The sequence below is a fragment of the Phodopus roborovskii genome, unplaced genomic scaffold (assembly GCF_943737965.1).
Source record: "Phodopus roborovskii unplaced genomic scaffold, PHOROB, whole genome shotgun sequence".
In the NCBI taxonomy this organism is placed as follows: domain Eukaryota; kingdom Metazoa; phylum Chordata; class Mammalia; order Rodentia; family Cricetidae; genus Phodopus; species Phodopus roborovskii.
Window position 1 is genome coordinate 37,217,559 of NW_026126433.1, and position 62,975 is coordinate 37,280,533.

Genomic DNA, 62,975 nt, shown 5'->3' on the forward strand with positions numbered 1-62,975 from the left:
GAGTTCTTACCTCTACCAGGGCTGGGGAGATCCTGTCCTCCACGTGGCTGGAGACTAATTGGCCTAGACTGAACGCTAGTTCTGAGATGCTGCTCCTGTCTTATTTACCTCTCTAGTGCTGGAATTAAAGGCGTGAGCTCTGTTTCTCATGTAGACTTATCCACTCTCATGTAGCCCTGGGTGGCCTTGAACTCACAGTCCTGTGATTAAAAGTGTGGCTAGCTTTGCTTTTCCGATCCTCTGGCAAGCTTTATTAGATCATAAACAATATGTCACCTCAAAGCTGCCTGTGTTCTTACACTCCAGTGTGCACACAGGGTACTTGGGATCTTATTAAATGCATACTGATCTGCAAGGCCAAGGGTGGGGTATTGGGTTCTATTTATAACAATCTCTCAGGCTGGGATGATGGGAGTGGGGAGCTGTTCAGGGACCACAGTTTGAGAAGCTGACAAGTAGAACCCTTCAGATCCCAGCCCAGGGCTTCTGGAAACCCAGCTGTGATTCTGATCACCAGAAGGCAGGTGAACCTGCCCCTGTGCTTGTGTGTGTGTGTGTGTGTGTGTGTGTGTGTGTGTGTGTGTGTGCCTGCGTGTCTGCGTGCCTTCGTGCACCCTTAGCAGTCAGTGCTAATCTCTCCCTCCTTTCTAAGAGCCTGTGTTCTGAGACACAACCCCTCCTGTGGGGCCTTGGCCCTAGAATGCTTCTGTAGTTTCATCCTCCTCTGCCCCTGGACTGTCAGGGCTCCCTACACTCAGTTCCTCCAGCATTCTTCTGTGCCTTTATCTGCACCCAAAAGTATTAACTGTTTCTCCCAGCTGACTTCAAAATGCCAGCCTTGAACCCCACCTCTCTCCAAGCTAGCGTCCCATACGACCAACAGACATATAACTTTCTGACTTATATGTCTCAAAATACTTCTGATGTGTGGGCTAAAACCAGACTCATGATGTGAGCCCACTAGCCTAAGTCCTCCGTGATCTCTGTGTCAGTACATGACCCTCTGTCCATCCAAGAACAGCAGGGATCTGCTACGTTTTCTATTGCAATGTAAAAAAATCACTTTGGATTTACTTCTTAAATAATGCTGATATTTCATTTGCTCAGAGATCTGGAACTGAGACGGGGCTTAGCAGGTCTTTTCAGTGTGCTTCTTGGCTGGGGTGACTTTGCTGGTGGTGGAAGGCTTCTTTTCATGATGGGACCCCAGTAGCAGTCCAGCTGGTGCCCGCCTGGCCCGGCTCTGCTCCACAGTGCTCAGTGTTGAGCTTCCCAAAAGCTGCTGCGAAGGGCCAAGAGCAAACACCCAGAGCCAGGAAGTAGGAGTACCAGGCCCCCATTTGTCACAGCACATCTGCCATGTTCTGTTTTTCAGGTAGTTATAGACTCCAGCCTAAGGGAGAGAGGAGCTCTATTTCTTTCTGTTGTTGATGATAGTCAACTTTTTCCAACAGGGCCTTGCCGTGTAGCCCAGGCAGACCTGGCACTTCCAATCTCTATGCCTCTGTACCTCTGTCCCCAAAATGCCACCATCACAGAGAAATCATTTCCTTATTTTCTGCTCTCCTTCTCTCCCTCGGTCCCCTTCCCACTCTCCCTCTCTTTTGTGGTGCTGGAGGGCCTTATGGATGCTAGCAAGTGTTCAACCACAGAGCCACACTTTAGTCAAACCTTGGTCCTTGGTGAGTGTGGCTTCAAAGAATTTGGGACTATCATGAGTTGCCATCACTCTTGATGGCCCCTGTTCTTTTACCTAAAACCAAGTCAACACTCTGTGCTGACGATTTTGGCTCTCTTCCACTGTAGCTTGAATCTGTTCATTTTGCTTGATTTCCTTTGCCCACTGTAGTCATGGCCTTTTAGGCTTGGACTCAATTAGGTTTGTGTCTATGGTGTGGCCCAGATTTGCTTTGTAGTGGGGTATTTGTGGGTGGCCATGGTAACCTGTCTGAAAGGGGGCCGAGTAGCAGGTTTCTCAGAAGCTGTCCTCATGCACCTAGTATTTTGTTGTCAGCTGGCCTCTGGGTTTATCTTGAGTGATAGTGTATGTGCGGGTGTGGGTGGGGTGTCTACAGAAGGATTATCCCTGAAGTCTTACCCTTTAGTCCTGTTGCTACACCCTGCCTGTTTCTCCGCCCCTGACCACCTCACACATCCTCTCTTCTCCCATTCTTCTTGTTGGTGCTGCTTATCTTCTAGTCTGTTCCACATGCTGGCTTGTGCTCCTAAGGCCTTGCTCGTGTGTGTGTGTGTGTGTGTGTGTGTGTGTGTGTGTGTGTGTGTGTGTATGTGTGTTGGGAGGTACTTGTCAGCATGGTGGTTTCACATTTGTTTTGAGATTACTTATTTATTGCCATCTGACTCACCTAGAGGATTGAACTCTGAGAGAGCAGAATTGTGCCTGTCTCTGCCACCATCATCTTCTCACCTCTGGCAAGGAGCCTAGGGCCCTGCTGGGTGGTGTTAATCCAGGTAACAAGCCTGCTGGCCTTCACTGTCTCTTCTCCAAGCTTCACTTTTCTTTTTCTTTTAAAAAAGTTTTCTTTTTATGTGCATTGGTGCTTTGCCTGCAAGTAAGTCTGTGTGAGGGAGCCAGATCTTGGAGTTACAAGCAATTGTGAGCTGCCATGTGGGTGCTGGGAACTGAACCCAGGTCCTCTGGAAAAGCAGCCAGTGCTCTTAACCCCTGAGCCATCTCTCCAGCCCCGAGCTTCAGTTTTCTAAGTTCACTCCATCCTCACCAGCGCTGCCTGTCTGGAGTCTGTCCAGAGTGTGATGCCTGAGAGGGATGAGCTAGAGAGATGTGCCCCTCTTGCTGCTGCAGAGTGGCTGGGTGTCTGTGTCTCCCATGGTACCTGTGGTTTAGCTGGAGTGTTATTCCTCCACTCAGGGTAGGAATTCCAGTTTTCCGATACATGGTTTATGGAGACAAACTGGACTTGGAGGTGAATGCAGTGGCTCTCAGGCTGTCTTATGTTGGCAGCGCTCAGCTTCATTCCCCTTTGCCTCCTGCCTTCTGTCTTCTCCCTGCCCTCGCTGCCACTTTCCCAGGTCACTGTGTCCCCAGAGCAGCCCTCTTGGAACCTGCCTCCCTCCTAAGATGCCTCCTCTCTTTGCCACCCAGTGACCCTTGGGACATTTGCTCATCTTCTGTCTTGGTGAGTCAGGCATGCCACACACATCTGACATGGGCAGACACAGACATGATCCTAGACAGACACTTCCAGTTAGGACAGTCGCCCAGTTCACTGGGGAGAAGTGTAAAGTGTGGCGTGGTGCTCTGAAGCTTGCTGTCCCTCACCTGCCTGCCAGTCTGCTAATATGTGCCTCACGAGGGAGTGGGTACCACACCTGAGTGAGAATCACCCTTGTGTGTGTCCTGATCCATTCCCACAATGCTGTGATCCTGTTGGTGTCTTTCTCTCTCCTTGTTTGAAGCTCATTTTCTGTAACCTGTAGGCTGCCGGACCTCTCCATCCTCCGTCTGGGGGAGACTACTCTGGCTGCTCCTTGCAGGGAGCTTAGATGAAATCACACAGAGGCAAAGCCCCAAACTGCCCTTTGACACCCAAAGTCCCAAGATAACTGTTACTGTGATTGTTTTTCTGGTTTGTTTTCTTTTAGAATTCACCCTGTGTCTGTGGTCACATGGGACCGGGATGGCGCTGTGTCTACGATACCCCCCCCCCAATTGCTTCTTCCCTTATACATATGAATCCAACACAGTGAATGGCATCCCTCGAGGGCTATATCCAGTTTCACCTCCTCAATAATTTCCCATTAAAACCCTTTCCCGATTCCCCCCTCCCCTCTTGCTTCTCTCTCTTTCACACTTACGCTTAACACTCTATTAGGTTCCATTAGGGTACTGGTTGACAGTGACATCTATTGCTTCTTGTGAGGGATTATGCCACAAGCCATTCAATCAACAAGGTCCTAATTAGTACCCAGCTCTTCACAGACCTCTTGGGCATTGAGCCATTGAGTGGCGGATAGTAGAACAATCTGAAACAATCTGCATAGAGGAGAACACCATCTGGTAAAAGACGGGGCTCGCACACAGAGACTCATATCCGCACGCTCAGAAAAGTATAACAAGGGCTGGATGTGATACAGGGCCTCCAGAGACAATGGACTATGTATGAGCAAGTCCTGGAAGTTCTTCAGGGCCTGGCACTAGACTGGGATTTTACAAGAAATTTATTGAGTTGACTTGAACTTACAGATTCCTAAGGATCTCTGTTGATCCGACCTTTCAACAAGTGTGGCTAGAGTTCTAAACAGCCTTCTATGGCTTCTCTGCCCTTTGCCCCCCTCTGAGCACTTAGGCTGCACTGTGGATGGGGTAGGACAAACTTTCCTGCCTCTGGGAATTGACTCCTTCTCTTCAGAGACCCTCTCATTCTCCCTGAGAGAACATGCCTGGCCTTCAGCAGCATCTCCTCCCTACGCAAGAATATGTGATTTGTCTGAGCAAATGGATTTTTTTTCTAAGTGGCCACATTCCTGCCGGTTTCCCCAGGGCTCCCATCATGAGCTGTGTGGGCCTCAGGCAGCCAGCTCCATCAAGCATTTCATTATCTTCCTGGGATGTATCACTTTCCATTTAGCTCTCAAGAGACAGCTTGTTATCTTCTTAACAAACCTTAATTATTTACAAGCAATCATAGAGGCCTCAAGCTGGGTCTCCACACCCTAGCTCCACAGGGAGACCTCTCTCCACTTAGAGTATCTTGCTGGCTGGGCTTTCCTTCTTTTTTTTGGGGGGGGAGGGGACGCTCACTGTGTCCTTTGTTTTATATCTAGGCAGCTTCTTTTCCTTTAAATAGATAACTTTTCTAGTTATAATTTTTAAAATTGAGTGGTAGCATGAATTTTGAGTCACATGTTTATTACTTTGTACTGGGGTTCTACTCATAGTCCTATGCATGGAAGGCCAGATCTACTTACTTCTGAGGTGTGTCTCTAGTCCTGTTTAGAGACAGTTTCTAGCAACTCAGGGATAGGTCCTTCCACTAAATGTCTTGAGTTATGAACCCACCCTTCTTATATGGAAGTTATTTGTGACTCATCCACTGCCATCAAAGGACACTTACTGGAACTTTGCCTTTCCCTGGGGGTTATAGTTCTTGCTTTGCATCAGAGTAAAGGATGTAAACTCCACTGCTGATCTGGCAGTCCTCAGGAGAACTGGCAAGATACTCACAGGTGTCAGAAAGGCAACATCTCTGCTTACGAGAGTTAGGACATTTTCTTCAAGGCAAAACCCATTTTCCAAACCTTTTCCACAAACTGCTATAATGGAGGAAGATTCTCATGATTCCCTGCTTGCAGATAAAAACACTTTTCCCCCCTGTCAACTTGGATGTCCCCAGGGGCTAACACATTAATGTACTATTAGTTCTAACACCTTATGACAACTGTGTTAGTCAGCATCTGTCATTGTAACGATGTCTGGAAGAAGGCTACTTTGAAGGAGGAAAGATGTATTTTGGCTCAAGGTTTTTAGTCCATGGTTGATTGGATGTATTGCCTTTGGGCTCAAAGTGAGGCAGGGTATCACTGTGTGTACACACAGTAGAGCAGAGAGGCTGACCTCATGGGTGATGATGGGAGGGAGGCAGGAGGGAGGAAGAGGTGAAACAGGACAAGAGAGAGACAAGCTATAGTTTATCATCTCCCAATAGACAATCAAATTATGCCCTTATCAATAAATTAATCTATCCATCAACGAGGTCAGAGCCCTCATGATCCAGTAACTCCCCAAAGCCCCACCTCTGGTCTCTGCTGCACAGAAGACCAAGCTTTGGATATATGAGTATTTGGGGGACATTTCAAATCTGATCTGTAACAGCACCTTACTTATATCAGAGAGGTGCAAGCAGGAAAGAAAGATGGGGAGGAGGACAACTTCTGGAGGCAGTAATTGGCGAGGAGCTGCGGCTGTGGGGGGAGGGTGGGTTCTTGGCAACTGAAAGGGTTATACTAATGTCAAGGAGGGGATTGGAAGATTCTAGTCTAGGGTTAGATGTCTCACCTATCTTTTTGGCTTAATCCCTTGAGTGGGGGTGCAAAGACCCACAGAAATGAAGTATGGAAGAACTAATAAGCATAAAGTCAATAGAAGGGGAGGAAGGGACAGAATTTATTGAATTATGATGAAGCCCAGCCAGATGTTTTATTGCTGATTATGTCAGAATAGGAGAACCCTGACTGTATCAGCAGAAAGGATAAAGCTGGCTATCAAAGCCCACAATGGCATAAAGTTTTAGAACACAGGGGCACATCGCACCCAGGGTTATGGAAAATGTAAGCATGCCCCAGGACACAAGTTGGTCTTTTAAAACCCTTCTCAGGTTTATCGCTAACCTCCAAATTGTGCTGTACACTAGACAAGGTGTTTATTTATCATCATCATTATTATTCTTTATGAGCCTTCCCTTATTTATTTCTGTGTCTTCCCTCATACATCTATTAACATGCAATGATTTTAACTCACTGTTAAAATGATTGCTAACATTGATCTATTCTTCAGTTTCAATCATTAGCAATTACTACTGCTTCCTGTCTGCTAACTTGTGTTGGTGGGCAGTTGTCTCTTGTAATTAACTTCTAACCAATAGCAGACTACAAGATGACAAAGTACAAGTGGCTCAGTAAGGGGAAAAGTATATAACAGTAGCTGTTTCTTATGGTGCACTGATGATGAGTTAGGGGCCTTTAAACCAAGGACACATTTCTTATCACTTAATACTCACACAACCCAGTTTTCAAGTGAGGGCTCTGGCGTAGGCAGCTTCCAGAAACTTCTCAGGATTATACATTGGGTGGATAAAGGAATTCTGAGATATTGTAGTTTTGGAAGGCATGCATTCAAACTGTGTGCTGCTTCCTAGAATGGATGTGGAGAGTTGTGTTGTGAGAACAAAGTGGTGAACTGGACCAGACTTTCTCTTTTGGTCCTCCAACCAGCTCCCAAATCATGACACAGAGACATATTATTAGTTTTGAATGCTTGGCCTAGCTTAGGCACATTTCTGGCTAGTTCTTTTAACTTAAATTAACTTGTTTCTCTTTATCTACTTTTTGCTTTGGGGCTTATTACCTTTCTTCTGTGGATCTTATTTCACTGCTTCTCTATAGCTGGTGTCTGCCTGGCTGCTTGGCCCAGACTTGTCTCTCATCCTCTCCTCCTTCTCTTGTTTTTCCTTTTTCCTTTCCTTCTTTCTCCTGAGCCTAGATTTCTCCTATTTATTCTCTCTGCCCAGCAGCTCTGCCTATCCTTTCTCTGCCTAGCTACTGGCTGTTCAGCTCCTTATTAGAGCAATCGGGTGCCTTAGGCAGGCAAGGTGAAATAAATGCAACACATCTTCATAATTAAATGCAGCATAAACAAAAGTAACACACTTTTACACAGTTAAAGTAATATTCTACAATGTAAAGAAATGTAACACATCTTTATCTAGTTAAAACAATGTTCCATGACAGTGAACAAATGGGAATAATCAAAGGGGTGTTTATGACTTAGGAAAAAAAAAAGGGTGGGGGGAATTGGGAGAGGAAAGATGCTGTAGAAGGAATATTTTGTCTTGCTGGGAGGAAGATGCTCAGAGTTCCTGATCTAGCCAGGCTACCCTGTTCTGATTGGCAGGCCTCACCCCTGACAAAGGTGTGGAATACCTCACTGATATAAGGTGTTTTCCAACAGCAGGTTTGGTTTCCAGGCTACATAAAGCTCAAGTTAATTTTCTTCTGCTGGAAAATATTTATCTGGAATTTGATTAAGTGAATTTCATGGAGGCTGGAGAGCTGGCTCAGAAGTTAAGAATGCTTGTTGTTCTCCTTCAGGACTTGAGTTCAATTCTTAGGATCCATATAGGGTGGCTCACAGCAGCCTATAATTCCAACTCCAGGGGGTCCAACACCTTCTTCTGAAATCTGAGGGCATCCAGTCACATACACAATACCCATGTCACAACAGCGAGAACTAAGTGTATGTATGAGTCTAGCCTATGTCCATAAGCTTGTGCTTTTCTATGTTCATGCATTTCTATCTTGTGTCCCAGAAAAGAGTGGGGCTCTCGTTCACATGGCAGACACGTGTTACATACTTGACTGTAGAATGAAGAAAGGAAGTAAGAGTTTCATTTACAAAGAATAAAGGTGGGGAAAAGGGATTCTGTTGGAGGTTAGCACAAACACCACTCCTGCCCCTCTGGCTCAGCAATGTGAGCATTTTGCCCTGACATTTGTCAACTACATCTCAATAGGACAAATTGCTGAACTTCTCTGAGCTGCATGTTAAGACATGTCAAGACTGAACTTCAATTTTGTCATCTGAAAACATGGGATAACATCAAAGAGACTGTGACAATAAATGAGAAATACTTATGAAATACTTATACCTGCGCCACTAAGTTGTAGTTAATGCTATGTAGGAACTGGGCATTACCAGTTATTCTCCTTTTCCTGAGAGTTGGCTTACTATACTATTCACTAGTAATGAGTGGGCACTTCAGTACTGAAGGAATAGCTAAAGAGTTGATTCTCTTTGATTTGGTGGTAAGAGCTGGTGTGACAAGATAGAGTGCTACATGGACTCACATGCAGTTCATGTGTAAGACAAGAAAGAGTCATTATCCAGGCCACAAAGAGGCCTGAGAACGGTCACCTTGAGGACAAGGCTCCAGGAAAATGGGTCCAGGCAGGAGGCAAGGTGAAGATCAACGGTAGTTGCCATGACTACTAGTAGCCACCCAGGGAACAGCATATAAACGTGCTCTCTGAACAGGGCATAGAGCTGCAGCTGGGACCTGGTAGGTAGACTCAGAGGCCTCTTCCAGCAAACAGCCTCCTGGAAAAGGATATATTGCTAGTAAGAGCAATGAATGTATTTTCCGACAGGGGAGGGTGATGGAGAGGGCCTCTAGTGACAGGGAGGAGCGGCTGGTGAGGCATGGCCATGTGGGGGCCAGCTCAGGAGCAGGCTACAGATGCCCAGGAAGCCAGTGTTTGAATGAATGTTCTCAGTGGCATCTGGCACTGGTGTCTCTGTGCTCCAACTAGGTCAGGAATTTACAAATGTCAAGGAGGACAAAGATCACTTTTGGAAGCTTATGTCTTTCATCCCCTCCCCCAGTATCTGTTTCTTTGATTTTGCAAAGCAACCCCAGGAACTCTCACCATCTAGCCCCCTGTTGGGCCCTGCCCACTCTGTAAAGGCAGTTGGCTCTCACTTTTAAGAACCGTACATGGGGTGAAAACTGTGTACCAAAGTATGAACAGTCCTGTTCCCTGGAGGTGTTTGCATTTTCAAGAAGATCTTATGTTCTTATGTCATTCTGTTGGTCTAACTCCATATGCTGACAAAAAGCAACTGAAGAGTTTACTTGACTTCACAATATCTAGTTATAGCCCGTCATTTTGGAGAAGTCAAGGTAGCACTCAAGCAACTAATCACATCGTATCCTCACTCCCCAGCAGGGAGAGAACAAATGTGTTCTTGCTTGCTTGTACAGCTTACCACCTCTGCTTTTTACACAGTTTAGGGACCCAACCTAGGGAATGGTGTTGCTCACAATGGGCTTAGTCTTCTACCTCATGGACAATCAAGACAGTTCCTCCCAGACATACCAGTCAAAGTGGATCTAGGTCACCTCTCAATGATGGCTCTTCCCAGGTGATTGTGGGTTATGTCAAGTTGACAGATAATAACCAGCACACTTTGTTCATCTGACTGGGAACAAGGCTTCACAGTGGTGTCTCTAAAACTAGGCGATGGGAAATGATCTTCAGCAGGATGTTTTCCTTCCTTATGGTGCAAGCTCATCACAGGAACCTTCAGAGGACACTTGTTCATACTGCTACCCTGAAGCCTCCCAGCCTACTTGTTCCTTTAGCCGCATCTTGTCACAGGAGGTGGATGGCTTGGGGTCCTTTCTAAGGTCCTCTTCTACCACCTTACTCAATTCATTCTCTTTTGGCTCATTCTTTTCAATAAATGACCTCAATTTTTTTTTTTTTTTTTTGGTTTGGTGTTTTGAGACAGGGTTTCTCTGTGTATCCTTGGAGCCTGTCCTGGCCTCTCTCTATTCTCTTTGTAGACCTTGAACTCAAAGATCCTCCTGCCTCTGCCTCCTCAGTGCTAGGATTAAAGGCATGCACCACCACCACTTGGCTTCTCGAAATATTTTTAAATCATCAAATATGCCATTTCCTCCCTGAAGACACAAACCTGTCTTGGTCTAAAGCTTATTTTAGCTGTAATGAGTTCCTGTCCTTTCCAGAAAGGTTATCTACTTACTCTTGTCCTGTTCACTCTTGAACTTCTTCCATTTAAGCTCCATCCTCACCTTTCCAGCTGCTTATGCCAAATTCATCTTCATGTTGCCACATTCAGCCATAGGTCTCTGGGTCCTGAGCTCTCTGTATAAACAAATCATTGACATTTGAGCAGTTGACCCCTGTCTTAGTCACTGTTCTATTACTGTGAAGAGACACCATGACCAAGACAATGCTTATGAAAGAAACCATTTAACTGGGGGCTGGCTTATAGTTTCAGAGGTTTAGTTCACTGTCATCATGACGGGCTGTGTGTGTATGTGTGTGTGTGTGTGTGTGTGTGATTTTGGTGGCAGGCATTAGGACAATTGTTGAGAGCCACATCCTTATCCATGAGGAAGGAGAGAGAGGGAAAGAGGGAGGAAGACACACACACACACACACACACACACACACACACACACACACACACATACAGGGAGAGAGCAAGAGAGCACAAGCAAGCACCCAGGCCTGGCTTGGGCTTTTGAAACTTTAAAACCCATTCTCAGTGGCACACTCCCTCCAACAAGGCCTCCTAATCCTTCTAATTCTATCAGAGTTTCACTCCCTGGTGACTAAGCATTCAAATCTAAGAGCTTGCAGCGCCATTCTTATCCATCACCCCCTGCTTCACTGGAGACACCTTTTCTGCTTGGCCTCAGAGAAACTTCCTCTTGATTTTCTCCTGTGTCTGCTGAGCTTGAACACCAGGTATTAGTCAGGTCCCAAAAGGACCAGGCAAAGCATATTCCATTACATAATTTAGCTTGGAAGCTATGGAATGTCCCCATACCATAGTTATAGACCACCCAGATTCAAAAGGAGGGACTTCACCTCACAATGGAGCAAACACACCAAGAAAGGAAAGTGTGTGTGAGAGGAAATGGTGGTGCTGCCATACTGTTTTGTTGTTTTTGTTTTTTTGACTCTTTTCTGATAAAATATTCCCAGGAATACTCTCTTTGCTCATAAAGTTCTTTATGATGTGCAAGTATTCCATTAACATTTGTTAATTAAGTAAAAACACAAATGATGGTTACAGCAAAAAAGTGTTTATCGAGATTTTTCTGTGCTCAGCACAAATTAAAACTTTTTAGCCCCCCCCCCCCCCCCCCGCCCAGTAACTGAGGAGAAACCAAGGCTTAGAGCAGTCCATACAGCTGACAAGGGGTATGGCTGAGACTGGAAGCCACCAGATGCAGGGGACTTCTTCAGGACACTTCAGGGTAGGGAGAAGGCAGACGGAGGCACCGGAGTTCCTCCCTATCCTGGCCTTGGGCACAACAGCTAACATGCCTTGACCAAGGTGGCTGCCGTAGCAGCTTTCATGTGGCCATAGAACTTCTCTGAACGTCCTTGCGGGGATTTGGAGGCAGCAAGTGTGTATGTCTGAGCCATTTACTTTCCCCTTTCATTCCAGTCTGGGTAGCTGTCGATGCTATTTCTGTGGAAACTACACAGGATGTCCTTCGGGCTGCTCGAGGCAACAGTGTCACCCTTCCGTGTACCTACATCACCTCTGCTCCAGACCGAGAAGGACTTGTTCAGTGGGATAAGCTTCTCAGGAGTGAAACGGTAAGGCTCTAGGATGAACTGGGGCATCATGATTATCCTTGACTGTAATCGCTTGTCAGGCCTGGACCTTAACACCTTCCTTCTGTCACTCTTTCTTTTCCTCTCTTTGGGTTGAGATTCAAACAGAGCCTGATGCATCTGATCCTGCATTCATTTTACCACTGAGTTATGAACTCCATGTCATATTTCAAAAATTATATATGACATATATCATCTGATAGATTACGAAAAGTGGAACTTACTTGCCTAGCATTCACCAGGTTCAGAAACAAATAAACCAGAGTGGAACTTGAGGGTTAAAGAGTATGTGAACTCACCTTTTGTTTGCTTGTTTGTTTTTCCAGACACGGTTTCTCTGTGACTTTGGAGCCTGTCCTGGATCTAGCTCTTGTAGACCAGGCTGGTCTCAAACTCACAGAGATCTCCCTGCCTCTGCCGCCCCAGTGCACCACCGCCTGGCTGTGAACTTGACCTATTGGAATTAAGACATTTCATTAGCAGTCTTAGCAGTCTTCATTTTCATCCACAGTGTCCACCGTTTTCTCAGCATTTGCTCCAACTGTCTAATAATTGGTGATTTGATAAAGTAGAAAGCGTATCTCACTTGTGATCAAAAGCGTATATGTTTATAATAAATGGAGCATCCATTCCTTTAAGTCAGATCTTTCACAATGCTACCGTGGGAAAGAGGTGCTAGAGGGCACCTGCAACCCCTCTTCTCAGAAGGTGAGGCCAGAAGCAGCTCCAGTCTGATTCAGCCTTCCCCTTCTCCCTCTCTTTCTCTCAAAAACATCTTTTACAAATAAAATTACTTTATTCTAATGAATTTGCAAAGCCTTCACACAGCTAGTTTAAGGAAGCCACTCAAACACTTGCCCAGTCCCTAACTCTGTACATCTCAGTGAACTTCTATACTGTTAGAATGGCCACGTAGAAGCCACAAAACTTCACTTAGGGTTTTACACTTTAGCCATCAAGTACATTTGCATTTATTTATTATCTTAGATAGGATTGTATGGCTGTGACAGAGCACCAGGACCAAAGAGCAACTTGGAGAGGAAAAGTTTATTGTGCTTACACCTCAGTCCATCATCAAAGGAAGTCAGGGCAGCAACTCAAGCAGGAACCCGGGGGAGGGGCTGAACAGAGACCATGGAGGAGGCCTGCTTGCTGCTTGCTGCTCATGGCTTGCTAGCCTGCTTTCCTATAAGACCCAGGGCTGTGTATCAGCCTAGGGATGGCATCATGCACAGTGAGGGGCCTTCCCACATGTGTCATCAATCAAGAACATGCACTACAGAATCTTGTGCTGCATTTTCACAGTTGAGAGGCCCTCTTCCCAATGACTCTAACTTATGTTATGTTGACAAAAAATTGACCAAAACACTTATCCACCACAGATAAAGAAGGAAAGGAAAACAAAGAACAACAACAATTAAAAAAAAAAAACTGTGATAGAGTTGAAACTAAGAAAAAATTACCTTTCATCCTCTTGTGTGACTTATGTGACCTTTTGCCTGCATCCTCTCCTTCCTCTTCACCCACTGCTACTGTCCCTTGGTCTCCTTTTCGCTGTATAACCTTTAGGGAAAAACTTTTAATATATCACATCTGCCAGAGATAATCATGTGGTCCCAGCCATCCAGACAAAGAGGCTTTAGCCTTTTCCCTGACAGAATCCCAGGACACTTGTGTCCTGGATGACAGGACTGACAAGGAAGGAGTCAGTCCTATCTGTGCGCCAGGGGCCTGATGGCCCACAGGCCCCACCTGTGCTCCAGAGTGAAAAGAATAGTGCCCTTGCTGCTGTCTTGAGCGGCAGGAACTGAAGGGCACTGTGCCTCCCCCAGGCGCATCCAGCAAGCCAGTGTAATGTCTATGGCTGACTTATTCTGAGTGCTGACATAGACACGGAGGTTATGTAATAGCTACTGAATGGATACTCTACTTCCATAAGGGTTTGAGGTAGCTCCCTTAGGACCAATAACAAATGCAGAGAAAGGGATTATTATCTGTGAGTCCTAGGAGGTGGTGTGGACAGGAGGAGGTCCAGCCACCACTGCCCACCTCTTCCTGGTTCCTTCCAATCATTCATACTCCATATTAAGAGCCAACCTTATGCCAGGCAGTGGTGTCACATGCCTTTAATCCCAGCACGTGGGAGGCAGAGGCAGATCTCTGTGAGTTCAAAGCCAGCCTGATCTATAGCATGAGTTCCAGGAGAGCCAGAACTGTTTCACAGAGAAACCCTGTCTTGGAAGAAAGCAAAGAGCTGACCTTATCAAACACAGACTTCTCAGCCAAGGATAAGGCTCAGTGGCAGAGCAAGTAGAGGCCCCTGGGTTCAACCCACACCTACACTGGAAAACAAGACAAATCATCAGCAACACAGCTAAAAGTACATTATTGCCTTGTGGATGAACCATGAACCATTTAGTGTCACACAGTGTCTCAGCCATGACTCAATAGAATCTGCAGAGTTAGGGCTCTGAGCCAGAATGCTCAGGGTCACCTCAGCCCTGCCATTCGCTTAGAATGTGAACTTGGGGACCTTATTTAATCAGCCTTTTGGTGCCTCGTTTTCCCCCTGTGTAAGATGGATATGCTCATAAGGTCTGTAGGACTGTTGTGATAGTTACATGAGAATACATATCTAACTTTTGGAATGGTACGCAACATAAAACATACATACCATAAGCAGCAGCTATGGCCTTTACTCATACTAATCTGTGACTTACACTCTGCCACACTATTGCTGTCTGCTTTCAGGGTTTTCCTTTGCCTCTGATGTCTAATGCATTTACCTTACACCAGCACACACTGCTCCAGGCTCCAAGCTATTTGCCTGGTTAATTCAGTTTATTTTCAAGCTTCAAGCAATTATTACCCTTTTTAGGAATCCTCCCCTACCTGACCATCTTTAAATCTCATTATCAGAAGATACCAAGGTTGGTTGTTTTTCAAACTCATAGTCTTTGAGGGCAGAACTCATGAGTTATATGCCAGGAACATGGTAGGTAGATTGTAATAATGGCTAGTAACAGTAGACACCACACCAGGCAGACCCCAACTGCTCTGCATATGTTACCAGCTTTAGTCTCGTCACAATAGCATGAGATGTGTTATCATCAACATCTCCGTTGTTTCCCCGCAGTGGAGGAAACAGAGTCTCAAGTAGTCAAGCTCGTTGCTCAAGGACTTTCAGTTAGCAAACAGCAAAGTTAGGATCTGATTGAGGCAGTCTGGCTCAGCCATCTGTGGTATGAGTCACTGATATGCTGCTTCATAAACATGGATGAACAAATAAAGGAATAAACACATTCCAAGGGCAATAGTCAAAATGAAGTGAACTTGGAATTTGAGAGTGGTTGCCTAGCCTGGTGCTTAGTGTGGGGTGATGCTCAGAAAGTATTGGGTGAAGGAAGGAAGGAATGAGAATAAAGAATGGGCTGAGAGTGAACCAAGGAGGGAAATAGATGCTGGCTACAATCATGAGTGCAGCTGAAGACGCCTACTACTCACTGGCATTCCAGTGCGTGTGCTTCCTTCCATGTTGGTTTTTTTTTTTTTTTTGCTTTTAGTCAGGGTTTCATGTTGGCTTAGCACTTGCTCATAGCCAAGGATGGCTTTGAACTTCTTCCTGTTTCCTCCCCTGGAATGCTGGGATGACTGGCATACACCAACATCCTGAGTTTACCCACATGGTGCTGGGGACCAAATCTAAGCCTGTATGTGTGCTAGGTAAGGACTACCAATTAAATTACAGCTCCAGCCCCTAAAGTTTTCATCAGATAAATCTTTAAAGTTTAGAGCTAACCAGTTAGGAACCTACTGCAGGGCATTGCACATCTGTTTGAGACTCTGTTGGTCCATGCATCTGGGTTGTGGGGGTGAAAGATTGGGTCAGGGCAGATTCACATCAGGGCCTGGCAGGGTTTATTCTTTCTCTTAGGAAAGAGTGTTCACGTGGAATTTTGCAAAGGAAAGCTACATCTATGGGACCCGTTATGAGAACCGAGTGAAAATATCTAACGATGTCCAGCTGTCAGATGCCTCCATCACCATTGATCAGCTGACCATGGATGACAATGGCACCTACGAGTGCTCCGTCTCGCTGCTGTCAGATCTGGAAGGTACCTCCAAGTCTCGAGTCCGCCTCTTGGTCCTCGGTGAGTGTTTCCAAATTTTCCTGTAGGAAAAGGGTGGCAGCATAAATGCAGACCCGGCAGGGGCTGATCATTAGCTCTGTGGTATGTTGGCCTGGCCTATGTCAGAGCAGCTGCAGGGTTCTTCTATTTCTGCCATTGGAACCAAATACTGTCAGGCTTCTGAGTGCCCAGTTCTGAGGGCGGAGGTGGAAGCTTTGGAGCCCTCCCTCCTTGCTTCCTCTGCTCTTTCTCCTCTCCACACCAATGCTTTTCCCTGCCAAACTCATTTCTGAAGAGAAGGGAAGGGAACCCCCACATAATTTACAGGTTCTCATCTCACCGTAGTCAGTTCTTGCTGCTGAGAGGGCCGCTCATGACTCCCACAGGTGGTGGGCTCCCACAGGTGGTGGGCTCCCACAGGTGATGGACTCCCCCAGGTGGTGGGCTCCCCCAGGTGGTGGACTCCCCCAGGTGGTGAGACTCCTACAGGTGGTGGGCTCCCACAGGTGGTGGGCTCCCACAGGTGATGGACTCCCCCAGGTGGTGGGACTCCCCCAGGTGGTGGGCTCCCACAGGTGGTGAGACTCCCACAGGTGGTGGACTCCCCCAGGTGGTGGACTCCCCCAGGTGGTGAGACTCCCACAGGTGGTGGGCTCCCACAGGTGATGGACTCCCCCAGGTGGTGGGACTCCCCCAGGTGGTGGACTCCCCCAGGTGGTGGGCTCCCACAGGTGGTGGGCTCCCACAGGTGGTGGGACTCCCCCAGGTGATGGACTCCCACAGGTGATGGACTCCCACGGGTGGTGCGTCTCTGTTGTCAACTCTGCTCCATACCTCAGTCCTCCCACCCTACCTCTAATAAAGGCAGCATCGCCAACCCATGGGAAATATGTTCCAAGAACCGTCCTTCTCACAAGGGAATTTGTTGGAATTTATAGTTTTGGAAGGACGAGGAAACACATCTGCTTAAGTTTCTGAGTAAATGAGGCCCTGAGAAAGGATTTGCCCCAAACCAGTTACGGGGACCACCTTAGTGAGTTCCTTGTCTGTGGCCCCCTCCTGGGAGGTAGCCACTCTACACACTTTTCCCTTTACACCACTTGACAAAATTTCTTTTAAATTGTACATGGTAGTTGCTGGACTGATGGAAAGCATTTTAGTGTGTTGGAATACACAGCAGCACACATTTGCTGTATAAAGAATAATGAGGATCTCTGCCCACTCTGCCACCTAGAGGCATCCAATGGTAATGCATGCAGGCATTCTAGACTTCTACCTATTTTCTCTCACTGTACGCCACGCACTCATACACTTTCCTCTTTCCGTAGAAGAAGTGGGATATTATAAAACACTTGGCAATTTGCTTTTAGACAATGCTCCATTGCACATTTCCCCAGGCCAACACATGCAGACCTACTGTGAGAGAGCACATTCCCTCACATGCATGTAACATGATAAATAAAAGATCCAGAGACTGATATTGGGGTTGAAGCTTCAAGCTGAAGATCAAAAAAGCAGCTGGCCACTAACTCTTACTTTACCTCAGACTGAAAGGCAATCCTGGCTCCACCAAACCGCAGACTGCAGCCTCACTGCAGCCTCTCCTCAGTGTGGCTGGAGAATGAATGCCTGATCCTGACTACTGAAGACCCTGCTCCTGTCTTTCATACCCCTCTAGTGCTGGGATTAAAGGTGTGATCCCCAGAGCTGAGAACATCTTTGTGTGAGCTGTTTTTCTTTAGGGCTGTATCAATCTGGTGTAGATCTGGATGGCCTTGGACTCACAGAGATCCGTCTACCTCTTAACCCTGAGTCCTGGGATTAAAGGTGTATGCCACTAACACCTGATCTCTATAACTTGCGGCTGACTTTGCTTTTTGAATCCTCAGGCAAGCTTTAATAAATCATAAATAATATATTACCACAGTTGCACAATGGCCTACTCAAATGTTTCATACTGATGGATATTTAGACTGATTTCATTGCTTGTTCATTTGTTTGTTTGCATAAGACATACTGCAATATACCCCTATACCGCACTTTGTGTATATGTATATAATATACATGGAAACATATAAAGTTTGGGTTCTTAAATACCTGACCTGTCTTTTGGCATAAGATTTCAGCAAGTTGGAAGGGAAGTGGCAGGAACCCATAGAAATCTAGAGCTGATACTGCTCATCCTCCAACCACACTCCTGTCCTTCACCAAGGACCAGTCACTTCTTTTGTTGTTGAGACAGGGTTTCTCTGTGAAACAGTCCTGGCTGTCCTGGAATGCACACTGTAGATCACACTGGCCTCAAACTCATAGATATCTGCCTGCCTCTGCCTTCCAGCTGCTGGGATTAAAGGAATGCACCACCATCACCCGGCTGAACCAATCATTTCTAAAGGGGAACAAATTAACCTGAAGAGTAAAGGATACAAGTTTAATCTGAGAATATGGAACTTGTTGAAACAAATCTTTCACTTTTGTAAAGAGACCTTTTTTTGTTGTTGTTGTTCTACATGCTAATAAACCCAGCTAGATTCTTTATAAAGTTTTCTTTCTCGGTGTCTTTATAGCCAGATGCTTCTTAAAGGAGAGAGGCTTTAATTATACAGGGTGGCTTATTTTGGGCAGGCTAGCGGTACCCTACCCCCCTCCCGGCAGCCTTAGCCTTGTCTAGCTCACCTTCGGGAAGCCAAGAAGCCTGAAGATTTAGCGGCCTGTGAGCCCGGTAGGATCCTTGTTCTGGTCTCTGGCGCCTCCTGATGTCCTTATAGAGAACACCGGCATCGGAGAGGCTAATGCATTCTCTTCCATCCTTTATTGCCTTTCCCCAGTAAATATACTGGTAACAACTACATGCGGCTCGCAAAACAGGCCACGTGAGAACAAGACCCCCCCCCCACCAGTACTCTTAGACCCCGCAGGTGGGGCTCTTTGAACTAGAGATGATGCGAGGTCCCAGCTGTTTGTGATCTGGAGAGGGAGGGCAGGGGTGTGCCTGGGATATGATCAGGTAGGAAGTTTACGGCCTGTGGTCAAAGGCCTATAGCAAAGGATCTCAACCCAGTCATCCTGAAAAGCAGATCTCCCTTGCTGGCCATCACTCCCTCCCCGCCTTCTCCCGGGGGCAGTTCCTGGAGTTCCTGCTCTTTGCCTTCTTGCCAAGTAATCTAGTCTTTCACTGTGTACATTTGCTTTTTATGCCTCAGCAGTTAGTCTCTAAGAATTCCCCTTCCTGCTTCTGTCCTATGTCTGTCTCCTGCAAAAACAACCTACCTCAGGGACTTCCAGTGCCACTCCACCACTTACTCTGATGGGATATGCGGGAGTTTGCCTCTGAGCCTCCTGCTAACAGCACACCCTGCACTTCTGGGAGGCTGCCTAGGTAAGGGCAGGGCAGGGAACTCCTGTGGGACACAGGAGAGAAAGTGAAGCCCAGCAGGAGTACACAGAGGGTAAGTCCACCACCCTGCACCCCCAGGGCTGTTTGCTGGGCCAGCAGCATGGGCAGCAGGCTGACAGTTAGCCAGCTGCTGGCAGGCGCTCTGCCCACCTGCTCCTGCAGGCCTGTCTTTGATCCTCACAAACCTGGGTTCTGTTTGCCAATAAGGGAGTGCCTCTAATGTGTCTGGTGGTTCCGTACCTGGCTAGGCCAGCTGTGTTAACAGATGCCAGGCACGCCTAATAATAGCCTGCCTGTTGCCAAGAAGAAAACCAGCAGCTGCTGGGCTGGAAGAGAAAGGACAATCAGGGACCGTTCCTCTAGCAACTTCCAGGTGGGCTAAGGCTGGCATCTACCCCAGGATGGGTGGCCGAAGCAAGCCGGCTAAGAGGGCATTGGATAAAAGTAGAGGGGACAGGCCCACTCCCCAAGGACATCAGTGACAACTTTTCCCACTGTGTTCTCCCTCCCCATCCCTAAAAACGTTTCCTGAAGTCTCCTGGATACTTCCTGCTTCCCCTGTCTAGCTTGCTCATCTCTTCTCTAATTCTTGCCACCACCGTCACCATGGTGACCTTCTGGTCACAGCCGTATGATGTGCTGGGTTATCATTCTCTGCCCAGCAGTCTTGTCCCCTACTCTGTTATTGTTTCATTGTCTTTCCCCCCCCCCCATTGGATTCCTTGACTCACTGGCAGTATCACCCCAGCGGCCAGCATTGTTAGGCAGAACGTGGCTACCTAATAATATTTATAGAACCACCTCCACTCCACCCAATGTGACAGTATCAAGGCTGAGGGAAAGACACAGGCTTGGAATCTCAAGAAGCCAGGGGAACCAAGGACAGATTGCTGGTTATTGTTGCTGGGGTTTATAAATATTTCTATGGCATTCCTTCCATTGCTTCTGCCCACTCCCAAGTCTTCAGTCACATTTCCTACCCAGGAGGAGGGTCTGCACTGCCTGGGGTCCCTCATTATCTAGCCACTTGTGCTAATTCCATTTCATTAGCAAAGCACGTGGAGAGGGCAATGGTAGGTCCACAGAGAACATTCTGAAGGATCTGAAACTGAAGTCTGCAAAGATCATCTAACTAGAGTGAGGAACCCCTGGCCAGCTCCAGCCCACAGCCTGCTCTGCCCTTAAGGTTCTGAAGTGTTATTAAAAGTAGAAAATGCAAGGGGGAGAGAGAAGGTATCCAGAAGGAGGGGCTGGGGATAAACATGATCAAAATATATTACATACATGTATGAAGTTTTCAAAGAATAAAAAATATTATACATTTGCTCTCCCCCCCCAAAAAAAAGCAGCTTGCTGTCCCCTAACTTTAGAGTTCTGAAACACTGTGGTCCCTGCCGAGTCAATATAAAGAGAGCTTGTGTGGGTCAGTAGAGCAAGCACTGGGCATGGAGTCAGGTAACCTGGGTTCTAGTCCCACCTCAGCCAGGACCCAAGAACAAGTGTCCCTTCTGTGCTCTATGGCCCCCATTTGTACAATAGCTATGTCAGTCATGTTCAAACTCCCACAATTCCAAAGAGCACAGGAAGCTACTATCAACCAGCCTGTCATAGGGACTATTTCTCTGGGTGATTTGTTTGCAAATAAACTTTACATGACACCAGTGAATCCCAAAGTGATTCTACCGATGTTCAGCTCAGACAACTCATGATACTGTTATGAGGGTGAATCCACAGTAGCCACAGCGCTGGAATCATCCACACCTCAGCATGGATGACTTCTCCATGGCTGTAGAGATGGACAATGCCCCCTTCAGTTAGCCTTCCACAGTCCATGTGCTCGAGCACCTCCCGAGACAAGACCATGAACAATTAGGGCAGAACTACTTACAAATGGCCACTGGTGCTTGACAGAGTGTCTGGAAGCTCAGGGGAGAGTTCAACAGCCCCTCCTTCTATGAGGTCGTGTTAGCAGCCCACAAGCCCAGCTTTGAGGGGCTGGTAAATAGTCACAGCTTCTCTGATGAAGTTGACGCTATTATGCTGGCAAGAATGCTCTATACAACACAGCCTCTGGCGCTGCCCATTTGAGAGGGTGAAATGACAGTGGCTATTTTGGGGGTGAGTTAACTTTATAATATTACATCTCAACATTAAGCTATATACGTTTCTGCATACCTCTGTATGTGTGTGCAATGGGAGACATGGGTTGATAGATATTGGGGCAGGCAGTAGTTGTCCCCATACAGTTCATGGCTATCATCTTGTCTCTTTCCTCCACAGTGCCACCCTCCATGCCGGCCTGCGGCATCGAAGGGGAGACAGTGATTGGGAATGACATCAAGCTGACATGCCTGTCTGCGGAGGGCTCTCCAAGCCCACAGTACAGCTGGAAGAGCTACAATGCCCAGAACCAGCAGCGGCCGCTCACCCAACCAGGTGACAGGGGCAGCAGGGCAGGCGCTGTGCATGACACATAGGCACACCGGACTGACTAGAGCTGCCAGAGGAGGCAGAGGCTGACCAAGCAATCAAAGTCCCATCTCCCTAGTCCTGCCCTTGTGCTATCTCAGACCATCCCTCAGAACATTGGTTTCCCATAAGAATACCTACCTCACAGCCACAAAGACGGAAATGGATTCTGAGAAGTGCCAAGTTTCTGTGCACGCCCCCACCCCCTCCCATTCTCTTGAGGATGTGTGTCTGGCTAAGCACTGTGTGTAGAAACACTGGGGCTTGTTCTTTGAAGCTGCGCTGTGGCCTAAAGCCCACTTTTGAGGTGTGGAATTTCCTAGCCTCCTTTCATATCCAGCCCAGTCCATCTCAGACACCAACACAAACACACCATGGACTATTAGGGCCTTCATTCTCAGGGCAGGCTATAGCAGAGTTATCCATAGTTGCCCGGAGACCTGTCTTGTACTGGACAGTCAATATTTGACCTTTTGGTCAGGAAAAAAAAAAACTAGAAGGAGGAAAAGGGAGAGGCATAGGGGCCAAGAGAAGAAAGGGAGGAGGAGAGAGGGGAGGAGAGGGGTGGGGCTGGGACTGTGTGAACACTCTGCTGCCATTATATCCACCCATGTGGAAATCCCCTGGGCTCCCAGTGCCCACCAGCTGCCATGGCTGCACCAGTGATTTGAGACAGGAACTGAAAGGCTGGAATGATGCCCATAAGGTTTAGCCTTGGGGTCTTTCAGTCCTGTGTGTGTGTAGCTTAGAAGTGACAGTAAAGCCTGTGAGTGGACTAGCTATTGGTCATTCAGCTCTTTAGTGAACCAATCAGAAGGTGCCTCAGACAGAGCCACATCTTTACAGTATAGACAAATACTTCACAACAGGACACACCTGTTTTGAGATGCTGGCCTGAGGGAGGGAAGAACACCCAGTCCCTTTAGCAAGCTGGATGGATGAACACCCCACTCCTTAGGTTTTCATCGAACCAGAGTGGATTTTACCATGCTACCTTTCACTCATTTGGAGGGTAATCAATAAGTTCTCAAAAACAAAGTTAGCAGCCAGGCAGTTGGTGGTGGTAAACGCCTTTAATCTCAGCACTTGGGAGGCAGTGCTATGAGTTTGAGGCCAGCCTGGTCTACAGAATAAGTTCCAGGACAGCCAGAGCTACACAGAAAAACCCTGTCTTAAAACAATAAGAAGAAGACCCCCCCACACACACATAAAAACAAACAATAACAAAAAAACCCCAACGAAATCAAAGATAGTAGAACTCACTTTACTTAATGTAAAAGGGATGATGCAATATGAATTTCTGCTGGCATGTTTCTAGTTTGCTGATTAAAATAAACTGCATTTGTTTAGTGTTTATATATATGCATGAGCGTACCACAGTGAGAGGTCAGAGGGCAGCCTGTAGGAGTCACTTCCCTCTGATCATATGAATCCCAGGGACTTGGGTTGTCTTAATTGGCAGCAGGTACTTTTTTTTTTTTTTACCCATGGAATCATCTCACTAGTCCCTGGATTGCCATTTGAACGTCTGCGATTTTTGTTGAAATCACCTGGAGCTGGCCTTAAACTCTGTGGTCCCCTGTCTCTACCCTCTATTCTCCAGTCATGGTCTGAGGACATAGTGCTGTGTGACTGTCCTCTAGCAAAGTGTGCACAGTGGGTCCAGGGCTGAAGGTCGTGAGGCCGTGAGCCGCAGTAGCTGACACACAGTGGAGTGAAATAGTGTGTGAGGGACCCTGGAGGCTCTCTTCCCAAAGAGGATGTTTGAGTTGCCAGGTGACCTGGTGTTTAAGAGCAGCCGTGGGGCTTGGGTCAGTCCTGGCTGTGCTGCTTGTTACCTAGCCTGTCTGTGCTTTTGTCTCTACATCTATGAAATGGGTACAGCACCAGTGTTCATCACATGCTGTTACTGTGAAGTGAGAACAGAAGGACATAGAGCATTGAGATCAATGCCATGGGCAGCAGGGATGCAGTCAGCTCTAGGTATTGTTAGCTGTATTCAGCAGGCCCTTCAGAGTAGCATAGCGTGGGAACCATGGCATCAGTGTAAATGATGGAAGACGGCCGTTGATGGGAAAGATAGGAGAGATGCGAGGGGCCTGGGAGTCAGCCTAGGAGGTGGGATTTTTCCCTGTAAGTACAGGCTCCTCCTAGGAGCCTCACAAATGGGCATGCAGTCACGGTTTCCCGCTTCCATCAAAAGAAGTTGTTAGGGGCTAAAACTTAGTTTCTTTACTAAGTTTACTAAGTGGGAGAATCCTGAGGGCACAGGAGGAGGTTAAAGTGAGATTTGCTTCTCTGCTGTATCTAGCCCTGAGTTCAGATTTTCTCAGTCAGAATTCAGACCTAGAGTGACAGCAACGAAGATGGCTACTGTGATACGATGTCACCATGAAAGCAACTGGCATCTGCAGTCAGGAAGGAGAGAGAGAGAGAGAGAGAGAGAGAGAGAGAGAGAGGGAGAGAGAGGTACACACAGAGACAGACACAGAGAGACAGACACACAGAGTCAGAGAGGTGACTGCTGCTGCTCAGTTCATTTTCTCCTTTGTAGTCAGCCCAGGATTCTAGCCCAAGAACTGGTGATGCCCACAGCTAAGATGGGTCTTCCCACCATAATTACCTTAATGTAGACCACCCCACACAACCATGCCCAAGGCTAGCTTGATCCGGAATCCCTCACAGGCATGCCCAGAAGCTTATCTGCTAGGTGATTTTGATTCATATTGGTAGTATTAACCATGGACTTGATCCGAGGGATGTGATCGGATCACTTCTGTCTGGACAATGTGGTGGAGGTAGGGTGCTACTCTCAAGCCTGTTGTTCCTAGAGTGCCCTGCAGAGAGGGCCCTAGAGTCCTCTTTTAACTTTGTAGCTGCAAGTAAGGTACTTACAAGTTCCTGGGTCCTGAAAAACAAACAAACTAAAACCACAAAACAACAACAACAAAACGTAACAAGAGCTGAGATGTTGCTATTAGCTTCCTTGAAGGAAGAGGCAGCCTCCCACATGAGGGCTCTGGGAATGCTTTAAGAATTGTCTTCTAGTGAGTGAGTTCCAGGAGTGGAAGGAACAGGAATTTGGGTATCAAGGAAGGAGACTGGAACACTTTAGGGGAGGAGTAGTGAGAGCAGAAATGGGTCTGCCCCCAGAGCCTGGGATGAGAGGTTGTATCCAGAGCTTACTGACCGGCCTTGGTGGGAGGGGACAGAAAGAGCAGATCCTGTTAATTCAATATTAGTATCTTGAGATGGTCAGGCTTCTTAGCTGTTCAGCAGAAGACAGATGACTGTCCTGCATCCCCAGTACTGATCACAAGATGTCGCCATAACAACAGGAAACTGGGTTTTAGAAACAAGAGGGCTCTTTCCAGAAGGGATGGGAGCCTGGGGCCCCCAGTTCAATCAAAGCCAATTGGTGGCACGGGGTAAGCTTCATCTAGAGAAGTTTCTAGAACACATTGTTTGCTTAGGAGACTAGGGGGAAGATGGTGCTGGTTCATGCATCAGGAACCCCCTCATGGGTTCCCCTAAGCAAGGTCTAGAGCTGCCCTGGGGTGCTGTGGACACCTGACTCTCACTGAGCCACACACTTCCAAGGGGACTCTGATGCCAGCACAAGGCCTCCTAAGCATGCCAGGGGTCACAGAGCATTCTGTAAAGTGTATTCCTTCAACACTCTCTTCAAACTAACCAAGTCCAATGGGGTTAGAGAATGGGAACCCTGATACTCTGTATCCCTATCAGGGTTCCTAGAACTTTACAACCACAATGATTTTTTTTTTTTTTTTTTTTTTTTTTTTTTTTTGCATATAGAGTATTTTTTATTTAATTTTATATAACAAAGTCCAATTAAATGAAAACAAACATTTATACACAATATTTGGGAATTTGGGCGTCGTTCTTTCCAAACTACTTCCTGCTGGTAAGGGGCGCTGTCTTGGGGGATTCGAAGAAGATTCAGATATCCTAGCTGTAGTCTGTAGGGCTGTTTTGTCCAGCTGTTTGGAATGTAGGATCAGCTTGTACTCTGTTTCAGGCGGTCTGGTGTGATCAAACCACATTAGTCTGGAAGGAATCCACATCTTTTCATTTTCTGTGGAAACAAAAATAGAAATACTTTTCCCCAGTAACTTGTTCTTCAACTTAAATTTTGGAGTCAAAGCGTTTTTTTTTTTTTTTTTTTTTTTTTTATTATTATTATTTTACATGTCGATCCCAGTTCCCTCTCCCTCCCTCCCTCCCCTCCAGCCCTCCCTCCCTCCTTCCCTCCCTTTTGCCCTCTCTACCCTCTCCCATGCACTCTAAACACCCTCCCCTCCCAACCCCCCACCACAATACAATATGTAGGGGAATGCCATCCAGTTGGGGTCATGTAGATCTGACAGGTCCTGTGAAGTAGGGACTAGGGCTTCTCTCCTATCTCTAGAATAAGGCAGTTATCCCTCCATGGGGGATATGTTTGCAAAGTCCTTTTGTGCACCAGGGATACATCCTGGCTCCACTGTCTGAGGTCTCTTAGACTGCTCAGACCTTCTGGCTGAGACCCATATTCAGGGGAGTCCGAGTCAGACCTCTGTTGGCTTCCCAGCTATCAGTCTAGTGGCCCTTAGCTCCTCCTTGTTCAGGTAAGCTGTCTCTATGTACTTCTACCGCATGGTCTTGTCCTCTCCATCTGCTTCTGGGTTCTAGTTTGACTCAGTGTTTATGTATGGGTGTTTGCTCCTGTTTTCAACAGGCATTAGTTGAGGACTCCATGGAGAAGTTAGTTGTTGATCTCACTCTCCGGGAAGGGCATTTATGATAGCCTTTCCACGGAAGCTGAGATTGTTATTTGGGAGCAGTCTTGTAGTTCCCTCGACCTTTCTTTGTGTTCAACTTTATCTTCAAACCAATATTGGCTCCCTCTTTTATGTTCTCTCTCTCTGTCTCTGTCTCTCTCTCTCTTTCCTATTTTCCATTCCTAACCAGGCTCAATCCTCCTAGTCACACATGCCTTCCTCTCCTCCCTCTCATTTTCTCCTACTTCTCTCTCCATTAGCTGTCCTCCCCCACTATACCTGAGGTCTGGGGGACTTGTCCCTTCCCAGTTCTGTGAGGGACTTTATATGAATCTCTTAGAATACAACTTGTATCCTAGTTCCTCTGGTGATGTGAATTATAGGCTGGTGATCATTTGATCTAGGTCTAAAATCCATATATGAGTGAGTACATACTGTGTTCCTCTTTTTGTGACTGGGTTACCTCATTCAGGATGGTTTCTTCAAGTGCCATCCACTTGCCTGCGAATTTCAAGATACCATTATTTTTTTCTGCAGAGTAGTATTCCATTGTGTAGATGTGCCACATCTTCATTAACCATTCTTCAATTGAAGGGCATCTAGGTTGCTTCCAGGTTCTTGCTATTACAAATAGTGCTGCTATGAACATAGTTGAACAGATGTCTTTGTTGCATTGATGTGAATCCTTTGGGTATATGCCTAAGAGGGGGATTGCCGGGTCCTGTGGTAAACTAATTCCCATTTTCCTGAGGAACCGCCATACTGATCTCCAAAGTGGCTGTATGAGTTTGCACTCCCACCAGCAGTGGAGGAGTGTTCCACTTTCTCCACATCCTCTCCAACATAAGTCATCACTGGTGTTTCTAATTTTAGCCATTCTGGCAGGGGTAAGATGGTATCTCAAAGTTGTTTTGATTTGCATTTCCCTGATAGCTAAGGATGTGGAGCATTTTCTTAAGTGTCTTTCAGCCTTTTTGATTTCCTCCATTGAGAATTCTTTCTTCAGTTCTGTACCCCATTTTTTAATAGGGTTATTTGGTGTTTTGTTGACTAGTTTCTTGAGTTCTTTGTATATTTTGGAGATCAGCCCTTTGTCGGATATAGGATTAGTGAAAATCTTTTCCCAGTCAGTGGGCTGCCGTTTGGTCTTGTCAACTGTGTCCTTTGCCTTACAGAAGCTTCTAAGTTTGAAGAGGTCCCATTTATTAATTGTTTCTTTCAGTGTCTGTGCCCCTGGAGTTATGTTCAAGAAGCGGTCTCCTATACCAATTTGTTCAAGGGTACCTCCTACTTTCTCTTCTAAGAGGTTCAATGTGGCTGGATTGATGTTGAGGTCTTTGATCCATTTGGACTTGAGTTTTGTGCATGGCGACAGACATGGGTCTATCTGCAGTCTTCTACACACCCTCATCCAATTGTGCCAGCACCATTTGTTGAAGATGCTGTCTTTGCCCCATTGTATCATTTTAGCTGTTTTGTCGAAAATCAGGTGTTCATAGGTGCATGGATTAATATCAGGATTTTCAATTCGATTCCATTGGTCTACCTGTCTATTTTTATGCCAATACCAGGCTGTTTTCAGAACTATAGCTCTGTAGTAGAGCTTAAAGTCAGGAATGGTGATGCCTCCTGATGTTCTTTTATTGTATAGGGTTGTTTTGGCTATCCTGGGTCTTTTGTTTTTCCATATAAAGTTAATTATTATCCTTTCAAGGTCGGTGAAGAATTGAACCACAATGATTTCTACACTTGCTTTCCTTGCAGACACCTCTCCAGTATCATATACAAATGTCACATGTAAAAGAAATTGAAGACCCCTGATGTTAACTTCTGGCTTCCACATGTGTATACATATATACATGGATAACCACACACACACACACACACACACACACACACACACACACACACACTCAGAGAGAGAGAGAGAGAGAGAGAGAGAGAGAGAGAGAGAGAGAGAGAGAGAGCTGGTTACTGAAGATTAGAGACCACTTCTGAAATGTCTACAGGGTTGTGACAAGTCTCTTCTTGACGATTTAGAATGTCCCCTAGAGGTGGATTGTAACACCTGGTGGCAGCAAGTTCCTGATGAGGCTGGCACTTGCACTCATGACAAAATGTCTTTGAAAACAGAACACACACACAGGCTGTCTAGGCACAACCCACGGGATCATGAATTCTGGACGAGGTCCCTCGTGAGGACATCTGTTCCAACATTGGCTGTCTTCACCCTCACTTCCCAGATGAGGCAGGCAGCAGTGGCTGAAGAATTAGATGGCTAGAGAGAGGGTGGGTGAGGAAGAAGAGTTTAAACTGATACAGTCCCCCAACTACACAACACTCCCCTCCCCCTAACCGTATCCATGCCTGACACCACACACATCACAGACACATATGCCCATATATGCTTCCCAAGTGTTTACTGCACATCAGGTATTCTACTGGGCATTTATATTTATTATTTAACACCTCATTTTAGGTTCACAAGTACCTTGCCAGGCAGGTATTATCATTTCTAGTTATAGATGAAGAAATGGTTCACAGAAGGCCAAGTTACTTGTCAAATGCTTCAAACAAGTGGACAAAGCCAGACTTGACACCCAGGGTCCTGACTGGATGGGAAGCCATGCAGTGTTGTCCCACCTGCCATGTTGACCCCCTAGTGGTCTTAGAGGCATTTTTTCCTACACTCCGCCATTCTTTTCACTCCGCTGCTCTTCCTTCAGCCTCAGGCCAGCCCTTGATTCTGAAGAACATCACAACGGATATGGCTGGGTACTACATCTGCACCTCCAGTAACGAGGTGGGGGTAAAGTCCTGCAACATCACCGTGGCTCCCAGACCTCGTAAGAGCAGGGTGTGGAGGGAGGGTACAAAGCCCAGAGGTGGCTGCTTGGGGCCCATTGGAGGTGAATGAGGTGACTGCTATGACCCTGGAGAGATGACTCCCCGCCTAGGCTTTCCTCTCCCTGTTGTTTGGAAATAGAGCTTGGGACAGACTTCTAGAGACCTCTTCAGCCATGCCTGTCTCATGGGCCACTCAGAGAGAGTGAGGGAAGTGCCTAGAACCAGTTGCCTTGGTCTAAATCCTAGTCTCTTTTTGTGAGGAGAACGGAGACCACAGTTATCTCCAGCATAAGCCAGAAGCTGGCAAAGCTTAACACTCAGCGTCTTTGCGGAGCCTGGGTAGCCCAGTATCAGAATGCTCTGGTCTGTATTCTCTTATTTGGTCCTCTATCCTTAAGAATATCCTCAGATCTGTGGAGTCAAATTCTTCCAGGGTCCTGACTTTTGTGGAGTGTTAGCAGAGAGAGGCCGGTAGCCTTTGCTCCCTAGGCTGGTAGAAGGACTGGAGTGGGCCAGAGGCCGAGAGCAACCAGCCTGCTGTGCCCTGCACCAGTGCCGTGGTGCTGCGGTTCCTCACCTCTAGCCTGGCTTCTCTTTTGCTGGGGTTGAGTTGGGGGCAGAGGGGGCTAGAGATGGGGCTCAGGAGGTACAGCTCTCTGTTCTCTTGCAGCTTCCATGAACATTGCACTGTATGCGGGCATTGCCGGGGGCGCATTTGCAGCCCTCATCATCATCGGCATCATTGTCTACTGCTGCTGCTGTCGGGAAAAGGGAGAGAAAGCTGAGGACGTGGAGGACACAAGGCCGTAAGTGTGCTGGGGTAGGCAGCCGGCCGTTTGGAAAGAAGCAGATGGAAATACACATCTCGAGTCCTTCTTGGGTGCAGGCCCAGGCAGTGTCTCGAGAGACTCTTTGTTTCAGTGTTCCCCAGCTGCAGCTGAGGGATGAGCAAGTCACCCAAATTAAGGGCAACTGCAGCCCTGCACTAGTCCCTGCGCCTGTGGTTTGCAGCTCAGGGTGGCCTTCTCCGTGACAAGGGGAGGGTCACTGCTCCCACAGTCTCCTTAGCCCACAAGTGATTGCAGAGCAGAGTCCCTTTGCAGCTCCTGGGTGGGGATGGCGGTGGGATCGGTTTACCCCACCTCCCCTCCCTGCTATGAGGGTTAACCTTCTCCTCTTTCCCCATTGCCCTGTAGGAACCGAGCTGCTTACCAAGAGCCTCGAGAGCAGCGGACAGAAGTTTCCAGAGGGAGGGAAGATGAACATGACTACAGGCATGGGGACCAGAGGAGCTCAGGGCGTAGCTCGCCAGAACAACCGTTCCAGTAAAGGGGGCCTGTAGCCTAGTGGGAGAGGAGGGCTAGGGCCTGGTCCCCTGCTTCTGGCCTCTTTTCCCTCTAGTCCCATAATCCTGCCCACCCCAACAATTGGTGGAGGGCATCTTCCTCTCTCTCTCTCTCTCTGTGTGTGTGTGTGTGTTTCCGGGGAGCATCATTGGCCTGACTATATGGGTCCTACCTGTGACTTGTGACTCTGATGACCACACTGATAAGATCCTTCCTTGTTGCTATATCTGACTCAGAACTGGGCCTTTCCCCTCAACCAGACAGCACCCTCTGCCTCCCTTATGGCGGGCAGGGGCTCCTGGAAGCTCAGCATTGAGCGGGAGTGGGGGGGCTGTTTGGAGCTCCCCATACAAACAGTGCCAACATTAGATGGATGGGAGTCTGCCCTGCCCACCACCCCCATCACTCAGGGGAGAGCCGGTGGATGGGCTTGAACTCAATATTTTTGTTGAATTAAGGAAAGAAATCAAGGACGTGGTGATTTACCCAGTTTAATTGTACCACGGTGGCCCCCAGCTTCAGCCTCAGCCTCATCTCCCACCATATTGCTCCTGTTCCCAGATACATGCCTTCTCAGGACTTCCCCGAACACAGTTCCATCCCTGCCCATCAAAATCCCACCTGCCCTTATAGCCCACTACTCTTGGACCCCAATGTTTTTTCTGAATCCTGTCGTGACTGCTTCCATGTAGGGAAACAGCATAGTCACTTTGTGCTATACCCAGCCCTGGACAACATGCAAAGCCATCAGATCTCTGCTTCCTGCCCTGGAGCAGAGCCTGGCAGCTTCAGCTGGGGACTTGTCCTCATGGGCAGGGCTTTGCCTTCCAGTTGTGACTTGGGACGCCTGATGACCTCATAACAGCCCCGTGCTAGTCTGGCAAGGTGGGCAGACTGGTTTAAAATGAGCAACACACACAAGCTTACTTGTCTCTCACTCCTGCCCAGCCATGGGTCTCTGAATGCCAGCTGAGCCTCGATGTCCTGTCCACAGCACCCCCTCCCCCATAAGCTCTTTGACTCTCCAGGGCTCAGGCTAGATAGGCTGCTCCAAATATGCTCTACCAATCAATAAACTTTCTGGATCACTGGAAGAGCAAGTATATAAATCCCTTGCCCCCTTCTGCTTTTATTTACTTGTATATTTTTATATACTTTGGGAAACTCATTGTTTAATTCAAAATGTTTCCTTATCAATAAAGTTGCCAGTGGAAATTCACTTTCCTTTGTTCATCTGTCCTTTGTTCATGCCAAGCATACATGCTGCCTAGAGGGTCAGTGAGGCAAGGTGACCAGGTAGAGAATCTTGGGGTTCTATTACTTGTGGCCAAGATAAGGGCAGGCAGTAACTCTCAAGGTTGCTGGGGACAGGACAGAGCTCAGCCTGGTGGTGGAGGCATGCTCTGAGAGCCTGCACTGTCAGAAGATCTAGCAGGCCTGGGAGTCATCCATGTGCTTCTAGGATGGTGACAGAGATGCCCTTGCCCATGACATCTCTCCCGAGGAGGGGCAGAGAACTGTCTGTTGCAGAGAACTATGGTGCATCTCCCCCAAAGTAGCTCGGATTCATAGTCTGTGCTCAGCTTGAACCAGAATCATGAGATACTTTCAGGGTCATGTCCTTCATGTCCCTTCTGGTGGAGTGTTGTGCTTGTCCTGTACTAGCATCTGTCATATGATGCCACCACAACTGGGTGTATGCTTTCGCCTCGGTCTCTGCCTACAAGATTCACGAGCATAGGACCTGGTCCAGGAAGGCATTGTGAAGGGTCAATTAAATAGATAATGGTTACTGTCATAGTGTCTTGCTCAAGTGGTAGCTCCTAGCCCCCTGGCTACTTTGAGGAGCCATTATCCCTCATGGTTCATGGCTCTGTAAGTGTGTCTGGAAGCTACTCAGTCCTCATTGGTCCTGTCACCTGTCCCGTTAGCTCCAGGCCCTACTTCAGCATGGATTTTGTGAGCATCTGCTACTCTCTGTGCCACTCACAGGGGTACTGAAGAGCTGGAATCCAGGGCAGGTAGCAGACACAGGAACAGTTCCATGAGACAGAGAAGGACTGGGACCAAAGGTGGCTGTGTGTTGGCAGGGGTGGGGGGGTGGTGGAGGGGGGAAAGGGTGGAGGGAGCATGCCTCAGGGACTGAGGAGGTGACACTTGGCAGCATCTTGGCAAAACAGAGCGGGTGCTGACACTCAGTTGTCCTCTAGTGCAAGGCTCTATTACCTGGGTGTCAACTTTCATTATCAATTGGCAACACTACAGATTCCTGCTAAATTTATTTCAGTCCAGAAACTGTGGCAATTAGATGTTTGTAGGTTCCCATGCAGCCACAACTAGCCAGCACAGATGCTCCAAGGCTTTAGGTGTATGCTCAGATAGGCCTCCCAAAGATGAGATGTGGCTTATACATTAGCTACTCTTCAGGGGCTTCCAATTATGTTGCTTTTATGGGTGACAGAACACCTGTTCTCAGAGGCAGAGTTCAAAAGGCCTGGTGTACTCCAGTGGCAAACGCTTGCTCAGGACCAGTGACTTTCTGTGCATGTCCCACATCCCCTCAGTGCTCCTAACAGCTTCCGAATGAGGCAGGCGCGGTCTCCATCAGTGTTCTATGGCTGTGAGGAGATGCTATGTCCACAGCAACTCTTATAAAGAAAGAAATTTAATTGGGGTTAGCTTACAGTTTCAGAGGTTCAATCCATTGTCATCATGGCAGGGAGCATGGTGATGTGCAGATAGACATGGTGCTGGAGAAGGCCTTTTAGACCTCAAAGCCCACCCCCAGTGACACTCTTCCTCCAACAAGGCCACACCTACTATTCCATCTCAAGTAAGGCTACTCCCTAATGACCAAGCAATCAAATCTATGAGCCTATGGGGGGCCATTCTTAGTCAAACCTCCACAGGTACTTTTAGTATTCTCATTTTACAGTGCAGAAGTTTCACATACTTAAAACAGAGAATGCCAAGTTGCTATTTTCAGTTATAATGTCTTTTTGTCCATCGGACTGGGGTATGTCCTCAATTGCTTATTGAGTATGGAATCAGAACAAGAGAAGTTGGCTGCCTTCCAGGAACTCTCATCGTCTGTACCAGCACTTACAAGCACACATTAATGAACCGGTGGAGGTTCTAGAAGCTTCTCTGGTTTTGGTTCTATCCCTGTATATTGTTTCAGGGCCCTGGTCATCTTCACAGGTGATCTTTCTGGAAGCAGGGTCCTGTAGGTGGAGCCTCTTTGGCCCTGCCACTTCATTTGCATGCCATGATTGTTTCTCTTCAGATGTCATGTACATTTCCAGAGGCACCAAGCTGGTGTTTGAGGTAACCCTTGTTTGCTGCACAGCCTCAGCAGGCCATGTTAGCTTACTTCTTCCCCTTCACACACATTTTTAGGCTTGAGAAAACCTTCCTCCAGTTCCAATGAAGTCAGCTCAGCCTGGGAGCTCCTTAAAGGGGTAAATTTCTGCTGTGATCAGGAATGTATCAGTTTTCAAGCTCACCTCATGTGGGCACTCTTTCCACGACTGCCAGATTTTCCTTTCAATTAAGATAAACCCAATTGCTACAGAGAAGGACTTAAGAACTACAACAGCTGAGGTTCTCTGCTTCTCCCTGTTCTAGAGATAGCCGCATCTTTTCGTGCAGTGCCAGCCTCGTTTCTGAGACACAATGGTGAAGATTGGAATGAATGGTTTTGGCAGTATTGGACGCCTGGTTACCAGGGCTGCCATCAATTCTGGCAAAGTGGACATTGTTGCCATCAATGACCCCTTCATTGACCTCAACTACATGGTCTATATGTTCCAGTATGACTCTACCCACGGCAAGTTCAAGGGCACAGTCAAGGCCAAGAATGGGAAGCTTGTCATCAATGGGAAGGCTATCACCATCTTCCAGGAGCAAGATCCCGCCAACATCAAATGGGGTGATGCTGGTCCCGAGTATGTTGTGGAGTCTACTGGCATCTTCACCACCATGGAGAAGGCTGGGGCCCACTTGAAGGGTGGGGCCAAGAGGGTCATCATCTCCGCCCCTTCTGCTGATGCCCCATGTTAGTGATGGGTGTGAACCATGGAAATATGACAACTCCCTCAAGATTGTCAGCAACGCTTCCTGCACTACCAATTGCTTAGCCCCCCTGGCCAAGGTCATCCATGACAACTTTGGCATTATGGAAGGACTCATGACCACAGTCCATGCTATCACTGCCACCCAGAAGACTGTGGATGGCCCCTCCAGAAAGCTGTTGTGTGATGGGCGTGGGTCTGCCCAGAACATCATCCCTGCATCCACTGATGCTGCCAAGGCTGTGGGCAAGGTCATCCCAGAGGTGAACGGGAAGCTCACTGGCATGACCTTCCGTGTTCCTACCCCCAATGTGTCTGTCGTGGATCTCACATGCTGCCTGGAGAAAGCTGTCAAGTATGACAACATCAAGAAGGTGGTGAAGCAGGCATCCGAGGGCCCACTGAAGGGCATCCTGGGCTACACTGAGGACCAGGTTGTCTCCTGCGACTTCAACAGTGACTCCCACTCTTCCACCTTTGACGCTGGGGCTGGCATCGCTCTCAATGACAACTTCGTAAAGCTCATTTCCTAGTATGACAATGAATTCGGCCACAGCAACAGGGTGGTGGACCTCATGGCCTACATGGCCTCCAAGGAGTAAGAGCCCATCCTGGACCATTCACCCCCAGCAAGGACATGAGCAAGAGAGAGGCCCTGTCCAACAACCCCCCGACACTAATCTCCCTCACAGTTTCCATCCCAGACCCCCAGAATTAGGGGGCTTAGGGAGCCCTGCTCTCTTGAGTACCATCAATAAAGTTCACTGCACCTGTCCAAAAAAAAAAAAAAAAAAAAAAAAAAAAAGAAGTTGTTTTCTGTCCGTTTTTGAGACATTCAGAGTTCTTCATCTCATATTTGTCTTTAAAAATCATTTTATTACATTTTTTTGTTATTTTGCATATATGGGGCCTAAGTGTGGAGAATGGAGGACAACTTTCAGGAGTTGGTTCTCTTCTGGTATCATGTGGGATCCAGCTGAGGGAGTCAGGCACCTTTTACCCACCCAGCCATCACTGACCCTCCAGTCTGCCCAAGAGGTGGGATCTTCCACCCTTAGGGACTAGGAAGTTGTTTGCACCAGCCAGCATAGGAAACAAAACACACAATAAAGTTCAGTGGCCTCTTTCAACTTTGGTCCTGAGGTGACCACAGAGATTCTGCTCAGGCCACACGAGTCACCATGCCACACAGCATGTCAGGAGGCAGAGGGCCAACCTGTGACATTGGCATGGGGAAAGCAAGAACTGGCTATTGGTTTCTGCACCATTGCTTCATTCTGTCCTTCATGAACTTCATTCTAAGAGGAGACGATGATGTTCAGGGGTTAATGTCATTAGAGGTGACAAAGCCAGTATGTGGTAAGGTAGGGTGAGGGTGAGACTCAGAGCTGATGATGGCCTCACTCTTGCCATCTGATCACACCTCCTCCTAGCGCCATGCACATGCAGAACAGAGGCTGAATGAGGGCTGCTTGCTTTAAATTATTATATGTATGAGCTCCATAATGAGACCTTGCTCAGAAAGCAATCAACTTGCGTAATGAGACGTTGAGTTTTCTGTGTCATCAGGTATGACTCATCCCTTGCACCTTTTGAAGGGACAGGGTGACTCACTCAGCTTTGTGAAAATGTTAGATGATTCACTAAAAATTTCACTTACTGCAGTGTAAGTCCCTCCCCAAGGGATCTCAGAGACGTTCAGATCCCATTTGGAGAGGACAAGTGTCATTCATTGTCTTTCAAGATGCAGAAGAACTCTCTCTCTCTCTCTGTCTGTTTCTCTGTCTCTGTGGTCCTTAGCTGGCTGCTCCTACAGCAGTGCATCTGTATGCACAGCATTCAGGAAAGTGGCATGATTCTGCAGGACTTTTTCATCTTAAATTTTTTTATTTTTCAATTTCAAACTTAAAACAATGTCCAAGGATGATACAAAGACCCATGCTTGAATGATGGAAAGTAAGATGCTAACACACTGACCACTTTAGTATGTTTCCTTTGTATAAGGATACTATCCTATAAAACTACAGTATATCCACCCAAACCAGGAAAGGGTATCATCACCATCTCAGTACAGTCCCATCCCCAGAACCTATTAAGTCCACAGAATTTCTAGGAATGCCCATGGAAGTGAGAAGGCCCAGGTTAGATTTTCTCACTGCATTTATACCTCATATATATCATATATGTAGTCTTCTTTAGGCTAAACCAATTCATTCATTCATCCTTCCTTTCCTTTCTTTCTTTTTCTCTCTTTCTCTTTTCTAGATTTTTGTGACTCCAACACTTCTGATGACTACAAGCTAGCTTTGTAAGACACCTCCTCTGAGTTGTCTGATGGTTCCTCATGACGAAATCCATGCATCTCTGATGAGGGATCCATAGAAGAAAAGCATGCTCTTGTCCCTGCATCCTATCAGTTGGAGTGGGCCTTACAGGATTCCAGCTTCCCTATTGTTGGGGATATCAACTTTATTTACTGGGTCAAGGTGGTGCCTGCAAGATCTCTCTCCTCACTTCCTATTGCAAACACTTGTAAGTATTGGAAAGATCTCAGGCAAACATTTTTTCCTCAAACTTCATTTGCATATTTTATAAAGTCTCTGTAGAATTTTATGCTTCTATCTCACTTTTGGATATTTGAACCATTTCATATTGGCAAGGGAGCTTGTCATTGGCCACTGACATGTCTCTATCATTCAACACTCACTGTTTTACTGTGAGCTTGCTTTGATCATTTCCATCTCAGTTCTGACGTCAGCTGTCCCTCCATGGGCCATCCGTCCAGTTTAGGATAATGATTCCCAGAAAATGAGATGTGTTCATTTCTCCTAAGGAATCGCTGCTCTTAGGCCATCTTAGCAGTGGTCAGATGTAGTGGATGAAAAGCACATGCTCTTGAACTTACATCTGTGTTTTCGTGTTGAAGATAAATGTTCCTACCAATGTCTCCATTTCCCACCCAACAAGACACAGGGTTCATTTGAGTTTCTTTTGGCTTCAAGAAACCGAAACCTCATTTTCTTTCATCTATTTATTTATTTAAGCAGTTTCTCTGTGTCATAAACCACTTTATTCACCACTTTGCCCTCTCTGCCGTGTCTGACCTAGCCTAACCCATGCTCTGCCTTCCCTGGTGAGCAGTCTGACTTCTGGTGTAGTGTGAAGAGTTCATACACAAGTTGAAGGCATTTTTTGTCTACACTATTGTATATACAATTGTGCCAGTCACTTACTAAGAGGCTTCCTTCTCCCATGGACCTGTCTTGGTATCTTAGCAAAAATCAACTGAGGATCTAGGTATGGGTCTGTTTCTGGGCTCTCTCTCCCTTGAAATGATTGTCTGTCTTTATGCTAATACTGCCCTACCTTGGATACTATCATGAAGAATAGGCTGTGGTTAAAATAAATCAGTTAAAATCTCTATAGTACTTTTTCAGGATTGTTTTAAACTATTCTAGATCCTTTGATTTTAGGTATCATATGAGAATTAATTTTTACATTTATAAAATAAACTCTTGGAAGTTAGTTAATACATCAAACTGAGAAGTGATATCAGGAAATGTTGACTCCTTCTAGCTTATGAAGAAGCATGTTCCTCCTGTTGTTCAGATCTCTGGTCCCTTCAAGCTTATGAAGATGCATATTTCTCCTGGTATTTAGATCTCTTTAATTTCTCATAGAGATACTCAGCAGTTTAAGTATAGAGATTTTGCAGGTATTTTGTTCCATTTAAAAATGCTTTATGGTTTTGATATTGTTATAAATGGAATTGGTTTTTACATTTCCATTTACTTTGCTTAATTTACTTGGCATCTCTATTAGATACATACATTTAAAATAATTGTTTTCCCATTTAATTGATCATTTTGTCAGAAGCAAAACATTATCTAGCTATGATAATACTTTTTCTTGAAGTTTGTATTAGCAAGGGCTAAACATAATGCTTATAGATTATAAGCCATTTGCTATCATTGTTTTGAAATTAATAAAACATGTATTAAGATGCTATAGATATGTGAGACATATCCCTATGATGGTGGAGTGGGAACTATGATTAGAAAAACTTTACTTTTTAAAATGTATGTGTCTATGTCTGTTTGCCTTGTGTGTAGGTGCCTATGGAGGCCAGAAGGAGTTGTGAGCCTCCCTCCCCAGGTGAGTGCTGGGAACTGAACTCAGTTCCTCTGACATTCTTATATTTTTGGTTGTGAGCCTAGCCCTTAACAGCTGAGCAGCAAACATTCCTTTTTTTTTTTTTTTTTTTTTTTTTTTTCCCCAGACAGGGTTTCTTTGTATTGCTCTGGAGCCTGTCCTGGAACTCACTCTGTAGACCAGGCTGGCTTTGAACTCACAGAGATCTGCCTGCTTCTGCCTCCCTAGTGCTGGGATTAAAGGTGTGCATCACCAATGCCCGGCCAAGCAGCAAACATTCTTAATCACTGAGCTATTGCTCCAGCCCATGAAAACATTTCATGTTCTTGTTTTTATGATATATCCATTTTCATAATTTTACACTTAATGTATTCATGTCATTGTATTTAAATTAGATTTCCCCTTTCTAATCTATGCTAACAATGTCTTGACTTGACCTGGCTGACTCGCCTTGAACCTGGGATCTGCTTACCTGCCTCCAGGGTGCTGGGATTAGAGACATGGATCACAGTTCCTGGCTTCAATCTCTTCCTTTTTGAGAGTTTATTTACACATAATAAAATTAGCAGCATCACTTGTTTTAAGCCTGTTATTTTGTTATTTGTTTTTTTCTTGATTTTTTTTTAATTTCTTTCCTTAGTGCTAATGGAGTATTTGGAAACATTTAAGTTCCTCTGCTGGGTCAGAGGTAATGTGTGTGTGTGTGTGTGTGTGTGTGTGTGTGTGTATGCTAGTGAGTGCCCATGTGTGCTAGTATGTACTCAGCACATCATCAGTTAAGCCCAGTTTTGTTTTTCTAGCAGGGAAGCAAAACATATTAACATCACAAAGACTCCACTGAGAGGCTTCATAGTATTGGCAGAACAGAAGCTGTGAAGTCTTTTCACTTTGGATGTGGTGAGGGTCATGCTTTCAACCCTGACTGAATAGCTGAGGTAACTTGAAAGGAAAGGTTCATTTTAGCTCATGGTTTCCTAGGTGTCAGTCTGCCATCACCTGGTGCCACTGTTTCTGGGCTCATGCATGGTGAGACAGAGCATCCCTGTGGGAAGCATGGCCTGGAGGTAAGGGATTCACGTGAAGGAGGATGGGAAGCAGGGAACAAGACAGAATAGAGTCCAGGACAAGACACTGTCCCTATGGACAAGCACATCCCGTAATCTATTAGAGCCAGGTAGCACATCCTGAAGTTTACAGCACCACCCAAAATAGCATCTCTAGCTGGAGATTAAGCTTTTACTACACAAGCCTGTTTTTGATGGCAGTTAATATCCAAACAGCCCCACCTAAAGGCCTATGGAGGACTTACAAGTAAGGAATCTGTCTGGGTCTAAAAGAGGTTACAAACAATCTGTCACAGTAAATCCAAGGAAAGTACAATGTCCCTCGACCGACTTTTCATGAATCTTCCCCCAACCTGCTCTGAACACAGAAGGAAAGAAGAGAGGAAGGGATGGAGGAATGAGAGAGGGAGGAGAGAGCAGAGAAAAAAAGAAAGGAAGAGACGGTTTTCTGTTCGGTTCTCAGTAGCCATGAAGTAAGTCACTTGGCATCTTATGCTAGGGAACATTTACTCAGGGCCACAGAGGAATGGTGGCCCAGGAAAGAGGAGGAGCTGGAGAGGGATGTAATGTTGGGTTAGTCTAAGGAGCTGCCAGGGAGAATGCTGGAAGCTCTACACTCACTTTATGACTGTCCCCTGAGCAGCATGCATAGTCATAATCACAACAGCCATGTGGTCCTCCTTGATCTTGCCAGTGGTCACAGGTTGGTGAAACATGTAGTGCCTCTTCCTTTCAAGGATGGAATCCATCCTGTTTTCCTCCATCCCTCACGTCCAGAAGTTATTAAGAGAGTTACAACTACAGGTCTCAATAAGAATCTTGGGCTGGGAATATATTAGTTTCTTCTGAGCATGAACCAGGCCCTGGGTTCTATCCTCAGTACTGAGAAAAGTAAAGTCTTGGCAAATAGACCAATGACCTAGGGTAATGGTAGGCTGGAAGCCATTAGGACAGGAGGTAACCAGTTTAAATTGAGACCTGACTGTTCATTAGGCTTTGCATGTGAGGCATCCCCCAAAAGACTTATGAAGAACCATTGCAACTGATAGGCTTGGGGGAAGGTGACTGGATCATGAGGGCTCTGATATAACCAGTGGATTTGCCTATTGATGGTTTCAGATTTGATGGCCTCCTTGGGACATGGGGGAAACTATAGGAGGTGGGACTCAGCTGGAGGGAACAGCTTACTGGGAGCATGCCCCTGCAGGAAATACTTTCTCCATGGCCCTTCCACCCTCCTGCTTCCTGACCACCATAAGATGAGCAGACATTTCTCTCCACTATGTCTATATGCTATAATATTCTTACCATAGGCCTGAGATCAATGGAGCCAGCTAGCCATGAACCAAATCTCAAACTATGAACCAAAACAATTCCTTGCTCCTTTTGAATTGCTTTTCTTAGGTATTTGTCATATAGGAAAAGTCTGAGCCTTTGATCACCAGATGACAAGGGAAGTGACCCAGTATCAGGCAACACCCCACACCCCCTGAGCTCCATTTCCTGAAGGTAGAGGTTGAAGGAGTTATAAGAAGTTCATGATGATCTTTATAAAGTTCAACAGAGATAATATGACTTCAATCATTGCAACTATATCCTGTTTCCTCCTTGTTGTTGGCTAATGACCCATCTAGCCACTGGATCTTCTGTATTTCCCATTGCTTTATTCCTTTGTGTGAAAATTCCTTAACACCATTTTCTAGTTCACCAACTCCAGCATCTCCAGGTCAGTGGCTGGCTTCATTTGGGCTTCGCTAAGGCAGAGCCTAGCATCAAGATGTCTGTCTTCAGCAGTATCTGAGAACACAAGTGAAGGAACAAGAGTGGGGCATGGGGAAAGGCAACAGTATGTTCTGGCACTGGCCGTTGCTTCAGACAAGGGATTGTCCAGTCCAGACAAGGGAATTACCTCAGGCGGTTAGTCCCACTTAGAGATGGATAGGTGGAACATTTATCTACCAACTGTCATTCCATAACAAGGATTCTACTCAAATTCTACTGGTTACAATCTACAGTCAGACCACCAACTCCCAAATAATGACACGGCAAGTGTGAAGGTTGGCCTTAGCTTAAGCTTGTTCCCTACTAGCTCTGAAAATTTAAATTAACCCATTTAAATTAATCTATATCCTGCCACGTGGCTTGTTACCTCTCCTCAGTACCTTATACCTGACTTCCTTTGTGTCTGTCTTCCATCTCAGATTCTTTCCCAGAGTTCCTATCTCTGCCCAGAAGTCCCATCTATCCTGTTTTGCTTTCCTAATGGCCATTCAGCTCTTTATTAAACCAATCTGAAGGTGCCTTAGGCAGGTGAAGTAAAACAGACACATATTTACAGTGTACAAAAAGATTATCCCAACAATAGACCAAGTTAAATTAAACTTGCCCTAAGTCCTTATAAAAGGAGCTACAATCTAAATAAGTAAACAAATGGAAAACCTAACAACTGAGGAATTGGTCTTCATAATGAATAGCTGGATCCCACCCACTCACAGCCATAAGTATCAGCCAATCACAGGTGGCCAAACTACAGATAAGCAAACAACTATCACCAATCCACTTATCTTTGTACCTGCTTCCATTTTCTGTATGCCATTTCCCTTTCTCTTGCTGTAAATGTGATCTGCAAATGTGTTGAGCTGGAACATTCTCTTGTGCTGGCAGATTCTAGAGCTGCAAATAAAACCCAATTAAGACTGCAAAGCTAGATTTGTTGTAATTGTCTCTCTAATAGGGTTTCTCTGTGGCTGTCATTTCCCTAATACTTGCTATATGCTCCTGTGTAGGTAGGTGGCATTTGAAGGCAAAAAAAGAGAGTGCAGTATGCAATGCAGTAGCTACAGAGAAATGATTCCTGGACCATTCCATTACAGCTGCACTGAAGTCAGGTGGCCAAGGAAATGAGGTCTAGAGACTTACAAATGTTTGCTTAGGCCTTAGCCCTGTGACTACAAGTCTGCCCTACCCCCCCCCCCCAGGAAACCCTGGTCCTCAGAGAGACCCTTCCTGGCAAAAATCTGTTCCTTTTTAGGCACCCTGCCCCACCCCACTTCTCCTGACTGTACAGAGGCCTCCAAGGAGCAGAGGCTGGAATCCTGGTCAAGGGCCTTTTCTTACTACTTATAACTCAGCACCACCTTCATGCCTCTGGCCACTGCGGCATGTGCCCATATCCAGAAGAGACTGATGGTTATATCTTTTCATAATATCTGAACACACCAGATAATAAAATTTCACAAGCTTTATCAATTTTGTTAGCTGCAACTTGTCAGTTAATCTTGATTTTTCGTGATAGCTGGCTGCTGGCAATCACAGGTTTGTTTTTTAAGAACTAACATTAACTCTCAGATCACATACTGTAATTAACTTGTAGGTTACAGGATGGCTAAGAAAAGGCTAAAATAGCTGCAGGGTTCAGAGGCTGGCCTGAAGTTACAGGCAAAGGGCTGACACAGGCATAAGGAAGAGTCTTTAGGGGACAAGGGAGGAGTTCTTAGATTCATGTGTGGATGTCAGATGTGGGTCAGGGGTATTGGCTATTTTGATGGTCAGCTTGATATTCACTGGCTGTCAACATGCAGGAGAAACTACCCTGGAACTGGAACTTGGGTACCAAGACAGGCACCCTTTCCTGGAACAATGTTCCTGGAAGAGGCTCATGGCAAATGACTGGCTGACTAGTCAGTCTGCTTGCTAAATTACAGTCTTGGGATGCTCTTCAGTTAGGGGTTACATCTGTGTGAATGATAAACTCATGTGTATGGTGTTTCTGACATAGCATGTTTACAGGTATTTGTTGGTAGAGATCATTATCAATTTGTGTCTCCCAGTGTTCTGGAAGGTGGCAGTTGTTTATGTAAACAAGGTGCAGTCTTTCTTTTGTGGTACTTAGGCTTAAAATGGAGTAGCTTAAGTCAAAACCCTTGCTTTACAAAATGGGATAATTATTCAGTACAACACAGAGTAACCCAGAGCAGGTCCAGCTTGACCTCAGAGGCCTGAAGTATTGGACTATAGCAGCCTACTTTCTCAGGTGTGACTGGATAGGGAACTATTTGCCCAAGGTAACACACTGAGGATAAAGAGTACAAAATGAACACTTTTCCAGTCTGAGAGGTCAGTCAGCAGGCAGTTCTGAAGCCTCCAGCTGGCTCGCTTTTCTCCAGAGAGTCTCTCCATTCTCCTGGCTACAGTTGTACTTACTATTCTGCCTTTGCACAATGACCTGGGATTGTACCTGCTGATGTACTTGGCTTTTAGAAAACCTTGGAACGTGTTCTGTGTATCAGTGGTCCCTCACAACTCCATATAGCAACATGTGGAGTGGCCTCTACTTGGGCAGTGTTTGTATCAGGCAGTTTAGCTTCCATAAAAGGATACCCTCTTCCTTTCTTCCTGCCTTGGCTGGATTTTCCAGAAAGAACATTAGTACCTAAACTAGGCAAAGATTATTTGTGGTCCCTAAATGTCAAGGGACTAACTTTGGGCTTAGTGCCAAACAATAAATCCGAAACCCAGTTGAAGAAATTCTACTTAGAGCAAACTATATGCAGCAGTCAGTAGTTACTCTACCCTATTCTCAAGGCAAGCTCTGGGATCTATATACTTGGTTGTACCATTTTGACGTGGGAATTATTTTACATAAATACTTGGCATAGTTCCCCTGGATGTTGTAGGAAGTTGTCAGAAATAGCATAATCCTCCACCTTTGTATTTATAGTTAGGATGTTGCTGAAGATGGCTTTGTACATTGCAAGTGATTTGTTGAAAAGAATCCACCTGCGAATTTTCTCTCAAATCTGCTTGCTAGGAAGATCTTTGCTACTCTTAAACAATGAGTAGCTATGCATTATTTTAATTTAAAGATATCTTACACCATAATTTGCTTTTTTCTTTAAAATGGTTTCTAGGAAACTCAGTTGAACTATATAGAGTTTTTCAAAATGGAGTTAGTGAACAAATTTTGTCCATAGTTTCACCTCCCTTTTCCTTTTTTTTAATCTTCCTTTGAAGTCACTATTCTTTAGTTTCCACCTTTTGTGCCTTTATTGAATTTACCTTACAATCTTTGGAATACAAGGCAGGGTTGAATTAGCAACGAAGATGAATAGTAACAACAGTTTTGTGGAATGAGGTTGAATGTGTGGAGCTCTGGAGGGTTGTGGCTGATTTTGGGCTTTGGGGTCACAGCTGTCAAAGAGGGGAAGAGCCAGGCATGGTGGCATCCTGGGATCTAGAACTCTAAAGGCAGAAGCAGGAAAAATGGTCAAAAGTTCTAATTTACTGTCTTAGGGCTCTCCAGAGTCACATGAAATATATATTTCATATATATTCACACACATACACACACACACACATATGAAATTTATAGAATGACTTACAGGCTGCCGTCCAACTAATCCAATGTGAATGGAAAGTCCAAGAATCTAAAGTTTCTCAGTCTTACCAGGCTGGGTGTCTCAGCTGGTTTTCTATATGCTAGAATCCATAGAAGTAGGCTTCAATGCCAGTGCTGACAAGGTGAGGCCAGGCAGACAAAGAGCAAAAGTCCCATTCTTCCACACTTATACAGACTTCTAGTAGAAGGCGTGATGCAGATTAAAGGTGTGTCATCCCACTTCAAGATCTGAATCAAAAGCCTGTGTCTTCTAGCCTCAAGATGGGGATCACAGGTGTGCCCTCCATTTCTGGATTATAGTTCATTTCAGATAGTCAGGTTGATGACCAAGCATAAACATCACAACTTTTCTGGTCAGCACAGAGCAGCCTAGACTACAGGGTAAGACCTTATTTCTGAAAAAGAAACCTGTCTCCCCCAGTCCAAGACAGAATAAAAATAAAACAGAGGAAGGGTGAAGGGGTCCTGGGTGCAGAAGAAATATCTTGGTAGGCTGTGTGGTGAGAAAGGTCCTGAGGACCCATTCTTAGGACATGTTGAACAGGAGGTGGAGGAACAACTCAGTGGAGGAGATGGGAAAGACCTGCAGACAGCTTGAGGAAAGCCCAAGGCAAGGTGGTCCACAAAGCAACAAAACACAGTACTCTCTTCCTTTAAATTGTTTTTTTTTTTTAATTCCTCATGTTTCTACTCTATTCCTCATAAAACCAACCAGAGGGATTTCACATTTAAAAGATTCAACCAAGCCAGGTGGTGGTGGCACATGCCTTTAATCCCAACACTCAGGAGGCAGAGGCAGGTGGATCTCTGTGAGTTAGTTCCAGGCCTGCTTCCAAAGCCATGGAGAAACCCTGTCTCAGAAAACAAAACAAAACAAAACAAAACAAAACAAAAAACTCAACTCAACCAAGCACAGTTTATTGAGGGTGTGATGATCTTCTGATTCCCTGTTCCACCAAACCACCTGTAAGTCAACGTTAGGCTATTCACAGCAATAGGCTTTTCTCTTCCCCCATGTTCCCATCAGCCTTGGCACACCTGTCTGTATTGTGTCCAGTCTGGGTGAGATAAGCCTTTCAGCACCTTCAGGCTGAGAGTGCCAGAGACCACAGGTGGACGACCTTCCAATGAGATAGGTCCCAGTGCTCTCAAAGCATCAGAGGCCCAAAAGAAGGTCCACTTAGCATCTCTGGAACAGCAGGGGGGCAGAGAGGGTTTCTGCAGGGAGACAGCTGAACTCCTAATTTAGGCTGCTTACTCTCCCTGGCTCACTTAGTAATCTGAGAAGCAAGAAGCCTTTGGTCCCTTCTGGCTGTCTAGGAGAAGGCAGGCTCTCTAGCTGATGGGCACTCACTTCATAGTGCTCTAGAAGGAAGAGAGAGAGCAGCTATCTTGGAGCAGGGGCTGTGTGGGATGGATTCTGAGCGCCTCATGTCGCCAGGCATCTAGGAAGAGGCTTCAGACCCCTCCTGAAACACTAACAAACAATTTTCTGGAAAAACCAGACTCCAGCACATCCCAGCTTGCTGGTTCCCCACCCCCAATCTCTTGCTCCTGGCACTGTGCTTCAGGCTGTCAAAGGTGGGAATGTGCAAGGGAAATGGCCACCAGGAGACAAAGAAGGAACACAGAGCTTTATAAAGCACAATGAAAAAACTCTGACCCATCCCAACCTTCTAATGCCATTTTCTTTTCAGATTCTAGATAAACTGAGGCTTGGAATATTAAAGTGACTTCTCTGGAGCCATGAAGGGGTTAATGATGGGTCTAACTAGTTTTGGGTTTACTACTGAACCCTTCTTTCTGGGGTTGGTGGTGGGGGAGCAGAACCCTTAAATATTACTTGCTTACATATACTTTTCATATCACAAGCCTTAGCCTTCCCCTTAGTAAGGAACAATTTATATTATCAGCTCAGAGCAGCCTTCCTGCACATCCCCTCACCCCCCAGCATGCTGCTTTTATCTTGTTTCTCCCACTTTTCTCTGAGTGGCTGGCTTTCATTGTCTCATTTTCATTGTCACATTGAAAACATCCTGTAGTCCCTTTGAACCTGTGCCACGACCCTGTAGAGTTCCATGGCTTGGACCAGGAATAGTCAAACAGAAACAATGCCACCAAACCCTGCATATGCAGCATTCATCAGACTGGCTGGGGGTCCATGCTGAGGGCTAGGGCCATAGCTGCACAGCTCCTGCCTCAGCAATTCAATCCTGTAGGAATAGCTCAGGAAGACCTGAAAATTGGATGCTACAAGGCTTGGCTAAGTGGCAAGATCTCTAGAATTTCCCCTTTACTAATAATGAGAAAAAAAAAATGAGGCTAAAGATCCTCTTCCAGGGCAATCTGTCATTTTAAAGGTCAAAACCAGGACTATTACCACATCTTTTTGACTCTAGTGCCCAGTGTTCCAGGAACAGATAACTAACCTTACTAAAGAAAATAGAAACGGAGGGGACGAAATATGAATATATCCTTTAGGCTTTATGTTTTAGCTCAGATCAAAAGAATGCCATAGTCTATTCAATTGGCCCTTGAGGAAGTTAAGCAAGTTTATTCTATTTCTACTGCTTCCAACAGTATTTGGACACAGTATGCATGCAATAATTATTACATGAATGAATGAATGAATAAAATGAACCTAAATACCCAAGATAATCTAAGATCCATTGTTACTGTCTTGAGATAGGGCCTCATTATGTAGCTCAGGCTGGCCTTAACTTCTGATTCTCTTGTCTTTGTTTACTAGTGTTGAGATTACATGCATGCACCATCATTTGTGGCTTCCAGCATTTCTTGTCTTATAGTTCAAAACTATAATCAGTGGAAACTACTTTTGCTCTTGTGCATGTTTTAGAGTCCTGTGATACTCCATGGTCCCCTACCACTCTCTTTACCCAGTTTACATAGGTCCTAAGGTCATTTGACGTATCCTATACTTGCTGTAATTTGAGAGTGTCTTAAGTTATACAAAAATAATTTAAAGCATAAGAAAAGGCCTCATATGAGATATGAATTAACAATTCACAAGGAAAATGTGAAAATTAGCCCCAATTCTGTGAAATAACACTAATATTCATTTATCTTACTGTAAGATGAATTTAAATTGAACCATTTCTCACCAATGAGGCTGCAAAAACTCTAAAATCTGACTTGGTGTTGCTATGCTAAAACAAGAATTTTGTCTCAGATTATTGGCAGAAATGAAAAATACATAATTTAGACAGGTTTTTGCAAAATTTAGAGAAATTTTGTAAGCATTTACCATCTGATCAAAAATCACACCAGATATTTGTCATCAAGGGATCTATATTCAAAGACATATTTGCAAAAATAAGGACAAGACAATGCACAAAGTACTATTGTGACATCATGTGTAACAGCAAAGAACTAACAAAGCCTGAATCAGCAGGATCTCACTTCCAAAAGGCCCAAAGAGTGAGCCCACTACACAAATGACAGTTATTTTAACAATGAAATGATCTCTGGAGTACACTGACAGAACTTAGAAAACTGGTGCTCTCCTGGTTACACTTTACCAATGAACATCAAGTCAGCAGTGGAAAAAGACAAATAGGACAGAGCCCAAGAGCCCAGATGCATGTTTCCAGGCATCCTCTCCCAGATCACTGAAATTTCTAGACAATGATGGGGGCAACATGCATGAAGAATGGCTAGCCACAGAAGGTTTGGTGTCATTTTGTTTTTTATTGGTCACATAGGCATGACCCTCTATAGGTCAACCAACACTCTATGCCCTAGATTCCTACTATAGATCATATTGGGAGACAAAATAAGTGAGTTTGCTACAGGGAAATAAGTGATCTATGACACTGGCAAGGCAGAGACTGTGTTCTGGATGTGACAAGACAGGGCTGCTGGGAAGCTAGGCTGGAGGGTGGATGTGTAGATGGGATTTCAGTGGGACTAGAGCAAGCCCTCTCATCTCCACCAGGCATACACAGCAGCGCTCTGGTTTCTGACAAGGTTTTTGGTTAAAAGCAGTACTCAGAAAATTTGAAGAATTCAAAAGGGGCATTGATTGCACCTGGTAAAAGTCAAGGGTCTAATGTCACTAGTTAAAGGCTTTTAAAGTGCTCATCAACCTCCTCTTATGACTAGCTCCAACTTTAAAGCAGTTGGGGCTAACACCATGGTGTGCTGACAGGACACAGAAAATGCATATTATTTTTAGCAAGTTCTAGTACAAATGGTAGATACTCTTTAAACTCTGCTGGCAGATTTGCCTTCCAGCTCCCAGGAAGCCCAATTTATTTAAATTGTCATCCCTGTCAATTTAAATGGTAAAATGGACATTTTCGAATCCACTAACAGTGTTGTGGTGGGTGGATAAAATCCCAAGCTGGCATACAACTTGGGCCAAACTCAAAGTTTCAGGGTATTTTTTTTTTTCTTTCAAAAATTATTAAGGATAAAGTTCTAGCTCAGAAACTGAGGCCACCTCACTTCCTGAGAAAGCATACACAATGCTCTCCTAATTTGAAGTAACTCATTAACTTTAGCCCTTAGCATGGCAAGAGGGAGAAACTATTTAGAATAGCATAAATCCCACTAGTTGTGGTGAACATGGCTATAATTGTAATTTTCATATTCTCTCCAGTTAGAAAACTTTAACTGAATGCAATTTCTTTTATTTATTTATTTATTTATTTACTTTACATGTGGATCCCAGTCCCCTCTCCCTCCCTCTTACCCTCTGTTCCCTCACATGCACCCTGACCACCCTCCCCTCCCAACCCCCACCCCAATTCCACATGTAGGGCAATGCCATCCAGGTGGGATCATGTAGATCTGACAGGTCATTTGAAGTAGGGGCTAGGACTTCTCTCCTGTCTCTAGGTTAAGGCAGTATCCCTCCATGGGGGATGTGTCCGCAAGGTCCTTTTGTGCACCAGGGATACATCCTGGCTCCACTGTCTGAGGTCCCTCAGACTGCTCAATCCTTCTGGCTGAGACCCATATTCAGGGGGATCTGAGTCAGTCCCATGCTGGATTCCCAGCTATCAGTCTGGGGGCCTGTTAGCTCCTCCTTGTTCAGGTCAGCTGTCTCTATGTGTTTCTGCAACCTGGTCTTGTCCTCTCCCTCTGCATCTAGATTCTAGTTCGACTCAGTGTTTAGTTATGGGTTTTTGCTTCTGTTTCCAACAGGTACTAGATGAAGGCTCCATGATGGTGGATAAGTTAGTTGTTGATCTCATTATCAGGGAAGGGCATTTATGGTAGCCTTTCCACGGTTGTTCAAATTGTTAGTTGGCGGCAATCTTATAGGTCTCTAGACTTTCCTTTAGGTTCAGTTTTCTCTTCAAACCAATAATGGCTCCCTCTTATGAATGCAATTTCTTAAATTGAATGTAGCTTGCAGATAGCAGTAGCTTCTTTGGTAGTAAACTCTTTTGGTATTACGTATTTTAAAAATTCTTATGGCTTGAGGGTTAGAAGGTGGCCATTTCTTTTGAAGATTGTAAATGTTTCATTTTCTAATACAAAGTCCTTAAACAAAATGGGACTGTTCCTAAATAGTGAGAAGTGAAATTCAGGCTTTCCCTTTATGCACTTACTAATTGCTCCTAGACAATCAGCTGAACAGTCACATTGTTCGGAGACTCCACTCTGCCATACACCACTGTTCCACAAGTGGGTGGGACTTTTGATTCTGTTCCTGTGTCTCTCTGTGCCTCAGTAATTCAGAATCTTAATGTCATAAAAAATGTTGTGACACATTAATGAAGATCTGGTGAGCCAAGTCCCTCCTTTCACCGGATTGCTTCTCTATGGGGGCTCCTCTAGCTTTTTTTTCACCTTGATTCTTCATGCAATTGACATAGGTCTCATGAAAACCTCATATAAAATGCATTCCATTGGAATTGCACTAAATTAATCAGCTAAGGGAATACTTTTAATGTTTTCCCATTAAAAATAACCCTGGCCAGGGCTGAAGAAATGGCTCAGTTGGTCAAGTGTATTGGATGTAAGAATGAAGACTCAGGCCTGAAACCCTAGCACCCACATGGAAGTTGGGTGTGATGGCTCACCTGTAATCCCACCCTTGGGAGTTGGGGGATGGTGTACTAGGCTTATTACCTTTCTTTCTTCTCTATGTCTCACTTTCATTGCTTCTCCATGTCTGGCTTGTGGCTGCCTGGCTTCTGGCCCCAGGCATCTCCTTTGTCCTCTCCCCTCTTCTTTCATCCTCCTTTTGAGCCTATATCTCTCCTCCTATTTATTCTCTCTGCCTGCCAGCCCCACCCATCCCTTCTCTGCCTCGCTGTCGGCTATTCAGCTCCTTATTAGAGCAATCGGGTGCCTTAGGCAGGCAAGGCGAAACAAATGCAGCACATCTTTACATAATTGAACAAATGCAGCATAAATAAGAGTAACACACTTTTAAACAGTTAAAGTAATGTTCTGCAGCATAAACAAATGTAACACATCTTTATATAGTTAAAATAATATCCACAACAGGATGGAGGCTAGAGGAGTCCAGGTTCTTGCTGGCCAAGTGACCAGCCAATCTAGCTGAAATGGTGAGTGAAATTTCACCAGTTATCTATTGTAACATCCTTTACAGCTCTCAAATTACTAAACTGTGTTTTCTCTTCTTTTCTTTTGTTTTTTAGTTTTAAATCCTTCCAGATTTTTAAGACTTTGGAAATTGTCACTGCCATCAAAATCAGTGTTTTTGTACTAAGCAGAGATGCTTTAAAAACGTGAAACCCTGGTAAATGAAATATTTAATACATTCACAATAGGAAAAAATTATTAAACTGCATGTTATCTGTAATTTCTATTAAAATTTTCCATAGTTTTCCTTTACTAGTCATTTGAAACATATGGCAAAATCTGAAGCTAAATTAAACAACAATAACTTTATATATTGGCTTGGTCTACATAGTGAGCTCCAGGCTAGCAAGAGCTATACAGCCATAGCAAGACCCTGTTTCAAAGAGGAGGGCCCCCCTCCCACTTTAAAGTGTATTGTTTCTATGTGTTTTGTAGTATAAATGCTTTACCTTTTGAAGAAAAACCTTGGTATTATATGTCTAACATCAGAAAGTTTATTGTGGTAGGCAGAATATCTAGTCCCCAAAAGATACCTGTGTCTCCAAGCACTTGAGCCTATGAATGTTACATTACATGGAAAAGGAAAATTCCAGGTGCAGAGAAGTTAAGGTTGACAATCAGTTGACTTTAAATGTGGAGATTATTCTTGATTCATCAGGTAACACAATATATTCACAAGGGTTCTTACCAAGTAGAAGGGGGTTGTAGAATCAGTGTCAGAGGGATTAGATGCGTTTTGAATTACAGAGAAGGGGGTCAGATGCCAAGACTGGGCTGCATGAGACCCATGTCAGAATTCTGCTTTTCAGAATTGTAAAGTTTAAAGCAATTTGTATGCCAACATAGATAATGACAGGACATTCAATTGTGAATATTTTACTCTGCAGAAACAATTCTGGGTTTTACAGTCTTAAGGAAATACTGATAGATATTCAGTGTTTTATTCACCCTACTGAATTCCACCAATTCCATTGCTCTTCAAGCAAATTCAAATCTTAAAAATATAACAAATGTGAACTGATAATATTCAGGGTTGTCACTGTTTTAATGGGATTTCAAAGCAACAACAAAATCACAATGACTTACACATTTTAAATCTGGTGCAAGGCATAAGAAACAGCTACTAACAGAAACAAAATTTTCTTTCCCCTAAATAGAGCCCTACAAATACCTATGAAGGCAACCTTGTGGTACTCAGGTGCTTTTATACTTGAAATGACAGCTTACAGAGACAGAAAATTAAGAGCCATTTTTTAAAATTAGATAATAATAATATGTAGGTTAGCTCTTGCTAAAGCTACTAAGAAAATGGAGTCCTTTATTCCCAGGGAGCTCTCCCTCTGCCACTCAGTCCCTTTATTTCCTGGGAGCTCACTGTGCCCTCTCTCTTATGTTCACCATCACCATGGCTTCTGGTGTTTTTCCTTCTGGTCCGCTCTTCATGAGGGCTCCACCGTGGCCAGTCCCTCGTCTCCCTTTGCCTGTGACTACCAGGGCTCCTGCTTGGGCTTCTCTTGATGCTCAGCCCTGCTCTGAATTTGGATTCCCCCATTTCTGTCAGACCCTCTCTTCTCTCAACTATGACGATAGTTTCCGGACTTTTGGTCAGAACTAGAAAGAACCAGGTTGCTATTCTCCCCAGAACTAGATTGTTTTGGAAGCCTTAACTTTTCCTCAGCTTTCCCCCATTCACTGTGACTGCTAGAAAGTTCTTCATGAAGTTTGTTCTTAAACTTATCCTCTTCAGAGTCATTCATTTCCCTTCCTGAACATTTGTTTTTCTTTTTTTTCTTCCTTTTCTCCTCTCTTTTTTGTTGTAGCCCTCACTGCTGCTTTCTGAAGTGTTGGAGGAAGAGGAGGAGGAGGAGAAGGAAGAGGATTTGTTTTTATGTTTTTTTTTTTTTTTTTTTTTTTTTTTGTGTTTACTTCTGCTCTTCTGTAACTTTTTTTTTTTTTTTTTTCCAAGTCTATCCAATTTCCCGAGGAGCTTCTGCTTCTGTTTGGTCATCAGGGACTTCAAGAATTCAACTTCAGGGTCTTTTCACCGTCACTTGCAACATAGTCCTGTGATGGATCATTTGTGGTCAAGTTTCTCCCCAGTTCATTTTGTTTCAGTGCAAACCCACTGTTTCTCATCTCTGCTATTAGCTCCAAAGTTTACATTAACAGCCTTGAGCCATCAGTAAGAACTGAGCTTTCATTGATCCCAGAAATACCAAACAAGGGACACTCTCCATCTGTGTTCACATGACCCCAACTTGTGGCATTTAATGCACCTCACATTTTGAACCTGAATACCAAAAAGTTGGTCTCTGATGTTCATGTCATCTTTGGCATATTTTTCTCTCGGAGCACCTTTCTGCCACTCAATTTGTATTGTCTCTTCTTTCTCTTTGTTTCTTTTTTAACTCCTGGTGGATCCTTGTACATGAAATTCAGGCCATTCTTTACATGCTCATCTCCCATAAGCAATCTGTTATCATACAACTCTTGTTCTTTAAGATACTATTGCATTAGTTCTTCTAATGCAAGACCGCTGCCTGGTCTTGTCCCGCCGCCACGCCAGTCTCAATTAACACTGAGACTCTGTATTTGATATAATGCTGTTGGCCTGGTACTAGTTTCTTATCGGCTAGCTCTGTCTTAAGTATTAATCCATTTCTGATCTATGTATTTTCACGTGGTCTCCTTACCGGGGAGTGGGGCATGCGTCTGGTCTCCCCGGTCTCTCCATGCTGACTCCTCCTTCCTACTTCCTCGAATCCTCCATGTCTCCTTGGCCCGCCTATCTTGCTTTCTTATTGGCCAACAGTGCTTTATTCATTAACCATATATACAGAATGACATCTCCCATCAATCATATGATATTTTCTGTTCTGCCGTCCATACCTTCTTGATGGTGGATTTGGATGCAGGATGGAAGTCCTTTTTGCACATGAAATTAGGGAACGACTTCCCCATCTTGGAATGCGAGAGGGAGAAGTCAGCTGCTAGGTCTGCGAGGAACGTAAACAAACCTTTTGTTCTTTTCTTTATGTTAGTTTGGATAGTTTATCAGTCGCTTTTAAAATAATCCTTTGCTTGATTCCATTTATGTATTGTCTATTTCTTAAATTTCTGCTCTGATCTTTCTCACCAGCTTCTGCTTTTGGGTTTGGATTGTCCTTATTTTTCTAAGACCTTCAGGTGCATTATTAGGTTATTGGAGATTTGAATTTTTAGTTTTTTACATTCCAATCCCAGTTCCTCCTTCTTCCTTTCCTCCCATTCCCTCCACTCCTTCCTCCTTCCACCTGCTCCACAGAGAGGGTAAGGCCTCCCATAGAAGGTCTACTAAGTTCAAGGACAAGTTACTGGGGAAAAGGATTTCTATTTTTGTTTTCACAGAAAATGAAAAGCAGTGGATTCCTTCCAGACTAATGTGGTTTGATCAAGCCAGACCGCCTGAAACAGAGTACCAGGTGATCCTACATTCAAAACAGCTGGACAAAGCAGCCTTACAGACTACAGCCAGGATTTCTGCATCTTCTTAGAATCCTCCATGACAGCACCCCTTACCAGCAGGAAGTAGTTTGAAAAGAACGACGCCCAAATTCCCAAAGATTGTCTATAAATGTTTTTCATTTAAATGGACTTGGTTATATAAAATAAAATAAAAAAAAAACACACTGAGTTCATTGTGATGCAATGTTTTAGAATTTCCATTTATACTGAGCTTCTATTATATCAGAAATTCAAATTTTCAAAGTTTGTTGTTTTCCTCACTCAAACCTCTTTGGAACTCTGTATGGTGTTATATATTAGCCAATTAACATATTTTCACTATTTATAATAAATCATTTTCTTTTCTTTAAAAAAAATGTTGACTTTTTCAACTTTAAGGGTTTTTCTGGATAAAAATTTTTGATTAGGCACTTTACTGTCACATTAGTAACATGTCATAATTTCGTGGCTGCAGATGAGAGACCCAATGTTCTGAAGTCTTTGCCTTTGAGTTGACATCTTCCTCTTACAGTTTTTATATATTGCTTCTCTTTGTGTTTTTCACATCATTGATATAGCATGGGACTATTCTTTTCTGGCTTTATTAGGGTTTTAATTGCTGCTTTTGTTTTGTTCATGCTTTCTAGGTTTGGGGAATTTCCTGCTATAACTTCATTGAACAGACAGTTCAAATGCTTAGATTTTATCTTCTATCTCATGGATTCTTAGTTTTCTTCAAAATGATTCCTATATCCTACACCTGCTCAGACCTCTGTCCAGCAGACTTTATCCATGCATTATCTATTCCCTGTGCTCTGGAGCAACCTGATGAGTCCTCACTCTTAAACCTCAACCCACCTGCATTCTCCCAATATTCAGATGGAGCTTGGATATCCTATCTAGTGACCTAGGTTTGAGGAGGCCCACTCACACCATCTTCAATTTCCAAACTCAGGCCAGAACATACAGCCCAGCTTTCTGTGTCCTTATCAGCCGTATAACAAGCCAACAATTTCACATGCCCAGGTCTCATAGCAAAAATAAACACTAATAAAGGTCAGAGAGTATATCTCTCCCCACCCCAAATCTGCCAGTCCTATGGAAATATTTTTCAATGAGAATTACCCCGTTGAACCCCAGGACACAAACCTTAAAAGAACAATCATAAGCATCATCAAAGAATTCAAGATTTTTTTTTTTTAAAAAGCACAAAGAACAGCACAATGAGAATAAACATATGGGTGATTGAACACGATCCTAAGGTTGATTGAAATGACTAAGGCCATCCAGAATTTAAAATAAAACTCAATAAAGGGATAGGAATACTGACAAGAACTCAATCTTAAATGAAGTTGGAACTGAAGACTCTATGAGCCAATTAGAAAATTCAGGGGAAGACTTACAAGTAGAATGGATCAAATAAAAGGAAAAGTATTAGGTCTTAAAGATAGAGTAGAGGAATTAGACCACACAGCAAAGAATATTAAAATATTCTAAAAATTCTAAAGGAAATGGGTAACTTTCTAAATTCATTCAAAACACTAAACTTAAACCAAGATCAACAACTTAAACAGACTCATAACAAGTAAGGATATTGAAACAATAATACAAAACCTTCAAGCCAAAGAAAGGTCCAGGCCCAAATGGGAGTCACAGCAGAATTCTACCAGACTTTCAAAGATGATCTCAACTGAAACTTAAATTATCCCCTAAAAAAGAAAAAACAGAACTCTTTCAAACCTCTTCCATGAAACCAGTATCACTCTAATACCAAAACCCAGTAAGACATAAACAACAATATCCCAAAACTACAGGCCAACTGGCCTGCTGAACATAGTTGCAAAACTCCAAATACAGGCATGTATAAAAAAGATCTGCCAGCAGGGCGTTGGTGAACACACCTTTAATCCCAATAGTCAGGAGGCAGAAGCAGGCAGATCTCTGTGAGTTTGAAGCCAGCCTGGTCTACAGAGCGAGTTCCAGGACAGGATCCAAAGCCACACAGAAACCCTGTCTATATAAATGGACACTAGAGGGAAAACCCACAATTATCAATGATGCAAGGAAAGCCTTTGACAAAAATCCAAAATGACTTCATAAGAAAAGAAAAAGTCCTAGAGAGGACTAGAGAAAACATACCTCAGCATAATAAAGGTCAGATATGACAAACCCACAGCTAACATTATTCCACAGGGAAGAAAACTCAAAACAATCCATTAAAATCAGAAATGAGACAAGGGTGTTACTATCCCCATTCCTTTTCAATATAAGCTCAAAGCACTAGTTATCTACAGCAATAAAGACAAGAAAATAAGAGGGATACAAATAAAGAGAAGCCAAATAAACCCTCTTCTCAGGTGTATGGTATTATACGTAAGAGATTTCAAAAATTCCACCAGACTTCTTTGTTGGCACTCCATCTTGGCTCAAGGGCAGACAGTTCAAAACCGTTCTCAGCAAGTCCTAAGACCTAAAGGTCAAAGGTGTGGCTACAATAGGATGTTCTATCTTGGCCTTGGCTATCTTACTCTAAATAACAACAGACCTGGTCTGAGATGTGGTTACTCCTGACCCTCAAGGCCAGGGAACAAGTTGAATCTAAGGCGTGGTTACTGAACCCTTAGAGAAAAGAGAAAGAAAAGTCTGTTTGCTCCATATACATGTTACCATGTTCCTCTTCTTGGTTAAGGTATGTAAGAGTGGTAAAAAATAAACTCGCTGCAATTCAGTATCAACTGAATCTGCCCTCCTTATTTTATTCTGTGTCTCTGTCTTTCCTTTACTGTCTATAGCTACACTTTCTTTAGTTCATACTCTCCCTCTCAGGTTTGAACCTGGGGTTGCTTGGCTGGCCCCAACAGCAGCCCTGCAAACACAGCCTCAAACACAGCCTCAGACACTTCTGAAAACAACAATTTCAGCCAAGTGACAGGACACAAAATCAACTTATAAACACTAGTAGTATACTAGCAACCAACACCCTGAGAAATTGATCATGGACACACTCCCATGCAACAGCTTCTAATGAAAATGATCATTCTAACAAAGGAAATACAAATAAAAATCCCTACAACAAAAGCTGAAACCCCATATAAAACCACAAAAGACCTGATAGCCAAAGCAATCCTGAGCAAAAACACTGGAGGGATTATCATCCCAGGCCTTAAGATGTAGTACTGTGCCAGAGTATAAAAACAATATTGTATCCATACAAAATTGCATGTAGACTGATGGAATAAAAAAGAAGATCCAAACATGAGTATGAGAGACCACAGCTATTAATATTGGAAAAGATGCCAAAAACATACAGAGGAAAAAGCATCTTCAACATATAGTACTGGGCAAACTGGATGCTCACACACAGAAGAATGAAATTAGATCAGTATCTATAACCCTGCACAAAAATTAACTTCAAGTGTATCCAAGGCCTAAATATGAACCATGAAACTGCTGGAAGAAAACATTGGCAGTACCATATACCATATAGGTATAAGAAGGGATTTTTTTGAATAGGACTCCATTTGCTCAGGAATCAAAACCAGTAATTTAAAAATTAGCTGTGGATATCAACAGAGAGATTTCAAAGGAAATACATATGGCTAAGATATATCTTTAAAAATGTTCATCATTCTTAGCATTAGAGAAATACAAATTAAAACAACTCTGAAACCTCATTTCACCCATCAGAATGACTTAGATCAAGAAAACCAACAACAAATGCTGATGGAGATGAGGGGAAAAGAGCCTTCATTCACTGTTGATGGCATTGCAAACTGCTGCAGCCACTCTGGAAATCACTATGGAGACTTCTCAAGCTAAAGCGAAACCACTGTATGATACAGCTACACCACTCCTAGGCATATGCTCAAAGGTTTAATCCACAAATACTTGTTCAGCCATGTTCATGATCAGCATGGCAAGTTATCCCTAACTTGCAAAAGCAACATACACATTTTTGCAGGCAGGAGCGAAGATATCTGTACTGTAAAAAATCATGTTTGTACTTGTCTAAACTACCTGTGGCTAGTGAGATCATGGATCTTAGAGAAGAATCTATTATTGACACTTTACTAGACCAGTATAATTTCTAAATACGTATACTCTCAGAGAAATGTAGATATCATTCCTCATCAAAGAGGCCTTTTATTTTTAAAGCAGGAAATCATTATGAAGATCACAGCCAGACAAAATGCAGAGGACAACTGATCAATGAATTACATTGTAGATGTATACATTTACAATACAATCCCTGTGCCCAAGACTTGGAAACATCATGGAAGAGGGTTCAGAAAGACTTTTAAGAGCCACAGGACCAGAAGTCTGCTGGGAGATTATTCCTTCTATGACAGGGAAACTATACCATTAAATCTTACCAACATGTCTACCTAAAGAAGGCCTGAATAATTTCAACACCAGTTGATAGTCTCAATAGATAGGGTAAATTCCACAGAGTTCCATCTCCAGATGGGGAGCTATAACCAATTACCATCTGCTGAAAGAATTAGCCTTGGTGATGAGTCCCAATTGGTTATCCAATACTGAGTGGTTAGCACTAGAAACATATACATGCAGCCATCACTGGAAGCACCGAGAAGGTTGTATTGTTTATTCATTTATATGTATATAACAATGAGGAGGCCTTGAATTTAGGGAGGAGGAATGACATATTTTAATAAAAAAGGAAGTAATCCTGGTATCAATCACACACAAAAATTGTTTTATATACACCAGTTCATTTCAAACATCCATGTTTTAACAACTATTTCTGTCTCTACTTTGTTTGTTTATACTCTTTATGGCTGTGATCTCTCTTTAATTTCAGCCTTCCATTTATGTTGTTTTTTTCACAAAAGATGAAATCATCCTTTTGCCTACAGCACCTTTTTTTGAGGTGGGGGCACACATTATAAAATGTGCCTTTTAGTAGTTGTACCACTAAGTGTGCAATTTAGTGTTTTAAATACAAGGTCTTAAAAACCATCACTTAAGACCGTTTCTATCATAATCAAAAGAATCCTTGTATTTAGTGACACTTAGGGACCCATGTTACAACTAATCTACTCTTTGTCTTTTCTGGAAATTCTGTGTAAGTTGAATCATATAACATATGATTGGATGTGTGCACCAGTATTATATGATATGATATGTATGTATGTATATTAATAACATTGAATTGTATGAATATGCATTTTATCTGAGTTGCTTTCTATTTTGGTGGGTATTCAAGCGTATACTCAAGTGTCTATGGGGAATTATGGTTGATCCTATTAATTAGCCACAAGAATGGGCTTACTGAATTATAAGGTAGTTGTGCAAATTTTTAAGAAGCTCAAATAAGTTTCCATGGCAACTGCACCACTTTATATTCTACCAACAATGTGAGTCCTGATTTTTCCTACATGGTTCCCCCTTTTCTGGGTAACAAGCATCTTCTATATGTTTTGTATACTTTGTTTTCATTTGCAATTACTAATGGCTAAAGGTGTTGACATGTTTTGGTCATTTGTAATTATTTTCTGAAGAAAATAACTATCCTTGTACTCCTTAAGTTTCTTTTTATTGCTGAGTTTTGAGAGTTCTGCACATATGTGAATGATCTGTGAATATTTTCTCACATTCTATGGATTTCCATTTTGAGCTAATGTTTGTGTAAGGTATGAGGAGGGGTCTCCTCTTGGTGCTTTTATGATGTTATAACAACACCCAGGACCCAGTGGTTTAAAAATAGAAATTTATTTCTCATGGCTCTGGAGGCTGTGAAGCACAAATTTAGGATGCCAAAAGGATGATAATTTTTGTGAAGGGATGCTATCTTCTGGAATGGCTGCTGTGATTTCGTATGATGAAAAGGGACAGAAGGGTACAGTGAGCTCCCTGTTCAAATTGGCAGAGAAAGGTCAGTCCCCTATTGAGGAAAGCAGAGCCCTTTTGACTACATTGTCCTCCCTTACCCACAATTCAGTGTAATTACTAGAATTAGATTTCATCATGAACTTGGAGACATCAAGAGGGTTTTTTGAAGCTTCCCCCCCATTTTATATACTAACCCCAGTTCCCCCTCAATTTCCTTCTCCCACTCTCCCCTCTTTCTTCCTCCATTGCTTAGAAGGAGTAAGGCTTTCTTTGGAGAGTCAACGAAGTCTGGCGTACCAAACTGAGGCAAGACCAAGCCCTCTTCCCTGTATCGAGGCTGAGCAAAGTATCCCACTATAGGGAATGGGCTCCAAAAAGCCAGTTCATGTACCCAGGATAGGTCCTGGTACCACTAACAGATGCTCCCACAACAGACCAACAGTTTTTTATGTTGATGTCTGGCTGTTTGTGGAAGAGACATTTCTTTTGCCTCTTCAGTGACTTGGACGTTCTTGTGAAAAGCCACTCTAAGGATGCATTTCTGGATTCCCTCTGGTGTGTGTCCATCTATCTCCCCTCAAGCTGAAGAGCATTTTTACTAATTCACACAACTGTTTATTACCTCCACAGAGCACTCCTCAACATTAAGAGCTGTCTTTCTTCATTTTAGTATTCTAAACCCAACATTAGGCAGACTCTTAAGAGCATGTCCACCACGGCACAAATGAAATTATCCAGGATAAAAATGGAAACCACAAGAATGATGATTGGTCCTTTTATCTACAAAGTACATCACTTTCTGAGGTGTCTCTGAAATTTTGTGTCTTCCCTCTTGGCAACAGTAACTATTGATTCTGACACTTAAGAGTGGGTAAGTCATGAACCCAAACAGATACAACTAAAAGCAAACATGGGCACATGTACCTTTGTAAGTACATACTTCAAATTCCAGTGCTCAGAAGGCAAAGCAAAGATGCAAATTTGAAGACTGCATGGGCCATGAAAGTTCCAGAACACTTGTCTTACAACAACAATACCTGTTGTGTGACCTTACAGCAGTTACTGTCCTTGGTTATGGCCACTGCAGGAGTCAGAGTAGGGATCCCTTTCAACCAGATGCCCAATGAAAGTATCAGCTGACAGTTTTCTAAAAGGACATTAGTAATTTTTAGTTCAGTGCCCAAAGATTCTTTTTGAAGGGGAAAAAGGGCTTGGATAATATTAATAACATGTTTTGGATTTTTTATTTGCTCTGAAAGATAAAATTATTCTATGAAAATAAATCTACAGGACCTATAATTATTTGTATATGTACATGTGACTGGGAGTAAATGATAGCTCTCTCATCTTTAATTTTATATTTTTATCCTGTTAACTGGTTTCTTTTGCAAAAGACAAATTACTTCAAAGACTATTTAAAATAACAAATCATTATTTTTGTTAAAGGCTAATTTTCTTAGTTATTTACAATGTAAATAGCCTTT

General features: G+C 44.4%; 1 protein-coding gene and 2 pseudogenes across 1 annotated transcript; 2 read left to right on the top strand and 1 right to left on the bottom strand.

Moving 5' to 3' along the window:
- The first annotated feature begins 2,915 nt into the window (after window positions 1-2,915).
- Window positions 2,916-30,995, top strand: Gpa33 (glycoprotein A33). Its single transcript, XM_051185754.1, has 7 exons — window positions 2,916-3,051; window positions 11,744-11,898; window positions 15,851-16,067; window positions 21,724-21,879; window positions 29,420-29,539; window positions 30,211-30,346; window positions 30,737-30,995. Exons 1-7 carry the CDS (start codon window positions 2,916-2,918, stop codon window positions 30,867-30,869), a joined length of 1,053 nt encoding a protein of 350 aa, XP_051041711.1. The 3' UTR covers window positions 30,870-30,995.
- Window positions 30,996-34,497: 3,502 nt separating this feature from the next.
- On the top strand, window positions 34,498-35,614 carry LOC127223529 (glyceraldehyde-3-phosphate dehydrogenase-like; annotated as a pseudogene).
- A 17,859-nt stretch (window positions 35,615-53,473) lies between these two features.
- LOC127223271 (corepressor interacting with RBPJ 1-like) lies at window positions 53,474-55,116 on the bottom strand (annotated as a pseudogene).
- Between the last annotated feature and the right edge of the window lie 7,859 nt (window positions 55,117-62,975).

What these genes read in the sequence shown, in the direction of transcription:
- Gpa33 (XM_051185754.1), top strand. Translation starts at nt 2,916, where the DNA reads ATGGTTTATGGAGACAAACTGGACTTGGAGGTGAATGCAGTGGCTCTC. An exon ending in CCTCGCTGCCACTTTCCCAG is followed by an intron (nt 3,052 to 11,743) that starts GTCACTGTGTCC and finishes CTTTCATTCCAG; the next exon opens with TCTGGGTAGCTGTCGATGCT. An exon ending in AGTCCGCCTCTTGGTCCTCG is followed by an intron (nt 16,068 to 21,723) that starts GTGAGTGTTTCC and finishes TTTCCTCCACAG; the next exon opens with TGCCACCCTCCATGCCGGCC.